At 59.5% G+C, this 68869-nt stretch overlaps 3 protein-coding genes across 4 annotated transcripts; 2 read left to right on the top strand and 1 right to left on the bottom strand.

The window, feature by feature from the left end:
- Positions 1-20158: 20158 nt before the first annotated feature.
- Positions 20159-37757, bottom strand: LOC127567246 (aldehyde dehydrogenase family 3 member B1-like). The gene is made up of 10 exons (XM_052009928.1): positions 37627-37757; positions 30186-30353; positions 26946-27056; positions 26437-26557; positions 26249-26334; positions 25731-25812; positions 24613-24999; positions 23045-23211; positions 22398-22497; positions 20159-21887 (listed from the first exon to the last, which is right to left on the bottom strand). The coding sequence occupies exons 2-10, from the start codon at positions 30345-30347 to the stop codon at positions 21691-21693; spliced, it is 1413 nt and encodes a 470-aa protein (XP_051865888.1). The 5' UTR covers positions 30348-30353; positions 37627-37757; the 3' UTR covers positions 20159-21690.
- unc93b1 (unc-93 homolog B1, TLR signaling regulator) lies at positions 37656-56988 on the top strand. Of its 2 annotated transcripts, XM_052009926.1 has the most exons (12): positions 37662-37923; positions 39160-39287; positions 42421-42556; positions 45311-45464; positions 45886-46047; positions 49711-49840; positions 50783-50876; positions 51189-51313; positions 52004-52186; positions 53266-53545; positions 54522-54640; positions 55166-56988. In XM_052009926.1, the coding sequence occupies exons 2-12, from the start codon at positions 39189-39191 to the stop codon at positions 55454-55456; spliced, it is 1773 nt and encodes a 590-aa protein (XP_051865886.1). In that variant the 5' UTR covers positions 37662-37923; positions 39160-39188; the 3' UTR covers positions 55457-56988. The 2 variants fall into 2 exon arrangements, with proteins under 2 accessions (XP_051865887.1, XP_051865886.1); XM_052009927.1 differs by lacking the exon at positions 51189-51313 and having other exon boundaries at positions 37656-37923.
- A 3427-nt stretch (positions 56989-60415) lies between these two features.
- Positions 60416-67916, top strand: LOC127567248 (beta-crystallin B3-like; the record flags this gene model as incomplete). Its single annotated transcript, XM_052009931.1, has 7 exons — positions 60416-60596; positions 62388-62476; positions 62770-62888; positions 63695-63827; positions 64555-64697; positions 64895-65059; positions 67789-67916. Coding segments are annotated over exons 1-7 (958 nt in total), but the record flags the coding sequence as incomplete, so codon positions are not given.
- Positions 67917-68869: the final 953 nt, after the last annotated feature.

Genomic DNA, 68869 nt, shown 5'->3' with positions numbered 1-68869 from the left:
TCTCTCCCCCGTCCCTCTCTCCCCCCTCTCTCTCTCCCCCGTCCCTCTCTCCCCCCTCTCTCTCTCCCCCATCCCTCTCTCTCCCCATCTCTCTCCCTGTTTCTCTCCCCCTCTCCCCCCTCCCCCCTCTCCCCCCACCTCTCCCCCCCTCTCCCCCGTCTCTCTCCCTCTCTCCATCCCCCCCAGTCTCTCTCTCCCCACCTCCCCCCTCCCCCTTCTCTCCCCCCTCACCCCTCTCTCCCCCACCATCTCTCCCCCTGCCTCCATCTCTCCCCCCTCTCTCTCTCCCCATCCCTCTCTCCCCCCTCTCTCTCTCCCCCATCCCTCTCTCCCCCCTCTCTCTCTCCCCCATCTCTCTCTCTCCCCGTCTCTCTCCCCGTTTCTCTCCCCCTCTCCCCCCTCCCCCCTCTCCCCCCACCTCTCCCCCCTCCCCCGTCTCTCTCCCTCTCTCCATCCCCCCCAGTCTCTCTCTCCCCACCTCCCCCTCCCCCTTCTCTCCCCCTCACCCCTCTCTCCCCCACCATCTCTCCCCCTGCCTCCATCTCTCCCCCCGCCTCTCTCTCCCTGCCCTCTCTCTCCTCTCCCCCTCCCTCCCCAGTCTCGCTCTCTCTCACACCACAGTCTCTCTCCCCTTCCCTCCCCTCCCTCCCCCCTCCCCGTCTCTCTCCCCCCTCCCCCCTCTCCCCCTCTCTCTCTCCCAGTCTCTCCCAGTCTCTTCCCCCAGTCTCTCTCTCCCCCCTCCCCCCTCTCCCCCTCCCTCTCCCCCCTTCTCTCCCCCCCTCCCCCACGTCTCCCTCACCGTCTCCCCCGCCTCTCTCTCCCCTCCCTCCCTCCCCCTCCCCCTCTCTCCCTGTCTCTCTCCCCGTGTCTCTCTCTCCCTAGTCTCTATCTCCCCCCTCTCCCCTCTCTCCCCCTCCCCCTCCCCCCTCCCCTCTCTCCCCCTCTCTCTCTCCCCCACCATCTCTCTCCCCCGCCCCCCTCTCCCTCCTCTCTCCCCCTCTCTCCCCAGTCTCTCTCTCACACCCCACTCTCCCCTTCCCTCTCTCCCCTCTCCCCCTCCTTCCCCCCTCCCCTCCCCCTCTCCCCCTCCCCTCTCTCCCCCTCCCCTCGCTCCTTCCCCCTCCCCCCTCCCCCCGCCCCCACTCTCTCTGTGTGCTCAGGTTGGGAGGTTTGCAAACAGGATGTCCCCTCCCTGGTTCACACCCCCCCCCCCCCACCGATCTCTCTCTCTCTCAGTTTTACTTTCACCTGAGCTGTGGATCGAACGGGAAGTCCCAGCCGTTCAGAGGTTGCAGCCCTGATCGACAGCAGGAGACATGACCGAGGTTCTCCACCAGTGTTCACGGCAGTACTGGGCATCGGTGAGTGGGGGAAGGATCGAGGGTCCTGTCTCAGGGGTGGGGTCATCGGTGAGTGTGGAGGGTCCTATCTCAGGGGAGGGGTTGTAAGGGGGTATCGAGGGTCCTGTCTCTCTCCCCCGTCTCTCTATCTCCCTCATCTCTCTCCCCGTCCCTCTCTCCCCCCTCTCTCTCTCCCCCGTCCCTCTCTCCCCCTTCTCTCTCTCCCCCATCCCTCTCTCTCCCCGTTTCTCTCCCCCCCTCCCCCCTCCCGCTCCCCCTCTCTCCCCCCTCTCTCCCCCCGCCTCCATCTCTCCCCCCACCTCTCTCTCCCCGTCCTCTCCCTCCTCTCCCCCCTCCCTCCCCAGTCTCGCTCTCTCTCACACCACAGTCTCTCCCCCCCTCTCTCCCCCCTCTCCCCCTCTCCCCCCTCCCCCGTCCCCCCTCTCCCCCTCTCTCCCCCACGTCTCCCCCGCCTCTCTCTCCCCATCCTCTCCCTCCTGCTTCCCCACTCCACCCCCCAGTCTCTCTCTCCCCCCCCCCGTCTCTCTCTCTCTCCCCCCCGTTGATTAGCCGGCCCCAGGACATCCCAGCCTGCCAGCCAACCAACCACTGACGGACCTTTGTTTCTGCCCCCAGGTCGCCCCCAAGACCACCCCCTCGCCGGCACCTGCGCCCAGCGCCCACCCTGGGGTGCCCATCCTTGCCCTCCCCACCGCCCATGTGGACCCTTGGGCGCCCAGAGGAGTGCATGTGCCGAAGCTGCAGATCACCGCCTGCAGCGGGAAGCAGATCACCCTGGAGCTTGGACCCAACATTGCCTCCCTCCAGGAGCTGAAGGCCAGGATCCAGAAGATGACGAGCATTGCTGCCAGCTCCCAGAGGCTCTACCTGGGCAACAGGATGCTGGACGAGGGAGCCTTCGCTGGCCTGAAGGACGGGACCAAACTGCTGGTGGTCCAAGAGGTCCACGGGGGTTGAGCAGCCTCCTGGCACCGCGAACCCTGACACCCGGCCCGAGATGGCTGTTCCTGCAGCTCTGACCCCTCGCCGCCCCCCTCCCCTCCCCTCCCCTCCCCTCCTCACACCCTCAACCCCAATCCCAACCCCAATCCCAACCCCAACCCCAATCCCAATCCTACCCCCAGATCTCACCCCCTTACCCACCTCTTCACCTCATCCACACCCTCACGCTCCTCCTCAGTCTCTATCCCAACCCCCCCCAATCCAACCCCCAGAAATCACCCCCTTTTACCCTCTCTCACACCCCCTCACCTCCCTCCTTACCCTCACCCTCAACCCCCCCCCCTCACCCTCAACAACCCCAATCCCAAAACCTACCCTATCCCCGGGTCTCACCCGCCCCACCTCCCCTCTCTCCCCCAAACCCAACCCCACCCTCGCCCTCATCCCCAGCCTGAACCCCCTTCCTAACCCCCAGCACTGACCTCTCCCTGACTCCATCAGCTCCCAATGCCTTACCTGCTGAGCTTACATTGAAATAAATGACCTTAAAGCAGTCTCTCGTCTCTCTCGTCTCTCTTTGCCGTTCTCCTACCCAGTAAACTTGAACCCAGCTGCAGTTGGCAGTGAAATACACCTACAGTGAAGATGATTTTCAGGATGATCGCAGGGCAACCCTGAATTCTTGGTAAATTGGTTTATTACTGTCACTTGTACCGAGGTCCAGTGAAAAACTTGTCTTGCACACTGTTCGTACGGGTCAATTCATTACACAGCGCATGGAGGTCGTACAAGGCAAAACAATAACAGAATGCAGAGTGTCCCGGCCACAGAGAGGGCATGGTGCAGGCAGACAGTAAGGTGCAAGGGCCACGATCAGGTAGATCATGAGGTGAGGAGTCCATCTTATCGTTCGACAGTCGGGGTAGAAGCCGTCCTTGAGCCTGGTGGTACATGCTTTCAGGCTTTTGTACCTTCTGTCCCGATGGGAGGGGGGAGAAGAGAGAATGTCCTGGGTTGGGGGGTCTCTGATAATGTCGGCTGCTTTCTCGAGGCAGTGGGAAGTGTAGACAAGAGTCCACGGAGGCGAGGCTGGTTTCCATGATGTCCACAACTCTCTTGTGGTCCCGGGCAGAACAGTTGCCGTCCTGAGCCGGGATGCATCCAGATAGGATGCTTTCTGTGGGGCATCGATAAAAGTTGGTGAGGGTCAAAGGGGACGTGCCAAATTTCTTTAGCCTCCTGAGGAAGTAGAAGCGCTGGTGAGCTTTCTTGGCCATGGCGTCTACATGATTGGACCAGGACAGGCTGCTGGTGATGTTCACTCCCAGGAACATGAAGCTCTCAACCCTCTCAGCCTCAGCACCATTGATGTGGACAGGAGCATGTACACCACGCCCTCTCCTGAAGTCAATGACCAGCTCCTTAGTTTTGCTGACATTGAGGGAAAGGTTGCTGTCCTGACACCGTTCCACTAAGCTCTCTATCTCCTTCCTGTACTCAGACTCATAGTTATTTGCGAAACGGCGGACAACGGTGGTGTCATCTGCAAACTTGTAGATGGAGGTAGATCAGAATCTGGCCACACAGTCGTGAGTGTATCGGGAGTAGAGTAGAGGGCTGAGTCAGTGGGCCGAGGTGTGGCCGATGGAGTTTAATTAGGATAAGTGCAAGGTGTTGCACTTTGGGAAGACAAACCAGGGCAGGGCTTTCCCAGTGAACGGCAGGGCCCCCGGGGAGTGTTGTAGAACAGAGGGACCTCAGGGTACAGGGACACAGTTCCCTGAGAGTGGGGTTCACAGGTAGACGGGCGGCGGAGAAGGCGTTGGGCACGCCGGCCTTCATCGGTCAGGGCACTGAGTACAGGAGTCGGGAGGTGACGTCGCAGTTGTACAGGACGTCGGTGAGGTTCTGGTCGCCCTGCTGTGGGAAAGATGCCGTCGAGCTGGGAGAGAGCGTGGAGAGAGATGTATGAGGACGTTGCCCGGGACTCAAGGGGACTGAGTTTTACAGAGAGAGGTCGGGGACAGGTTGGGACTTGGAGCGTGAGGTGTGAGGTGTGTAAAACCGCGAGGGGCATCAACAGGGTGAACGCGCACAGTCCCCCACCCCCCCAGGGTCGGGGAATGGAGAACTAGAGGGCACGGGTTTAAGGTGAGACGGGGAAGAGATTTAATGGGGAAACTTCTTCACCCAGAGGGTGGTCCGTGTGTGGGACGGGCAGCCAGAGGGATGGGTCGAGGCAGGGATGTTAACACTCGGACAGGTCCGTGGACGGGGAAGGTTCAGAGGGATACGGGCCAAACGCGGGCAGATGGGATCGGCTGGGGTGGGGATCGGCTGGCATGGAGCGGTTGGGCCGAAGGGCCTGTCTCCCTGCCGCGGGACACCGGGGACCCAGGATAAAACACAGCACCGTCCCTCCGCTCTGACACCCAGCAGCCAGCAACGTTCAGAGAGGCAGTGGTGAAACTCGAGGGAGAAGTGAAAGTGAGGCGGCGAAGTCCAGGTGCTCGAGCGTGGGAGAGTGGAGGGAGGGGAGGGGAGAGGTTAGGGGAGGGAGGGGGATGGAGGGGAGGGGAGGGAGGCCCATGGGGAACAGCTGCTATCTCAGGACAACCCTGCGCTGCCTCAGTTGTTCCAGAATAAATTCCCACCTCCCACGGACGCCCAGCCCGAGGGGAGATCTGCCAGAGGTTTACAAGGCACTGTGTCCAGCACAGATACAGTGGGCCGAAGGGCCTCTCCTTGTGCTGTTCTATCCCGGGATGTGTCCCCTTGCCCCCAGCTACTGAGGACACTTCCTTGCCCCTGTTAGTAGCTGTTCCATAGACCACGTCACACACTCCCGGGGTCAGACACAGGGTGAGGCTCCCCCCGCGCCGTCCCGTCACACACTCCCGGGGTCGGACACAAGGTGAGGCTCCCCCTGCACCGTCCCGTCACACGCTCCCGGGGTCAGACACAGGGTGAGGCTCCCCCCGCACCGTCCCATTTCATTGCCCCATTACAAGGGGGGCTTTGGAGAGAGGGTGCGGGAGAGGTTCACCGGGAATGCCGCCTGGATTAGAGTGCGCGAGCTACAAGGACAGGTCGGACAGATTCGGGTTGCTCTCTCCGGAGCGGCAGAGGCTGAGGGGAGAGGTTTATAAGACGACGAGAGGCGTCGATAGAGGAGACGGCAGGTATCTGTTGTTTACCTGGGGGTGGGGGTGTCTAATGCTGGAGGGCGTGCATTTTAGGTGAGAGGGAGGGAGGGGAAGTTTGAAGGAGATGTTGGCGGGGGGGGGCGTTTTTTTTACACAGGGAGCAGTGGGTGCCTGGAATGTGCAGCCGGGGGAGGGGGTGGGGGCAGATGTGAGACGGACACGGATGGAGGGAGGGGGATTGTGTGCAGGGGCGAGGGGTGTGGTTTAGTTAAAGTGTTCAATTACTAGTTTAATTAGTTGGGCCCTGTTGTTGGAGGGACGGAGATGGGGAGGTGAGGGGAGGATGAGGGAGGTGGGGGGGGCAAATTCAGGTCAGTCTGTTACAGAGAAGACGTGGTCAAACTGGGAGAGAGCGCCGAGGGAGATTCACGAGGATGTTGCCGGGACTCGAGGGCCTGAGGTTGGCCAGGCGAGGACTGAGGGGGCGACCTTATGGAGGTTTATAAAACCACGAGGGGTGTAGTTAAGGCGGAGGGTAATGGGTCTTTTCCCCAGGGTAGGGCAGTCCAAAACTAGGAGGGGGGGGCAGATGTTCAGGGTGAGAGGGAGAAAGACTTGGAAGGGGACCTGAGGGGCAACTTCTTCACCCAGAGGGTGGTCGGTACGTGGGACGAGCTGCCAGAGGGAGTGGGTGACACAGGTATAACAGGATCATGTGAGAGGCACTTGGATAGGTACATGGAGGGGAGGGGCCTGGAGAGATATGGGGCAGACGTGGGGAATTGGGAGTAGCTGGGTGGGCACCGACTGGTTGGGCTGAAGGGCCTCTGTCCCTGCTACGTTGCCCTGTGACTCTTGTGTTTTTTTTTACACAGGGAGCGGTGGGTGCCTGGAATGTGCTGCCGGGGGAGGGGGTGGGGGCAGGTACCCTGGAGGGGTTTCAGAGGCTGTTAGACAGACCCAGGGAAGTCCCAGGGATGGAGGGAGGGAGTACGTATGCGGGGGGAAGGGATTAGATTAATAGAACATGGCACATTACAGCACAGTACAGGCCCTTCGGCCCACAATGTTGTGCCGACATTTTACCCTGCTCTAATATCTATCTAACCCTTCCCTCCCACATCGCCCCCCATTTCTCTATCATTCATGTGTCTATCTAAGAGTCTCTTAAATGTCCCTGATGTACCTGCCCCCACAACCTCTGCCGGCAGTGCGTCTACGCACCCACCACTCTCTGTGTAAAAAACTTACCCCTGACATCCCCCTTATACCTTCCTCCAATCACCTTAAAATTATGTCCCCTCGTGTTAGCCATTGTCACCCTGGGAAAAAGTCTCTGACTGTCCACTCGATCTGTGCCTCTTGTACACCTCTGTCACGTCACCTCTCATCCTCCTCTTCTCCAAAGAGAAAAGCCCCAGCTCGCTCAACCTATCCTCATGGGACGTGCTCTCCAATCCTGGTAAATCTCCTCTGCACCCTCTCTAAAGCTTCCACATCCTTCCTGTAACGAGGCGACCAGAACTGAACACAATACTCCAAGTGTGGTCTGACCAGAGCTGCAACATCACCTCGCGGCTCTTGAACTCAATCCCCCGACTAATGAAGGCCAACACTCCACACGCCTTCTTAACAACCCTATTGACGTGCACGGCAACCTTGAGGGATCGATGGACGTGGACCCCAAGATCCCTCTGTTCCTCCATCTGTCGTACAATTTTCACAATAGACATCACAATTAAAACAACAAAACAAAGTCTGTTGCAGTACAAAGTGGTCCCAGTGTTGCTGTACTGAGGGGGTGACCAGGGACGTGCGGGTCGGTTCAAGAACCGAATGGTTGAAGGGAAGTCGCTGCTCCTGAACCTGGTCGTGTGGGGACTTCAGGCTCCTGTACCTCCTGCCCAACGGGAGCTGCAAGAAGCCGGCATGGCCGGGTGGTGGTGGGATCTGTGACGACGGACGTTGCCTTGTTGAGGCAGCCTGTCCTGTAGATACCCCCGATGGTGGGAGATCTTTGGTGATGGATGTTGCCTTGTTGAGGCAGCCCCTCCTGTAGATACCCCCGATGGCTTCCTGTAGATACCCCCCAATGGTGGGAGATCTTTGGTGATGGATGTTGCCTTCTTGAGGCAGGACCTGTAGATACTCCCAATGGTGGGAGATCTGTGGTGATGGATGTTGCCTTCTTGAGGCAGCCCTTCCTGTAGATACCCCCGATGGTGGGAGATCTTTGGTGATGGATGTTGCCTTCTTGAGGCAGCCCTTCCTGTAGATACCCCCGATGGTGGGAGATCTTTGGTGATGGACGTTGCCTTCTTGAGGCAGGACCTCTTGGAGATACCCCCGATGGTGGGAGATCTTTGGTGATGGATGTTGCCTTCTTGAGGCAGGACCTGTAGATACTCCCAATGGTGGGGGGGATGTGCCCATGATGTAGTGGGCAGAATCCCCCACTCCCTTCATCCCTGCGCATTCGAACCGCTGTCCCAGACCGTGTCAGGACCCTTCCAACTGGACGTCTGCGGGAGAGACGGTCTTCGATTTAGCAGATTGTCGGCAGGGCCTTTCCTACGTTTGGGATCAGGTTGAGCGAGCTGGGGCTTTTCTCTTTGGAGAGGAGGAGGATGAGAGGTGACCTGACAGAGGTGTACAAGAGGCACAGATCGAGTGGACGGTCAGAGACTTTTTCCCAGGGTGACAATGGCTAACACGAGGGGACATAATTTTAAGGTGATTGGAGGAAGGTATAAGGGGGAAGTTTTTTTACACAGAGAGTGGTGGGTGCGTAGACTCACTGCCGGTAGAGGTTGTGGGGGCAGATACATTAGGGACATTTAAGAGACTCTTAGATAAACACATGAATGATAGAGAAATGGAGGGTTATGTGGGAGGGAAGGGTTAGACAGATCTCAGAGCAGGATAAAATGTCAACACAACATTGTGGGCTGAAGGGCCTGTACTGTGCTGTAGTGTTCAATGTTTAACCAAGCAGGAGTCAGCTGGCACACACAACGGTGGCTATGGGAACAGTCTCACAAGGACGGCGCCTCGTCCAGCGCAAGGCCAGAGCTAAGATGTTGGATGTCTGCTTGTCCACTGACCCTGACTTACTCCAGCCCTGCGGGGAGCATGGGGTGGGACTCGGCGGAGACAGAGAACGGGTGAGAGGGGGACAAGCGGCCTTGACTGTCACCTGCCCTTATAAGGGCTCTCCACACAGCACCGACCGTTCGCTGTGAGTCAGTGCCCCAGGCAGCTGTTTGATGTGGGGAAGCATTGCACAGGCACTTGTCTCCACTCTCACTTCCTCAGTCAGGTCTTCGGGTGCTCAGATGGCCGAGAGAGAGAGACAGAGCCACTGACCACATCCTGACCAAAGGCGAGCTCAGAGACAGCAGTCCCAGAGCAGCACCTCAGAGGATGCACAGCTAGCAACAAAACTGCCGTCTCCTGGGGTCAGGTACATCACCCTGTCTCACACGGGGTGAGGTTCCCCCCGCACCGTCCTGTCACACAGTCCCGGGGTCAGACACAGGGTGAGGCTCCCCCCACACCGTCCCGTCACACACTCCCGGGGTCGGACACAGGGTGAGGCTCCCCCCGCACCATCCCGTCACACACTCCCGGGGTCCGACACAGGGTGAAGCTCCCCCCGCACAGTCCCGTCACACACTCCCAGGGTCCGACACAGGGTGAGGCTCCCCCCACACCGTCCCGTCACACACTCCCGGGGTCGGACACAGGGTGAGGCTCCCCCCGCACCGTCCCGTCACACACTCTCGGGGTCCGACACAGGGTGAGGCTCCCCCCGCACAGTCCCGTCACACACTCCCGGGGTCCGACACAGGGTGAGGCTCCCCCCACACCGTCCCGTCACACACTCCCGGGGTCGGACACAGGGTGAGGCTCCCCCCCGCACTGTCCCATCACACACTCCTGGGGTCAGACACAGGGGGATCGCCCTCTGCATCGTCCCATCTCACACACACACACACACACACACACACACACACACACACACACACACACACACACACACACACACACACACACACAGAGTCATGCACACATGTACCCAAACACAAACACACACTCTCATATGCACACACACACACTCACATGCACAAACACAAATGCACACACATTCACACTCACACACACTCTCCATGCACAAACACACACTCATGCACACACAAACACACTCGCACACACACCCACATAAACACACACACTACACTGTCACTCACAACACAAACGCACACAAGCACACTCACGCACACAGAGCTGAACACACACACACACACACACACACACACACACAAACACACACGCAGTGTTGTGCACAAGCCCATGATGAACTCGATGTGCACAACCTCACTTGTTGCCTTCCAACGAGCCGTTGATATTAATAAACCACAGGCTGCTCGCTGTTAGCTCACAGGCGATGGGGACCGTGGTGCACACAGGAAACGGGGAGGTGTCACACCCGGTGCCCACACTCCTCCCCCAACACTTGGTGGCTCACTGCAGACACAGACAGGACTGTGCATGTTTGTCTGCGCCCCCCCCGGGGTCTCGGACAAACCCAGGAGGGGACTGTGTACGGGCAGTGAGTCTTCGATTCCCAGCGTCGCACGTTGTACAAAACTGTGGCAGCAACAGGTCGTCCCTGAGGGGGTGAGTGAACTCGGAAACCTCCCTCTCCCTCCCGTCCGCTCCGTCCCCCTTCCCCTCTCCCTCCCTCCCTCCCTCCCCCTCCCTCTGTCCCCCCCTTCCTCCCCCCTCCCCCGTCCTCCTCCCCTCCTCTCCGTCCCTGTCCCCTTCCCCCTGTCCCCCTCCCCCTGTCCCCCTCCCCCTCCCCCTCCCATCCCCGTCCTCCCTCCCTCCCTCCCTCCCTCTCCCTCCCTCCCTCCATCTCTCTGCCTCCCCTCTCCCGCCCCCCTTAACCCTGCCTCTCCCTCTCTCTCAAGGGTTCCTGCTCCCTGTCACTGCCCAGTGATCCCGGGGTTGGGGGGGGTTGGGAAATCAGCTGGGGTTCCTTCTCCCCATCACTGCCTGGTGAATGGAAGTGTTTGTTAGTTGCCGCGTTAGTTTTTATGACTTTGGTGACCCACCAAATCTCCTCAAACTCCTAACGAAGTAGTGCCGCCTTCTTCGTCGTCTTGGGCCCAAGGTAGATCCTCTGAGGTGTTGACATTCAGGAACTTGAAGATGCTCCCCCTTTCCCACCGCCGACCCCTCGGTGAGGACTGGTGTGACTTCACCTTCCCCTTCCGGACAGTCGGTCCCTTGGTCTGGTTGGAAGGATGTGCAGGGCCTGTGTAATGAACACTGAAAGGATGAAGTGCGTCCATTTCAATGCACAGAGTGTTGTGGGTGAGGCAGATGTACTTAGTGCCTGGATCTGTACATGGGACTGTGATGTTGTGGCCACTCCAGAGACTTGGTTGAGCAAGGGACAGGAATGGGTGGTCAAAGTTCCAGGGTTTCGATGTCTGGACTCAGGAGTGGTGCCGGGGGATTGGAGGGTGGCAAATGTAGTTCCCTCGTTCAAGAAAGGTAATCGGGATAACCCTGGGAATGACCAATGAGTCTTACGTCAGTGGTGGGCGAACTATTGGAGAGGATTCATAGGGCCATGATTTATGAGCATTTGGAGAAGCATGGGCTGATTAGGGACAGTCAGCATGGCTTTGTGAGGGGCAGGTAGTGCCTCATGAGCCTGATTGAATTCTTTGAGGATGTGACAAAGCACATTGATGAAGGTAGAGCAGTGGGTGTGGTGCACATGGATTTTAGTGAGGTGTTTGACAAGGTTCCGCATGGAAGGCTTATTCAGAAAGTCGGAGGCACGGGATCCAGGGAAACTTGGCCGTGTGGATTCAGAATTGGCTCGCCCATGGAAGACAGAGGGTGGTGGTAGATGGAGCGTATTCTGCCTGGAGGTCGGTGACCAGTGGTGTTCCGCGGGGATCTGTTCTGGGACCCCTGCTCTTTGTGATTTTTATAAATAACTTAGATGAGGATGCAGAAGGGTGGGTTAGTGAGTTTGCTGATGATACCAAGGTTGGTGGTGTTGTGGATGGTGTAGAAGGTTGCTGTAGGTTACAACGGGACATTGATAGGATGCAGAGCCGGGCTGAGAAGTGGCAGATGCAGTTCAACCTGGATAAGTGTGAAGTGATACACTTCAGGAGATCGAATTTGAAGGCAGAATACAAGGTTGATGGCAGGACTCAGCAGTGTGGAGGAACAGAGGGATCTTGGGATCCACGTCCATCGATCCCTCAAGGTTGCTGTGCAGGTCCATAGGGTTGTTAAGAAGGTGTATGGTGTGTTGGCCTTCATTAGTCGGGGTACTGAGTTCAAGAGCCACGAGGTGATGTTGCAGCCCTATAGAACTCTGGTCAGACTGCACTTGTGTTCAGTTCTGGTCACCTCATTATAGGAAGGATGTGGGAGCTTTAGAGAGGGCGCAGAGGAGATTTACCAGGATTGGAGAGCACACCTTATGAGGATAGGTTGAGCGAGCTGGGGCTTTTCTCTTTGGAGAGGAGGAGGATGAGAGGTGACTTGATAGAGGTGTACAAGAGGCACAGATCGAGTGGACAGTCAGAGACTTTTTCCCAGGGTGACAACGGCTAACACGAGGGGACATAATTTTAAGGTGATTGGAGGAAGGTATAAGGGGGATGTCAGGGGTAAGTTTTTTTACACAGAGAGCGGTGGGTGTGTGGAACACACTGCCGGCAGAGGTTGTGGGGGCAGGTACATCAGGGACATTTAAGAGACTCTTAGATAGACACATGAATGATCGAGAAATGGGGGGCGATGTGGGAGGGAAGGGGTAGATAGATCTCAGAGCAGGGTAAAATGTCGGCACAACATTGTGGGCCGAAGGGCCTGTACCGTGCTGTAGTGTCCGACGTTCTATAAATGTGAAGTGTTGCACCTTGGGAGATCAAATGTAGAGAGACTGTTAACTCTCTTTGGAGCGACGCAGGATGAGAGGTGACTTGATAGAGGTGTATAAGATTATGAGGGGCATAGATAGAGTGGACAGTCAGCACCTTTTCCCCAGGGCAGCAATGGCTAATACCAGAGGACATTAGTTTAAGTTCAGAGGAGGAATGTTCAGGGGAGATTTCTTTAGAGAGTGGTGGGTGCATGGAACGCACTGCCTGGGGTGGGGGACGCAGATATAACAGGGACATTTAAGAGACTCATGGATGTCAGAGAAATGGAGGGTTCTGGGCTGTGTAGGAAGGAAGGGTATTGTTGTTGGTTTATTATTGTCACTTGTACTGAGGTCCAGTGAAAAACTTGTCTTGCAAACTGTCCATACAGGTCAATTCATTACACAGTGCAGTTACATTGAGGTGGTACAGGGTGCATTGAGGTAGTACAGGTAAAAACACTAACAGTACAGAGTAAAGTGTCCCAGCTACAGAGAAAGTGCAGTGCAATAAGGTGCAAGGTCACAACAAGGTAGATCGTGAGGTCAGAGTCCATCTCATCGTATAAGGGAACCGTTCAATAGTCTTATCACCGTGGGGTAGAAGCCGTCCTTGAGCCTGGTGGGACGTGCCCTCCTGTATCTTCTAGCTGATGAAGAGAGAATGTCCCAGGTGGGTGGGGTCTCTGTCAGAGGTAGCTTCTTTACACAGAGAGTGGTGGGTGCGTGGAACGCACTGCCGGGGGTAGTGGGAGAGGCAGATACAACAGAGACATTTAAGAGACTCTTAGGTAGGCACATGGATGTAAGGAACGCGGAGGGTTCTGGGCTGTGTAGGAGGGGAGGGTTGGATTGATGGTAGGGTAGGTTTATGTAGGTCAGCATAACATCGCGGGCTGAAGGGCCTGTACTGTTCCATGTTCTGTGTTTTAGAGGAGATTTGGAGGAGGGGGTGTGTGTAAAAGAGGTGGGGAGTTGCACTGCTGATCAGGGAGAGCGCCACAACTGCTCGCCCTCCCAGGAGATGTGCGGAGACCTCAGGAGGCCTGTCCGACCCACTCGACGCCTCCCGGCAGCCAGAAACAGGCCGTGGAGAAGTGGAAAGGCAGCAGGGTGGGAGACCTCACCTTCCCCCAGAACAGGCCGGGACCTCCTGACTTCCCCGGGTGGGGGGGGGGTGGGGAATGCGGCAGAGGTTCAGGCCGAGTTCTGCTCTGCGTCGGCCTCCGCCGAGGAGATGGGGCTGGAGGGGAGCGAGGAGGAGGAAGAGTTGCGGCCTCCTGGAGGGAACAGGGAACGTGGAACAGTGCAGGACAGAAGCAGGCCCTTCAGCCCGTAATGTCTGTGTTGTACGCAGTCGGAGTTTGTTGTCAAACGCAGAAGTCCGTGTGTGCACAGGGGGTGTGAACCCTTCCCTCCAGCAGCGTCACAGGCACAGAGCATCAGAGACACAACATTCACAGGAAAAGCATCAATTAAACATCAATCATGCACAGTTTTTACAAGAAACTACAGAATTAGAACAAAGCAAAGTCCACCGTAGTGCAGGGTGGTCCCAGTGTTGCTGTACTGAGTGATCAGGGTTAGAAAGTAGAACATTGAACACTACAGCACAGTGCAGGCCCTTTGGCCCACGATGTTGTGCTGACATCTTATCCTGCTCTGAGATCTATCTAACCCTTCCCTCCCTTCATTAGCTGGCCTTTACTAGTTGTCCCCCTGGTCACAGTTCTCCAGCCCGTGAAACAACCTCACCCTCTGCTCCCCACCGTCGAGAGGAACTGTGTGTCCAGTCAGCCAGCTCTCCCTGGATCCCATGCAATCCCACCTTCCAGAACATCTGCAGAAACAGAGGTTTCAGTCCTGACCATCACGACGTGCAGTGGGGAGGTCTGTGGTGCCACAGTGGTTGAACAGCTGCAGGGAACAGGGTTCGATCCCGACCACCGGCACGGTCTGCGTGGAGTTTGCACGCTCTCCCTGTGGCCGCGTGGGTTTCCCCTGGGTGCTCCGGTTCCCTCTCACGTCCCCAAGACGTGCGGGTCGGTGGAATCTGGGGGAAATCGATGGGGATGTAAATTGGGAAATAGGTTTATTATTGTCACAGGTACCGAGGTCCAGCGAAAAACTTTGTCCTGCACACCGTCCAGACAGATCAATTCATTACCCAGTGTCTACAAGGGTAAAACACTAACAGAACGCAGAGCAAAGTGTCCCAGCCATAGAGAAAGTGCAGTGCAGGCAGAGAATAGGGTGCAAGGACCACGAGCAGGTAGATCCTGAGGTCAAGAGTCCATCATATCGTTCGACAGTCGTATATCAGCGGGGTAGAAGCTGCCCTTGAGCCTGGTGGTATGTGCTTTCAGGTTTTTGTATCTTCTGCCTGACCGGAGGGGGGGAGAAGAGAGAATGTCCCGGGTGGGTGAGGTCTTTGATTATGTCGGCTGCTTCACCAAGGCAGCGGGAAGTGTAGACAGAGTCCGCAGAGGGGAGGCTGGTGTCCGTGACGCGCTGGGCCGTGTCCACAACTCTCTGCGGTTCGTTGCGGTCCCGGGCGGAGCAGCTGCCGTCCCGAGCCGGGATGCATCTGCATAGGATGCTTTCTGTGGGGCATCAGTAGAATATCGGTGAGGGTCAGAGGGGACGTGCCGAATTTCATTAGCCTCCTGAGGAAGTAGAGGCGCCGGTGAGCTTTCCTGGCCGTGGCGTCTCCGTGGTTGGACCAGGACAGGCTGTTGGTGATGTTCACTCCCGAGAACTTGAAGCTCTCAACTCTCTTGATCTCAGCACCGTTGATGTGGACAGGAGCGTGTCCACCACCCCCCCTTCCTGAAGTCAATGACCAGCTCTTTAGTTTTGCTGACATTGAGGGAAAGGTTGTTGTCCTGACACCGTTCCACTGAGCTCTCTATCTCCTTCCTGTACCCTGACTCATCGCTGTTTGAGATACGGCCGACAACGGTGGTGTCATCTGCAAACTTGTAGATGGGGTTAGAGCAGGATCTGGCCACACAGTCGTGAGCGCACAGGGAGTAGAGTAGAGGGCTGAGGACGCAGCCTTGTGGGGCACCAGTGTTGAGGATGTGACTGCCCTTGTAGGTCAAGTACCATGGCTCTACGACACTCAGTGCTCTGTAGAGAAGTCGATGTCTTGGTGAAGGGTCCTTGAGGTAAAAGTAAGGGTTGATTCATAGACGGAGGGGGAATTGGGGTCGGGGGGGGGTGGAGGGGGAGACCAGAGGGACTGTCCGTGGCAGCCTGCAGACCCAAGTTCTCAAAGCGACGACCACCTCAGAGGCTAGCAGTGTAGAGTACAGGAGCCGGGACGTCACGTTGCCGGCCGTATAAAGCTCCGGTCAGGCCGCACTCGTGTGTGGTTCCGGTAGCCCCCTCCCCATTACAGGGGGGGCTTCGGAGAGGGGGGTGCGGGAGAGGTTCACTGGGAACGCTGCCCGGATTAGAGGGTGCGAGCTACAAGGAGAGGTTGGACAGACTCTGGGGTCGCTCCCTCCGGAGGGGCGGAGGCCGAGGGGAGAGGTTTATAAGACGACGGGAGGCGTAGATGGAGGAGACGGCCGGTGTCTGTTGTTCCCCGGGGGGTGGGGGCGTCTAATGCCGGAGGGGGTGCTTTTAACGGGAGAGGGAGGGAGGGACGATCGAAGGTGATGTGGGGGGGGCAAGCTTTGTGCTGCCTGGGGAGGGGGTGGGGGCAGATACGAGGGAGGGGGTGAGACGGGCACAGGGATGTGCCGGGGATGGAGGGAGGGGGACTGTGTGCAGGGGGGAGGGGTGCGGTTTAACTCAGCACCGTGTCCGGCACAGACACGGTGGGCCGAAGGGCCTCTCCCTGTGCTGTTCCGTGTCCTGAGGGACCCCCCCCACTCGAAGGTTCCCACAGGTGCCGACAGGGAGGGTGTTCTCTCCCCCTGGGGGCTGGGAGGGTATGGAGGGAGGGGGAGAGGAGGGAGGGAGGGGATGGAGGGAGGGGGAGAGGAGGGAGGGAGGAGATGGAGGGAGGGGGAGAGGAGGGAGGGAGGGGATGGAGGGAGGGGGAGAGGAGGGGAGGGGAGGGAGGGGGAGGAGGGAGGGAGGTGAGAGGGAGGTGAGAGGGATGGAGGGAGGGGGAGTGGATGGAGGGAGGGATGGAGGGGGAGAGGAGGGAGGGTGAGAGGGAGGGAGGTGAGAGGGATGGAGGGAGGGGGAGAGGAGGGAGGGAGGGGGAGAGGGAGGGAGGTGAGAGGGATGGAGGGAGGGAGGGATGGAGGGAGGGGGAGTGGATGGAGGGAGGGAGGGGGGTTGGTCCTGGGATTTGACGAGAGGGCAGAATTATTTGCTGACCTCTGACTTCCATCCCCCTCCCATCCCCTCCTCTCCCCTCACCTCTCCCCTCCCTCCCCTCCCTCCCCTCCTCTCCCTCCCCTCTCTCTCCCCTCCCTCTCCCCTCCCTCTCCCCTCCCTCCCCCTCCCCTCCTCTCCCTCCCTCCCCTCCCTCTTCCCCTCCCACCCTTCCTCTCCCCCTCCTCCCTCCCTCCCCACAGATCGAGGGACGATGCCTCCCTGGAGGATCAGCCGTGGCCTCACCCTCTTGACCTGCCTGACCCTGACCCTGACCCCAGCGACCCCCGGCTTGGCGACCCCTGAATCCCCAGCGATCACTCGCCCCGGCAATGAGACAGATGGCCCCGCGACCTCGAGGGAGGCCCCGGCCATGACCCTCGGAGGGGTCATGACCCCGGCGAAGGCTGCGACCCCGGCGAAGTCCGTGACCCTGGCAGAGATTGGGCCTGCGACCTCCGGAGGGGACGCGACCCCGGCGAAGGCCGCGACCCCGGCGGTGGCGGTGCCGCTGACCCCTCCGAGGAGGGCCCTCCTCAGCTCCGAGGGAGGAGGGGGGGCTGAGGGGACGGGGTTGGAGGTCAAGTATCCGCTCGACACCACGTTGACCCCGGTGGTCCTCCTCCTGGTGCTGCTGACCCTGGCGATCGCCCTGATCGGTGCCTGCTGGAGGCTGCAGGAGTTCGGGGGCAAGGCGGCCTACTACCCCTATCTGATGGAGCGGGGCCTCGGCGGGGGCGCGGGGGGCACCCCGGGGTGGGCCCGCTCCCTCCTCGCCCTGCTCCCTGGCCGGCGGCCTCCCCAGGGTGGCAGCTGGGACCAGGAGGTGGGCTTGACAGAGGAGGACAGGGGGGCGGAGGAGGAGGAGGAGGAGGAGGAGGAGGAGGGGGCCGGGGGGGAGGAGGAGGACCAGGAAGAGGAGGAGGAGGAGGACGAGGCGGGGGAGGCGAACTCCCTCAGCGACTATTCGAGCATGGGGGGCATCGACCTGCGGGGACGGGCGGGGCTGGGGGAGGGAGAGGACGAGGACTCCTTCCCGTCTCCGCCCCCCACTGAGTCCCCTCGAGGGAGCCTGGCCCTCGGCGACCTTCACTCCTTCTCCGGGACGGCACAGTGGACGGACGTGGGGCAGGACGTCACTGCCCTCTGAGGGGAGGAGGGAGGGAGGGAGGGAGGGAGGGAGGGAGGGGGAGTAGCTAGAACGTTCACTTTTTTTGCAATTACTGACCTGTGTGGAAATTTCAGCTGGGATCTTGCTGTGTCTGTGGGGGTCCAGAGTGTGGGGGGGGTCCAGAGTGTGTGGGGGGTCCAGAGTGTGGGGGGGGGGACAGGGTGGGAGGGGGGGGGGTTTTATCAGCTGTAAATAAAATCCGCTGTGCTTCAGAGAAAGTGTGGTGTCCCCGTCCCCGTCACCCCCTCCCTCCCCTACGCCCCCTCCCCGTCCCCGTCACCCCCTCCCTCCCCTACACCCCCTCCCCGTCACCCCCTCCCTCCCCTACACCCCCTCCCCGTCACCCCCTCCCTCCCCTACACCCCCTCCCCGTCCCCGTCACCCCCTCCCTCCCCTACACCCCCTCCCCGTCTCCGTCACCCCCTCCCTCCCCTACACCCCCTCCCTCCCCGTCACCCCCTTGCGAAAGATTGCTGGGGACGCAAGGGTTGAGTAAATAACATGCTTCTTGGTTTGCTCCTCATTGTCAGCGGGTTCCCAGAGGCACAGAAGGATCCCAGGGACGGTGTGACATTAGTTTTGTCCAGTTTTAATGCCGGGTGGAAGTGGGAAAGAAGTAGTTTTTTAGACACATCTTGTTATGCCAGAAACTTGATGCAAACAATTGCCTGTGAAAGTGTAACTTCCCACCGAGCTTTCCCAGCAAAATGAGTGTAACCCAGTCTCTGGATGAGGATTAGTCCCGGGCTCGGGTTACACTGTTTGCTCTTCTCCTGTATTCCCCCACTCCCTGAGCGAAAGCTAATAAAGCACTTCTCGTAAGTTCCTTGGTTCTGCTGTTGTCTGAGTCTTTCCAGAAGCGCGGGTCGACTTTGACACCGGTGTGAGTCGGCAGGGTTTCGCAGGGAGCTGGACACCTCCGGACTGAGTAAGCGGCGGACGGCGTTCGGAAGGTCAACGGGAGAAAAAGGCGCCTTCAGATCCCTTGTGTCTGACTCCTACATTGACCTCCGGGAACACCGGTCCCTCGTCCGAGGTCGATCTGGTTCCTCTGTCGAAATCCCAAAGAACCAGCAGAGATATGCGGTAGGGGTGCGTTATTTTTAAGACGGTCGTACGGTATAAAAAGAAGTAAAATTGCTTGGTGAAATAAGTGCTTAAAGTTCGTATGGTTTAAGTTTGTTCGGAATTAATGTTCGTTGGAAATTAGATTTCGTGTGGAATAAATAAGTTTGTTCGGAAAAATAAAGTCGTAATACTACACCCCTCCCTCTCCGTCACCCCTCCCTCCCCGTCCCCGTCACCCCCTCCCTCCCCTACACCCCTCCCTCTCCGTCACCCCTCCCTCCCCGTCCCCGTCACCCCCTCCCTCCCCTACACCCCTCCCTCTCCGTCACCCCTCCCTCCCCGTCCCCGTCACCCCCTCCCTCCCCTACACCCCTCCCTCTCCGTCACCCCTCCCTCCCTGTCCCCGTCACCCCCTCCCTCCCCTACACCCCTCTCTCTCCGTCACCCCCCTCCCTCCCTGTCCCCGTCACCCCCTCCCTCCCCTACACTCCTCCCTCTCCGTCACCCCTCTCTCCCCGTCCCCGTCACCCCCTCCCTCCCCTACACCCCTCCCTCTCCGTCACCCCTCCCTCCCCGTCCCCGTCACCCCCTCCCTCCCCTACACCCCTCCCTCTCCGTCACCCCTCCCTCCCCGTCCCCGTCACCCCCTCCCTCCCCTACACCCCTCTCTCTCCGTCACCCCCTCCCTCCCTGTCCCCGTCACCCCCTCCCTCCCCTACACCCCGCTCTCTCCGTCACCCCCTCCCTCCCCGTCTCTGTCACCCCTCCCTCCCCTACGCCCCCTCCCCGTCTCCGTCACCCCCTCCCTCCCCTACATCCCCTCCCTGTCTCCGTCGCCCCTTCCCTCCCCTACACCCCCTCCCCATCACCCCCTCCCTTCCCTACACCCCTCCCCATCTCCCCCTCCCTCCCCTACACCCCCTCCCCTTCTCTGTCACCCCTCCCTCCCCGTCTCCATCACCCCCCTCCCTCCCCTACACCCCTCCCCGTCTCCATCACCCCCCTCCCTACCCTACACCCCTCCCCATCTCCGTCACCCCTCCCTCCCCTACGCCCCTCCCCGTCTCCAACACCCCCTCCCCCTGGTGATTACAATACATGGTAAGGGACTACAATTCTGGGAACGTGTCTGAGGTTGGAATATAATTTGGATGAACACAACGACCTTGGGCAGTAATGCAACAACAGTGGTCTAAACTGCAGCAGCAATGCAGCTGCAGTGGAATAATACAACAATAACCATCAGAAGTTTCACGATAACAGGCAACGTCGGTGCTAACGAGCAACATTTCAGCAGCACCTCAGCAAACAACAGGGTGTAGGGTTGCAATGATTCAACAATAATGGGCAGCCTTGCAGGAAATGTTGTGAGGAATCCGACCAGCGTGGACATTAATGCAAATGTGCACCCGCGTTGGAGCAACTGCGGGCAGCCTTGCTGCAATAACAGGCTGCGTTGTGGCAGAATGAGGGTAATACCTTACTGCACTGGGTAATGCATGAGTACATGCAACAATGATCAATAGATGCAGGGGTGTGTTAATACAGAGAAAGATGTATTAATGCTGGGAGTGACGCATTAACACAGGGACTAATGTGTTGATGCAGGGAGTTATGCATTAGCGCATGGAGGAATGCATTAATACAGAAAGAGATGCATTAATGCAGGGTGTGGTGCATTTGTACAGAGGGTAATTCATAAATAAAAGGAGTAATGTGTTAACTTGGGGAGTAATATATTGGTATGAGGTGTAATACAGTGAGTACTGGATTAATGCAGGGAGTAATGTGTTAACGCAGGGAGTAATGCATGGAATAATGCAATACCAGAGAGCGGTGCATTAGTTCAGGGTGAGATGCATTATACAGGGAATAATGCGTTAATACAGGGCGTAATGGATTTATGCAGAGAGTAATGCATTATAGCAGAGGGTAATGGGTTAATGAAGGGAGCGATGCATTAGCACCAGGAGTGATACATTAATGCAGGGAGAACTTGGTTAACCCAGGGAGTGAATGCATCAATTCAGAAATGTGATGCATTGGTACAGGGAGTAATACGTTAACATGAAGGGTAATACATCAAGACAATGCATCAATGGATGGAATGATGCATTAACACGAGGGGCGATGCATTACTGCAGGGAGTGACACATTAACATGAGGGGTGATGCATTAACACGTGGGGCGATGCATTACTGCAGGGGCGATGCATTAACGCGAGGGGTGATGCATTACTGCAGGGAGTGAAGCATAAGCACGAGGGCGATGCATTACTGCAGGGAGTGATGCATTAGCACGAGGGGCGATGCGTTAACACGAGGGGTGATGCATTACTGCAGGGAGTGATGCATTAACACAGGGAGTGATGCATTAACATGAGGGGCGATGCATTACTGCAGGGGTGATGCATTAACATGAGGGGCGATGCATTACTGCAGGGAGTGATGCATTAGCACGAGGGGCGATGCGTTAACACGAGGGGTGATGCATTACTGCAGGGAGTGATGCATTAACACAGGGAGTGATGCATTAACATGAGGGGCGATGCATTACTGCAGGGGTGATGCATTAACATGAGGGGCGATGCATTACTGCAGGGAGTGACACATTAACACCAGGGTGATGCATTACTGCAGCAAGTGACGCATTGATACAGAGATGCAGCAAGTAGAAGCCCCGAGAAGATGAAGTCGGCCATTCCCCGGATCAGAGGACAGAGCAGCTGCAATCCCTCCTCCTGACATCGGTGACCCAGAGGATCCAGTTCAGCTTCTGCTGGTTGTACGGTGGGTAGCGGGCGACGTTCAGCGACTCCAGCCCCGGGCTCCTCAGCAAGCAGGCCCTCCGGTGGGAGAAGGTCTCGAAGGAGAACCTGCCGTGGTAGGTGCCGAAGCCGCTGGAGCCTGGGGAGAGCAGAGGGAGGGGTAAGTGTGGACGCCCCCTCCTCAGGGACACCGGGGAGTGGGGCCTGGGGCTCTTCTGTGGGGGGAGCAGGCCGGAGACAGGCCCTGAGCCTTTCCTGTGGGAATTACAGGCCGGGGACGGAGCCTGGGCCTTTCCCGTGGGGGACAGGCTGGGGACGGAGCCTGGGCCTTTCCTGTGGGGGGCAGGCCGGGGACGGAGCCTGGGCCTTTCTCATGGGGGACAGACTAGGGACGGAGCCTGGGCCTTTCCTGTGGGGGACAGGCCAGGGACGGAGCCTGGGCCTTTCCTGTGGGGGCAGGCCGGGGATGGAGCCTGGGCCTTTCCTGTGAGGAAAAGGCCGGGGATGGAGCCTGGGCCTTTCCTGTGGGGAACAGGCCGGGGACGGAGCCTGGGCCTTTCCTGTGGGGAACAGGCTGGGGATGGAGCCTGGGCCTTTCCTGTGGGGGACGGAGCCTGGGCCTCTCCCGCCGGTCCCTGCCCACACTCACCGACCCCTCCGAAGGGCAGGGTGTTGAGGCTGCTCTGCATGAGGTTGTCGTTGGAGCAGAAGCCGCCACTACTGGTGTGATCCAACACCTCCCGGATCACCTGCAATGGACGGCCGTCAGAGAGGGGTCCAGGGGATGGGGGGCGGCGAGGGGAGGGAGGTCCCGCAGTGTCTCCCCCGCCTCCCCCTCCCCCTCCCCGTCCCCCTCCCCTTCCCCTCTCCGTCCCCCTCCCCGTCCCTCCATCCCCCTCCCCTTCCCCTCTCCGTCCCCCTCCGCGTCCCCCTCCCCGTCCCCCTCCCCTCCCCCTCCCCCTCCCCCCCTCCCCCTCCCTGTCACCCTCCCCCTCCCCCTCCCCTCCCCGTCCCCTCCCCCTTCCCTCCCCCTCCCCCTCCCCTCCCTCTCTCCCTCCCCCCTCCCCTCCCCTCTTCATGTCCCTCCCTCCCCCCTCCCCCTCCTCTCCCCCTCCCCGTCCCTCCCTCCCCCCGTCCCTCCCCCTCCCCCTCCCCGTCCCTCCTTCTCCCTCCCTTCCCATCCCTCCCCCTTCCCTCTTTCCATCCCTGCCCCCTCCCTCCCCCTCCCCTCCCTCCCCCTCCCCTCCATCTCCCTCCCCTCTCCCTGCCCCTCCCTCCCCCTCCCTCCGGACCCACCTTGGCACAGGAGGAGAAGACGTAGACGGCCAGGGGTTTCTGCCCCCGGCTGATGACCTCGATGGCCTCCCCCATCGAGCTGATGGAGAGGATGGGCAGGATCGGCCCGAATATTTCCTCCTTCATCACCGGGTCCGACTCCTTCACGTCCACCAGCACTGTCGGGGCTGCAGGCGTGGCGGAGAGGTCACTGGGGTCAGGGCAGGGGTCACTGGGGTCAGGGCAGCGGTCAGTGTGGCACAGAGGGGTCAGGGGAGAGGTCAGTGGGGTCAGGAGAGGGGGCAGTGGGGTCACAGAGGGGTTTGGGGTCAGGGGAGGGGGTCACTGGGGTCAGGAGAGGGAGCAGTGGGGTCACTGAGGTCAGGAGGGGAATGATCCCTCTCCCCCAGTAATGTTCCCTTCCCCCGGGAACATGCCCCCTCCCCCTGTGTCGGGTGAAAGGTCATGGCTTTCAGGTGAAGTGTGAAAGGTCATGGCTGTCAGGTGACGGTGACAACGCCGACCCCTCCGGTCGGTCGGACGGCAGCATTGCTCATGGGGTGGGAAGCGACTCCCCTGTCGGTCAGGGTTTGGCTCCACTCCCTGACCCTCTGGCCACACCGAACCGGTGGCCTTTGTCAAGCACCTTTGCACCTGGCCCCGAGTGACTGGCTTGTGAATCACCTGGGCCGGCGCCACCCCAGCCCTCCGGCAGTACAAGGAGGGCCGCAGGTTGGCTTGATGCCTCTCCGTCTCTCCGAGGACGTCGAGGTGAGAGCTGTGCACCACTTAGGGGTAGTTAGGTAGGGATCCCTGGGACCAAAGAGCCGATGCTTGCACTGAGTCAAGCAGAGTGAACGCACAGGGGGTGATGCACAGAGAGTGATGCACAGGCGGTGATGCACAGGCGGTGATGCGCTGCCCTGCTTGCACTGGGTCAAGAGTCGTATTGTTTCTTCCTTGATTTGTTTGTATCCAGTTTGTTGTGTGTGCGCGCGCGCGTGTGCGCGTGTGTGCGCGTGTGTGTGTGCGCGTGTGTGTGCGTGCGCGTGTGTGCGTGTGTGTGCGCGTGTGTTTGTGCGCGTGTGTGTTCGTGTGTGTGTCCCTGTGTGTGTGCGTGTGTGCGCGCGTGTGTGTGCGTGTGTGTGCCTGTGTGTGTGCGTGTGTGTGTGTGTGTGTGCGCGTGTATCTCATCCTGTTGTGATCCCCACCCCGTTGCGCCATCACCCGTGTGCGTGCGTGCGTTGTGCATCCGTTCCCGTTCATCCTGTCCCCATGTTCGTCTTTGTGGACGAGTCAGTTTTAAAATTCCAGAGATTGTGTCCAGAGTCACTACCTTCACGACCTCAAAGGACCTTCTCTCACAACACCCCAGGACCGTCCCCTCCCCCCGGGACAGTCCCCCCCTCCCCCCGGGACTGTCTCCCCCTCCTCCCAAGAACTCCCACCTCCCCCCGGGACGGTCCCCCCACTCCCCCGGGAACATCCCCTCCTCCCCCAGGACGGTCCCCTCTCTCCCCGGGACTCTCTTGCCCCCTTCCCCCGGGACAGTCACCCTCCCCCCGGGGCAGCACCCCGGCCGCACTCACCGATGTACCTCTCCTCCTCATCCCACTCCCCGCCCAGCACCACCCGTCCGGATCCCAGGAGGTCCCGGAGGCGCCGGAAGCGGTGCCGGTCGACGATGCGGCCGTAGTCGGGGCTGTCCCGGGGCCGGGGTCCGTAGAATTCCCGGAGGGAGCGCTTGAGGGCGGGCAGCAGCCGGTCCCTCACCTCCGGGGTGCACAGCACCAAGTCGGGCCCCAGGCAGGACTGCCCGGCATTGAGGAACCGTCCCCAGACCAGCCGCCGGGCCGTGCTCTCCGGATCCGCGTCCGGGGACACATAGCAGGGGTTCTTCCCCCCCAGCTCCAGGGTGACGGGGGTCAGGTGCTCAGCCGCAGCCTTCATCACCAGCTTCCCCACCGGGCTGCCTCCTGTGGGACAGGCCCAGGCCTGGGGTCAGTGTCGGCCTCACACCCTGACCTCTGCTCCCATCCCTGACCTCTGCTCCCGTCCCTGAGCCTAACCCTGACCTCCGCTCCCATCCCTGACCTCTGCTCCCGTCCCTGACCCTAACCCTGACCTCTGCTCCCATCTCTGACCTCTGACTCTGACCCCAATCCTAAACCAACCCCGACTTCCGAGCCCAACACTGAACCAACGCCCCTCCCTCCTCCTCCCTCCCCCTCCCTCCCTCCCTCCTCCTCCCTTCCTCCCTGCCTCCTCCCTCCCTCCTCCTCCCTCCCCCTCCCTCCCTCCCTCCTCCTCCCTCCCTCCCTCCTCCCTCCCTCCTCCTCCCTCCCGTCCCCTCCCTCCCTCCTCCTCCCTTCTTCCCTCCCTCCCCTCCCCTCCCTCCTCCTCCCTCCCTCCCCTCCCCCCTCCTCCTCCTCCCTTCCTCCCTCCCTCCTCCCTCCCTCCCTCCCCTCCCCTCCCTCCTCCCTCCCCCTCCCTCCTCCCTCCCTCCTCCCTCCCCTCTTCCTCCCTCCCTCCCTCCCTCCCTCCTCCTCCCTCCCTCCCCTCCCTCCCACTCCCTCCCTCCCTCCTTCTCCCCCCCTCCTCCCTCCTCCCTCCCTCCCTCCCTCATCCTCCACCCTCCTCCTCCACCATCCTCCTCCTCCCTCCTCCTCCCTCCCTCCCTCCCCCTCCCTCCCCTCCCCTCCCTCACCAGTGTAGAAGATATAATCGAACTTGTACTGGAGGAGTCTCCTGGTCTCCGAGGGACCCCCCGTGAAAACAGCGAAACATTCCTGGGGAGGGAGAGGGTCCAGTGAATGACTCCCCCTCATCAGAGCAGTCCCGTACTATCCCCGGAGAGGGGCAGAGTGGTCTTGTACTATCCCAAGAGAGGGGCGGAGCGGTCTCGTACTATCCCCGGAGGGAGGGGGTTGAGCAGTCCCGTACTATCCCCGGAGAGGGGCAGAGTGGTCTCGTACTATCCCCAGAGGGAGAGGGGCAGAGCGGTCCTGTACTATCCCCAGAGGGAGGGGGTGGAGTGGTCCCATACTATCCCCAAGAGAGGGGCAGAGCGGTCTTGTACTATCCCTGAGAGGGGCAGAGCGGTCTCATGCTATCCCTGGAGGGAGAGGGGATGAGGGACAGAGTGGCCTCACCTTGTCGAGGTACCGAGGGATGAGGTGGGTGGGGTAGGAGGGGGAGAGGGGGTGAGGGACAGAGTGGCCTCACCTTGTCGAGGTACCGAGGGATGAGGGATGCCAGCGTCTCTGAGGTTCTCCCACTCACCTCCGAGGGTTTGAGGACAGCGGCGTTCCCTGCGGAGCAGACGGAAGGAGGGTGAGGGTCCTGGGATCCCCCTGTGCCCCCCGTGGGATCCCCCTGTGCCTCCCGTGGGATCCCCCTGTGCACACACTGACCTGCAGCCATCGCCCCGACGAGTGGCGTGAGCAGGAATCGAACCGGGTGACTCCAGGTCCCGATGATGAGGACGACCCCCAGCGGCTCCCTCCGGATGAAGCAGTGGTCCAGCTTGGTGACCTGGGTAGGCGGTAGGTGTGAGGGGCTTCTGTCCGAGGGAGGCAGGGAGGTGTGAGGGTCCTCTGTCCGAGGGAAGCAGGGAGGGAGGTGTGAGGGGCATCTGTCCAAGGGAAGCAGGGAGGGAGGTGTGAGGGGCCTCTGTCCGAGGGAGGGAGGGAGGGAGGTGTGAGGGGCCTCTGTCCGAGGGAGGGAGGGAGGGAGGTGTGAGGGGCCTCTGTCCGAGGGAGGGAGGGAGGTGTGAGGGGCCTCTGTCCGAGGGAGGGTGTGAGGGGCCTCTGTCCGAGGGAGGGAGTGGAGGAGGGAGGTGGGAGGGGGGTGGGGGAGGCAGGAGGAAGGACGAGGGAGGAGGGAGGTGCGAGGAGGGGGGAGGGAGGGGACCATCACTCACAAAGGATCTCTCCACACCCTCGGGCCGGGACCACCTCTCGAGGTTGTTGAGGGCCGTCCATGCCTCGTTCTTCACAAACCTCAGCTCGGTCACCAGCGCCTCGAACCTGGACTGGAGAAGGAGGCTTCATCACACCCCTCCGAGGGCCCCGGCGAGGTAGGGTGGGGATAACCAGGGGGACCCCCCCCACCCTCTGCCCCGGACCGTCCCTCGTCCTCCCCTCCCCTCCGCGGACTCTGCCTACACTTCCCGCTGCCTTGGTAAAAGCAGCCGACGTAATCAGAGACCCCCCCAACCCCGGGACATCCTCTCCCGTCCTGTCGGGGCAGGCGATACAGGAGCCTGAAGCACGTCCCCCCCAGGCTCAAGGACGGCTTCTACCCCGCTGTCGAACGGTAACACGGACTCCTGACCTCAGGATCTCCCTGGTCGTGGCCCTTGCACCTTTTTGTCTGCCTGCACCGCACTCTCTCTGTCACTGGGATACTCTGCACTCTCTCTATAGCTGGGACACTGCACTCTCTCTGTCGCTGGGACACACTGCACTCTCTCTGTCGCTGGGACACACTGCACTCTCTCTGTCGCTGGGACGCTCTGCACTCTCTGTAGCTGGGACACACTGCACTCTGTCGCTGGGACGCACTGCACTCTCTCTGTCGCTGGGACACTCTGCACTCTCTCTATAGCTGGGACACTGCACTCTCTCTGTCACTGGGACACTCTGCACTCTCTCTATAGCTGGGACACTCTGCACTCTCTCTGTTGCTGGGACGCTCTGCACTCTGTCGCTGGGACACTCTGCACTCTGTATTGTTTTACCCTGTACAACCTCGATGCGCTGTGTAATGAATTGATCTGTACAAATGGCGTGCAGAGAAAGTCTTTCACCGTACCTCGGTACATAGAACATGGAACAGTACAGGCCCTTCGGCCCACCATGTTGTGCCGACCTACATAGACCTACTCCCCGATCAATCCGACCCTCCCCTCCTACACAGCGAAGAGCCCTCCATTTCCCTGACATCCATGTGCCCATCTAAGAGTCTCTTAAGTGTCTCTGTTGCACTCTGTACTACCTCAATGCACTCTCTATTACCTCAATGCGCCCGGTACTACCTCAATGCGCTCTGTATTACCTCAATGCACCCTGTGCTACCTCAATGCACCCTGTACTGTCTCAATGCACCCTGTACTAACTCAGTGCACCCTGTACTAACTCAGTGCACCCTGTACTACCTCAATGCGCCCTGTACTACTTCAATGCACCCTGTACTGTCTCAATGCACCCTGTACTGTCTCAATGCACCTTGTACTACCTCAATGCGCCCTGTACTAACCTAATGTAAACTGCACTGCATAATGAGTTGACCTGTATGATGGCTATGTAAGACAAGCTTTTCACTCTACCTCGATGCACTGTGTAATGAATTGATCTGTACAAATGGCGTGCAGAGAAAGTCTTTCACCGTACCTCGGTACATAGAACATGGAACAGTACTGGCCCTTCGGCCCACCATGTTGTGCCGACCTACATAGACCTACTCCCCGATCAATCCGACCCTCCCCTCCTACACAGCGAAGAGCCCTCCATTTCCCTGACATCCGTGTGCCCAGCTAAGAGTCTCTTAAATGTCTCTGTTGTATCTGCCTCTCCCACCACCCCCGGCAGTGTGTTCCACGCACCCGCCACTATCTGTGTAAAGAACCCACCTCTGACATCTCCCCTGAACTTTCCTCCACTCATCTTAAACTGATGTATTGGCCATTGTCGCCCTGGGAAAAAGTCTCTGACTGTCCACTCGATCTGTGCCTCTTGTACACATCTATCAAGTCACCTCTCATCCTCCTCCGCTCCAAAGAGAAAAGCCCCAGCTCGCTCAACCTATCCTCATAAGACATGTTCTCCAATCCAGGCAGCGTCCTGGTAAATCTCCTCTGCACCCTCTCTAAAGCTCCCACATCCTTCCTATAATGAGGTGACCAGAACTGAACACAAGACTCCAAGTGTGGTCTGACCAGAGCTGCAACATCACCTCGCGGCTCTTGAACTCAATCCCCCGACTAATGAAGGCCAACACACCACACACCTTCTTAACAACCCTATTGACCTGCGCGGCGACCTTGAGGGATCTATGGACATGGACCCCAAGGTCCCTCGGTTCCTCCACACTGCTGACAGTCCTGCCATTAACCTTGTATTCTGCCTTCAAAGTCAATCCCCCGAAGTGTGTCACTTCACACTTATCCAGGTTGAACTGCATCTGCCACTTCTCAGCCCAGCTCTGCATCCTATCAATGTCCTGTTGTAACCTACAGCAGCCTTCTGTGTGACCTTATTCATGTGACAATCAATTTACCCATTTACCAATCTCCCTCCAGTTTCGGTACAAGGCAGCTTGGCAGATCGGTTCTCAAGCATTACGGGGGAATCTCAATCAGCTGGGTCAGCAGGCCGAAGTGTGGCAGATGGAGTTTAATTCCGATAAGTGTGAGGGGTCGAGTTTTGGGCAGTCAGACCAGGTCAGGACTTTCCCGGTGAACGACAAGGTCCCCGGGGAATACCATAGAACAGAGGGACCTCGGGGTACAGGGACATGGTTCCCTGAGAGCGGGGGCAAAGGTAGACGGGGTGGTGGAGAAGGCGTTGGGCACACCGGCCTTCACCGGTCAGGGCACTGAGTACAGGAGTCGGGAGGCGATGTCGCAGTCGTACAGGACGTCGGTGAGGCTGCACTTGGAGAACTGCGTTGGGTTCTGGTCGCCCTGCTGCGTGGGGAAAGGTGCCGCCGAGCTGGGAGAGAGCGGGGAGGGAGATTTACAAGGACTTTGCCCCCAGGACTCGGGACTGAGTTACGGAGAGAGGTCGGGGCAGGTTGGGACTTGGAGCGTGAGGGGAGAGGTTTGTAAAACCGCGAGGGGCATCGATAGGGTGAACACGCACAGTCGTCCCCCCCAGGGGTCGGGGGAATCGAGAACCAGAGGGCACAGGTTTAAGGTGAGAGGGGAAAGAGATTTAATGGGGCAACTTCTTCACCCAGCAGGAGGTCCGTGTGCGGGATGGGCTGTCCGAGGGACGGCTCGAGGCAGGGATGTTAACACTCGGACAGGTCCATGGATGGGAAAGGTTCAGAAGGATAGGGGCCAAACGTGGGGAGATGGGACCGGCTGGGATGGGGATCTGGGTCGACAGCAACCAGTTGGGCCGAAGGGCCTGTCTCCCTGCTGTGGGGTTCGACTAACCTTGCGCAGGTCGGCGTAGAGGGCATCGAGCAGCCCCTCCTCATTCTCCCGCAGGAGGCAGAGCAGAGCGTTGAGCTGGGAGCAGCGGAACTCCAGGGGTCGGGTCTTCCCAGCCGAGAAGGAAGCCCGGAGACGGAGCAGGGAGTCAGAGAATCCGGCCATCGGCCCCTGGCGAGGAGGTCGGAGAGGCAGCAGTTGTGTGCAGTGTCTGATGGTGAACGGTGGTGAACGTAGGTGGTGAGTTCCCACAGCCGTACACCGTGTGTGTGTGTGTGTGTCCACGCCTGTATCCTGTGTGTGTGTCCACGGCCGTACACCGTGTGTGTGTGTGTGTCCACGCCTGTATCCCGTGTGTGTGTCCACGGCTGTACACCGTGTGTGTGTGTGTGTCCACGCCTGTATCCCGTGTGTGTGTCCACGGCCGTACACCGTGTGTATGTGTCCTCTCCTGTACGCGGTGTGTGTGTCCACCCCTGCACGCGGTGTGTGCCCCCACCCCTGCACACCATGTGTGTGTCCACCCCCGTACACCGTGTGTCCACCCCCCTACACCGTGTGTGTCCCCACCCCGTGCACCGCGTGTGTCCACCCCTGTACACCGTGTCCCCACCCCTGTACATCATGTGTGTCCACCCCTGTACAGTGTGTCCCCACCCCCCGTACACCATGTGTCCCCACCCCTGTACACCGTGTGTGTCCACACCCCTGCACACCGTGTGTGTGTCCACCCCCGTACACCGTGTGTGTCCACCCTGTACACAGTGTCCACCCCTGTACACCATGTGTGTCCCCACCCCTGTACACTGCGTGTCCCCACCCCCCGTACGCTGTTCCCACCCTTGTACACCGTGTGTGTGCGTCCACACCCCTGCACATTGTGTGTGTCCACCCCCATACACCATGTGAGTCCACCCCGTACACTGTGTGTCCACCCCCATACACCTTGTGTGTCCCCACCCCCCTACACCGTGTCCCCACCCCTGTACACAGTGTGTCCACAATGTACGCTGTGTGTCCCCACCCCCCTACACCGTGTGTCCCCACCCCCATACACCGTGTCCCCACCCCCGTACACCGCGTGTATGTGTCCCCACCCCCGTATACCGTGTGTCCCTGCCCCCGTACACCGTGTTTGCCCCCACCCCCGTACACTGTGTGTGTCCCCCTGCCCGTACACCGTGTCCCCACCCCCGTACACCACGTGTGTGTGTCCCCACCCCCGTATACCGTGTGTGTCCCCGACCCGTACGCAGTGTGTCCCCCCCGTACACTGTGTGTGTCCCCGACCTGTACGCAGTGTGTCCCCCCCGTACACCGTGCGTCCCCCCCGTACACCACGTGTCCCCCCCCGTACACCGCGCGTCCCCCCCGTACACTCCCCCGTACACCGCGTCCCCCCCACCGTACACCCCCACCGTACACCCCCCCGTACACCGCGTCCCCCCCACCGTACACCCCCACCGTACACCCCCCCGTACACCGCGTCCCCCCCACCGTACACCCCCACCGTACACCCCCCGTACACCGCGTCCCCCCCCACCGTACACCCCCCCCGTACACCCTCCCGTACACCGCGTCCCCCCCACCGTACACCCCCCCCGTACACCCCCCCGTACACCGCGTCCCCCCCACCGTACACCCCCACCGTACACCCCCCGTACACCGCGTCCCCCCCCACCGTACACCCCCCCCCGTACACCCTCCCGTACACCGCGTCCCCCCCCACCGTACACCCCCACCGTACACCCCCCCGTACACCGCGTCCCCCCCACCGTACACCCCCACCGTACACCCCCCCGTACACCGCGTCCCCCCCCACCGTACACCCCCACCGTACACCCCCCCGTACACCGCGTCCCCCCCACCGTACACCCCCCCGTACACCCTCCCGTACACCGCGTCCCCCCCACCGTACACCCCCCCCGTACACCCCCCCGTACACCGCGTCCCCCCTCACCGTGCACCCCCCCGTGCACCCCCCCGTACGCCGCGTCCCGACGTCTCCCTCTCACCTCCTTCGATTCCACCATCAATCTCGGCGGGGTAACAAATCTCGCCCCCGACCTCCGACCCCTGACCCATGACCCACGACCTCCCCAAACGATGTCTGTGCCGTTCACGGTGCCGAATTAACCTGCACCCCCTCCCCCTGCGCACGGTTCGCTCCCCCCGACCCCGTCCCGTCCCCATCCCCAACCCCGTCCCCGTCCCGTCCCCGTCCCCGGCAACGTCCCGTCCCCGTCCCCGACCCGTCCCGTCCCCGTCCCGTCCCTGTCCCCGGCAATGTCCTGTCCCCGTCCCCGACCCCGTCCCCGTCCCGTCCCGTCCCCGTCCCCGTCTCCGTCCCCGTCCCCGACCCCGACCCCGTCCCCGACCCCGTCCCGTCCCCATCTCCGTCCCCGTCCCCATCCCGTCCCTGTCCCCATCTCCGTCCCCGACCCCGTCCCGTCCCCGTCCCCGTCCCCGTCCCCAACCCCGTCCCCGTCCCGTCCTCATCTCCGTCCCGTCCCCGACCCCATCCCGTCCCCGTCCCCATCTCCGTCCCCGACCCCGTCCCGTCCCTGTCCCGTCCCTGTCCCGTCCCCGTCCCCGACCCCGTCCCCGTCCCGTCCCCGTCCCGTCCCCATCCCCGTCCCCGTCCCGTCCCCGTCACCATCCCCGTCTCTGTCCTCAGCACCGTCCCGTCCCCGTCCCCGTTCCCGGCACCTCCCTGTGTCCGTCCCCGTCCCCAGCACCATCCCCGTCCCGTCCTGTCCCCGTCCCCGTCCCCTCCCTGCGCCCGTGCAGGGCTAGTCCTGAACTGATGATTTCCTGTGAAGGGAGGGTTCACACCCCCCACCCCGTGCACACACGGACGTGCGTCTGACAGTAAACTCCACTCCGACTCTGTCCATCAGTGGGATCCGTCCGTTCCCTCCCTACCCCCGGTCCGTGCAGATAGTCCCTCCTCGCCCCCCTCCCTCCCTCCTCGCCCCCCCGGTCCATGCAGATAATCCCTCCCCGCCCTCCTCCCTACCCACCCCTGGTCCGTGTAGATAATCCCTCACACCCCCCCCCCTTCCATTCTCGCCCCCCTCCCTCCCTCCCCACCCGCGGTCCGTGCAGATAGTCCCTCACACCCCCCCCTCCCTCCCTCCCCACCCCTGGTCCGTGCAGATAGTCCCTCTCTCCCCACCCCCGGTCTGTGCAGATAGTCCCTCACACCCTCCCTTCCTCCCTCCCTACCCCTGGTCCGTGCAGATAATCCCTCACACCCCACCCTCCCCTCCCCTCCTTGCCCCCCCCCCCACCCCCAGTCCGTGCAGATAGTCCCTCACACCCTCCCCCCGGTCCGTGCAGATAATCCCTCACAACCCCCCCTCCCCTCCCCTCCTCGCGCCCCCCCCCCCTCACCACCCCCAGTCCGTGCAGATAATCCCTCCCCGCCTCCGGTCTGTGCAGATAGTCCCTCACACCCTCCCTCCCTCCTCAGCCCCCTCCCTCCCTCCCCACCCCCGGTCCGAGCCCTGCAGTCCCCCGGCAGCTGCTGAGAGCTGGTGGGGACTCTGCAAATATTGACGGTGTAGACAGTCCCTCCCTCCCTCCCTCCCTCCCCGCCTCTCCCCCCCTCCCTCCCTTCCCTCCCGCCCTCCCTGCCCGTCACGGACTGTGGGTAAACCTGATCTCTCTGTGCTGGGCGTTAGCACCTGTCCGCTCTCTGCACCGGTGGAGGGAGGGAGGGAGAGGCGGGGAGGGAGGGAGGGAGGGAGGGACTGTCTACACCGTCAATATTTGCAGAGTCCCCACCAGCTCTCAGCAGCTGCCAGGGGACTGCAGGGCTCGGACTGGGGGTGGGGAGGGAGGGAGGGGGGTGAGGAGGGAGGGAGGGAGGGTGTGAGGGACTATCTGCACAGACCAGGGGTAGGGAGGGAAGGACTATCTGCACGGACTGGGGTTGGGGAGGGAGTGAGGGGGGAGAGGAGGGAGGGACAGTTTGAGGGACTATCTGCACGGACCAGGGGTAGGGAGGGAACAGACAGAACAGGAAGCCGGATCCCACTGATGGACGGAGTCGGAGTGGAGTTTACTGTCAGACGCACAAGTCCGTGTGTGCACAGGGGCAGTGAAAACCTTCCCTCCAGCAGCGTCACAGGCACAGAGCATCAGAGAGACAACGTTCACAGGAAATCATCAGTTAAACATAAATCATGCACAATTTTCACAATAGACAACACAATTCGAACAACAGAAAACAAAGTCCGTTGCAGTGCAAAGTGGTCCCAGTGTTGCTGTACTAAGGGGGTGATCAGGGATGTGCCGGTCGGTTCAAGAACCGAATGGTTGAAGGGAGGTCGCTGTTCCTGAACCTGCTGGTGTGGGGATTTCAGGCTCCTGTACCTCCTGCCCAACGGGAGCTGCAAGAAGACAGCACGGCCCGGGTGGTCGGAGATCTTTGGTGATGGACGTTGCCTTGTTGAGGCAGGACCTCCTGTAGATACCCCCGATGGTGGGGAGATCTTTGGTGATGGACATTGCCTTGTTGAGGCAGGACCTCCTGTAGATAGCCCGGATGGTGGGGAGGGATGTGCCCGTGATGTATCGGGCAGACTCCCCCACTCTCTGCAGCCTCCAGCGTCCCTGCGCATTCGAACTGCCGTCCCAGACCGTGTCAGGACCCTTCCAATGGGACATCTGTAGGAGGTAGAAAGGCAATAGCCAGGGGGAGGGGACGAGGCACTGCTGACGATTCTGTTCACCTTCCTGGAGCAACACACCGCCAGAGTGGACAGTGTCCGAGAATCCGGAATTTGAATCCTGGGAATGTGAAATATTTGGATGGAATCCAATTTACACAAACCTAGAAGGTGCTCAGTAATCTCGGCCCCACGAGCTAGGGCGTTCCTGCTAAGTGACAGATCGTTGAATTTTTTCGTTCCTGTGGAACTTAACTCGGACAAGTTAAGACAAACCGGGGCAGGACTTTCCCAGTGAACTGCAGAGGGACCTCGGGGTACATGGACACGGTTCCCTGAAGAGCGGGGGTCACAGGTAGACAGGGGGCGGTGGAGGAGGCATTGGGCACGCCGGCCTTCACCGGTCAGGAGTCGGGAGGTGATGTCGCAGTTGTACAGGACGTCAGTGAGGCCGCACTTGGAGAACTGTGTCTGGTTCTGGTCGCTCTGCTGTGGGGAAAGGTGCCGCTGAGCTGCGAGAGGGCGCGGAGGGGGATTTACGAGGACGTTGCCCCCAGGACAGGTTTTACGGAGAGAGATCGGGGCAGGTTGGGACAGAGCGTGAGGAGGGGGTGAGGGGTGTAAAACCGCGAGGGGCATCGATAGGGTGAATGCACAGTCTTTCCCCCCCCTGAGGGGTCGGGGGATCGAGAACTAGAGGGAACAGGTTTAAGGTGAGAGGAGGAAGGGATTTAATGGGGAAACTTCTTCACCCAGAGGGTGGTCCGTGTGTGGGACGGGCTGCCAGAGGGAGGGGTCGAGGCAGGGACGTTAACGACACTCGGACAGGTCCGTGGATGGGGAAGGTTCAGAGGGAGACGGGCCAAACGTGGGGAGATGGGACCGGCTGGGATGGGGATCTGGGCCGGCCCGGACTGGTTGGACAGAAGGGGGGCTGGAGATGGCTGGTGGGTGGGAGGGGGATGGGATGGGACCAGGTGGGGGTGGGGACAGGGACGGTGGACCGTGGGGATGGGACCCTGGGAGCTGGGTGACGGTCCGATTGGGGATGGGAATGTTGGGAATGTGAACCAGGACACGGAGACCATGGGCAGGGAGAGGCCCTTCGGCCCACCGTGTCTGTGTTGGACATGGTGCTGAGTTAAACCGCACTTCCCCCTGCACACAGTCCCCCTCCCTCCATCCCCAGCACATCCCTGTGTCCGTCTCACCCCCTCCCTCGTATCTGCCCCCAACCACTCCCCCAGCAGCACAATCCAGGCACCCACCGCTCCCTGTGTAAAAAAAACGACCCCCCCCCCCCACATCCCCTTCGAACTTTCCCCCTCCCTTCTCTCCCGTTAAACGCACGCCCTCCGGTATTAGACATCCCCACCCCCTGGGGAACAACAGACACCGGCCGTCTCCTCTATCTACACCTCCCGTCGTCTCATAAACCTCTCCCCTCGGCCTCTGCCGCTCTGGGGAGAGCGACCCCAGAGTCTGTCCGACCTCTCCCTGTAGCTCGTGCCCCCTGATCCGGGCGGCGTTCCCGGCGAACCTCTCCCGCACCCCTCTCTCTGAAGCCACCTCACCCTCCCTGTACCGGGGGCGATCAACGAGGTAGAGACAGGCTGAGGTTGAGGGGGAGGTGGGGGGGCAGAGAGATGGAGAGTGTGCTCCATTACAGGGAGCGGGGAGTGGGGGGAAGGAAGGGTATTGGGGTTGATTTATTATTGTCACTTGTACCGAGGTCCAGTGAGAAACTCGTCTTGCATCCCGATCGTACAGGTCAGTTCATTACACAGTGCAGTTACACTGAGGAAGGACAGGGTGCATCGAGGTAGAACAGGGCGAGGGAGAGGGAGGGAGATTGGGAGGAAGGGAGAAGGAGGGAGGGGGCGAGAGGGAGGGAGGGAGGACTCGGTGGGCTCGGGACACAGGGACCACCTGATCCCAGCCCCCTCCATCCCTCCGAATCTCACAGGACATGGAACAGCCCTGGGAGAGGCCCTTCGGCCCACCGTGTCTGTGCTGGACACGGTGCCGAGTTAAACCCCACCCCTGCCCACGGTCCCCCTCCCTCCATCCCCGGCACATCCCTGGGTCTGTCTAACCCCCTCCCTCGTATCTGCCCCCACCCCCTCCCCCGGCAGCACATTCCAGGGGAGGGAGAGCGAGGGGGAGGGGGGAGTGAGAGGGTAGGAGAGAGGAGGGAGGGAGATCGGTAGTGAGGTGGAGGGAGAGGGAGGGGGAGAGAGAAGGGGAGGGGGGTGAGAGTGTGGAGAGAGGAGGGAGGGAGATCGGTAGTGAGGTGGAGGGAGAGGGAGGGGGAGAGAGAAGGGGAGGGGGGTGAGAGTGTGGAGAGAGGAGGGAGGGAGATCGGTAGTGAGGTGGAGGGAGAGGGAGGGGGAGAGAGAAGGGGAGGGGGGTGAGAGTGTGGAGAGAGGAGGGAGGGAGATCGGTAGTGAGGTGGAGGGAGAGGGAGGGGGAGAGAGAAGGGGAGGGGGGTGAGAGTGTGGAGAGAGCAGGGAGGGAGATCGGTAGTGAGACGGAGGGATGGAGGGATCGAGGGACGGTGAGGGAAGGAGGGAAACCTGTCCAACCTCCCACTGACCCAGATCCAACTGTAGCCACAGGCGACCTCCCGAGCCTGTCCTCAGACACCTCCACCCTCCCACCCTCCCTCCCACCTCCACCCCCTCCCACCTCCCCCCTCCCATTCCCAGCCAGTCCAGGGGACAAAGGTCCCTGTGCTGATCCGTGCGGCGCACCACAGCCCGGCTCACCTCTCGGGGAGGCGGAGAGGCGTCCTCGATCGACCAGAGCCACGTCTCTCTGCCCCCACTGACCTCCCCCGAGGCAGCCCCGGTGTTGGGTCTGGGCCTGTGCTTGAGCCGGTCACTGAGGTCTGGGGCTGGGATTCAGCTGAAGTTCCTTTCACTGCTGTATGGTTCTATATTTCCTGATTTAACCCCCAGTGTGAATGTCTGAATCCGGCGTGGACCCGACCCAGAGGGTCCCTCACACCACTCCGGACTGTCGGGCGGAGGTGGCCGGAGGGGGATCTCCCTTTAAGGGGACGGGTGAGATGGGGGAGGGAAGGGCAGGAACAGTTTCAAGGCGGAAGTGTTGACTGTCTGTGGGAAAAGAGGAACTCGGCAGTTTCGGGCCAGAGAGAGAGAGAGAGGAGAGGTCGGATTCACAGCCCACTGCCTGTGGGTGTGCAGGTGTTGTGTGTGTGAGTGTCTGTGTGGGAGGGAGGGGGTGTGTGAGTGTCTGTGTGTGTCTGTGAGTGAGTGGAAGGGAGGATATGTGTGTGTGTGAGTGAGTGTGTGAGTGTGTGTGTGAGTGCGTGTGTGGGAGGGACGGTGTGTGTGATTGTGTGTGAGCATGTGTGACTGTCTGTGTGTGTGTGTGTCTGTGTGCGTGAGTGCGTGTGAGAGAGTGAATGTGTGTCTGTGTGTGTGTGAGTGCATGTGTGTGTCTATTGTGTTCTATGTGTGTGTGAGAGTGTTTTGTGTGTGTGTCTGTGTGTTGTTTTCATGTGTGTCTGTGTGTTGGTTTGTGTGAGTGAGTGTGTGTGTGTTGTGTGTGTGTGTGTGTGTGTCTGTGCGTCTACGTTTGTGTGTCTGTGTGTGAGAGAGAGAGAAGGAGAGAAAGAAAGAGACAGAAGAGATATTTAGGGTGTAGGGGCAGGAGGGGATCACAAATGGGGAGGGGCTGACAGAGACGGGGACGGGCGTAGGGGAGGGAGGGGGTGACGGAGGCGGGGACGGGGTGTAAGGGAGGGAGGGGGTGATGGGGACGGGGAGGGGCGTAGGGGAGGGAGGGGGTGACGGGAGGGGGTGTAGGGGAGGGAGGGGGTGACGGAGACGGGGAGGGGTGTAGGGGAGGGAGGGGGTGACGGGGACGGGGAGGGGCGTAGCGGAGGGAGGGGGTGACGGAGACGGGGAGGGGGCGTAGGGGAGGGAGGGGGTGACGGAGACGGGGAGGGGTGTAGGGGAGGGAGGGGGTGATGGGGACGGGGAGGGGCGTAGCGGAGGGAGGGGGTGACGGAGACGGGGAGGGGGTGTAAGGGAGGGAGGGGTGACGGAGATGGGGAGGGGGTGTAGGGGAGGGAGGGGGTGACGGGGAGGTGGTGTAGGGGAGGGAGGGGGTGACTGGGACGGGGAGGGGCGTAGGGGAGGGAGGGGGTGACGGAGACGGGGAGGGGGGTGTAGGAGGTTGCATGTTGTCACCGTAACTGGGGGTCACTTGGAGAAGAGGCTCATTTTCGGGTACGTCCCTGACCTTTGAACCAACGGTTATTCCTCCTTCAGCCCCCTGACCCCCGACCCCCCTTGCCCCAATGATGGATCCCGACGCCCACGGTTACCATGACGCCGCACAGAATGGGATGGCGGCCGGGGAGCAACCCGCGACCTTCTACCCTGATGACGACGCCCAGGTACTCGAGGGGTCATGGGAGGTCAGGTGGTGGGGTCAAAGATTGGGGCTGCAGCCGGCCCCCTGACCTGACCTGACCTGACCTGACCCTGGTTGGTTTGGTGGGTCTGAGGTCAGGGGGTCAGGCTCTGAGTTGGGAGGGTGGGGTATCGTTGCCGAGGTCAGATGGTGGGTGGTGGGAGCGGGGTCAGAGCCTCACCAGGGCCCAGGGGTGGGGCTGCAGGCCGGGGATGGGGCCTCGCCTGGTGGTGGGGAGTGGGGCGGAGATGGAGCCTGGGCCTTGCCTCGCGGGTGTGGGTCAGTGGCCGTGGAGGGGGCCCATCCTGCTGGGTGTGTGGGGGAGTAGGCCGGGGTGAAGCCTAGGCCTTGCCTGTTGATGTTGGGGAGTAGGCAGGGATGAAGGCTGGGCCCCTCATAGAACATCGAACACTACAGCACGGTACAGGCCCTTCGGCCCACAATGTTGTGCCGACATTGTACCCTGCTCTGAGATCTATCTAACCCTTCCCTCCCACATCGCCCCCCATTTCTCTATCATTCATGTGTCTGTTTAAGAGTCTCTTAAATGTCCCTGACGTACCTGCCCCCACCACCTCTGCCGGCAGTGCGTTCCACACACCCACCACTCTCTGTGTAAAAAACTTACCCCTGACATCCCCCTTATACCTTCCTCCAATCACCTTAAAATTATGTCCCCTCGTGTTAGCCGTTGTCGCCCTGGGGAAAAGTCTCTGACTGTCCACTCGATCTGTGCCTCTTGTACACCTCTATCGCGTCACCTCTCATCCTCCTCCTCTCCAAAGAGAAAAGCCCCAGCTCGCTCAACCTATCCTCAAAAGATGTGCTCTCCAATCCTGGTAAATCTCCTCTGCGCCCTCTCTAAAGCTCCCACATCCTTCCTATAATGGGGCCAGAACTGAACACAATACTCCAAGTGCGGTCTGACCAGAGCTGCAACATCACCTCGCGGCTCTTGAACTCAGTCCCCCGACTAATGAAGGTCAGCACACCATATGCCTTCTTAACAACCCTGTCGACCTGCGCAGCAACCTTGAGGGATCTATGGACGTGGACCCCAAGATCCCTCTGTTCCTCCACACTCCTGCCATCAACCTTGTGTTCTGCCTTCAAATTTGATCTCCGGAAATGTACGTATACTTCACACTTGTCCGGGTTGAACTCCGTCTGCCACTTCTCAGCCCAGCTCTGCATCCTGTCAATGTCCCGTTGTAACCTACAGCAACCTTCTACACTATCCACAGCACCACCAACCTTGGTATCATCAGCAAACTTACCAACCCACCCTTCCACATCCTTGTCCAAGTCATTTATAAAAATCACAAAGAGCAGGGGTCCCAGAACAGATCCCCGCGGAACACCACTGGTCACCGACCTCCAGGCAGAATACGGTCCATCTACCACCATCTTCTATGGGCGAGCCATTTCTGAATCCACCCAGCCAGGTTTCCCTGGATCCCATCCCTCCTGACTTTCTGAATAAGCCTTCCATGAGGAACCTTGTCAAACACCTTACTGAAATCCATGTGCACCACACCCACTGCTCGACCTTCATCAATGTGCTTTGTCACATCTTCAGAGAATTCAATCAGGCTTGTGAGGCACGACCTGCCCCTCACAAAGCCATGCTGACTGTCCCTAATCAGCCTACGCTTCTCCAAATGCCCAGAAATCCCGTCTCTAAGAATCTTCTCCAGTAATTTGCCCACCACTGAAGTAAGACTCACTGGTCTGTAATTCCCAGGGTTACCCCTACTCCCTTTCTTAAAGGAACAACATTTGCCACCCTCCAATCATCTGGCACTACTCCTGTGGCCGGTGAGGACACAAAGATCATCGCCAAAGGCACGGCAACCTCTTCCCTCGCTTCCTGTAATAACCTTGGATATATCCTGTCTGGCCCCAGTGACTTATCTATCCTAATGTTTTTCAAGAGTTCCAGCACGTCCTCTATCCTCATGTCGACATGCCCCAGCGTATCAGCCGGTCGTACACCATCCTCACAAACGTCAATGTCTCCCTCACTGCAGCAAAGTATTCATTAAGGACCTCCCCCACCTCTTCTGACTCCAGGCACATGTTTCCTCTCTCGTCTCTGATCGGTCCTCCCCTCACTCCAGTCATCCTCCTACTCCTCACATACCTGTAGAGCGCCTTGGGGTTTTTCCTCGATCCTACTCGCCAAGGCCTTCTCGTGCCCCCTTCTAGCTCTCCTGTCCATTCTTAAGCATCCTCCTGGCTACCTTGTAACTCTCCAGAGCCCTGTCTGATCCGTGCTCCCTAAACCTCAGGTAAGCTGCTTTCTTACTCTTGACGAGATATTCTACGTCTCGTGTCAACCACGGTTCCTTCACCCAACCATCCTTACCCTGCCTCAATGGGACTAACCTATCCAGAGCCCCATGCAAGTAATCCCTAAACAACCTCCACATTTCCATTGTGCACTTCCCCAAGAACGTCTGTTCCCAATTTACGCTCCCAACTTCCTGCCCAATAACATCATAATTCCCCCTCCCCCAGTTAAATACTTTCCCATATCGCTTGCTCCTATCCCTCTCCAAGGCGATGGTCAAGGTCAAGGAGTTATGGTCACTGTCTCCAAAATGCTCTCCCACCGAGAGATCTGATCAGCCTCTCCTGGTGGTGTTGGGGAGTAGGCCGGAGATGAAGCCTGGACCTTGCCTGATGCATGTGAGGAATAGGCCAGGGATGAAGCCTAGGCCTCTCCTGGTGGTGGGGGGGTGGGGGGGGGGGTAGGCTGGGGCTGAAGTCTGGACCTCGCCTAGTGCGTGTGAGGAGTAGGCCGTGGAGAGGACCTGGGCCTCACCCACTGCCATAGGCCCCGGGGGCCTGCAGCTGTACTGGACATAGGTGAGGCTGCACCTGGGAGTTTGAGGCACGGTTCTGGCCGCCCCGCGGGAGGGAAGATGCCGCCGAACTTGGAGGTGGGGCGTGGAAGAGATTTTCCGGGGACGTTGCCCGGACTCGGGGGAGGACCTGAGGTTCCCGTCGGAGGGGGGTTTCAGGGGGCCAAACGCGGAGCGGTGGGACGGAAGATCCTGTTTTTCCTGCCGGGTGTGACCCCCCCCCCCCCCCCGACACGATGCTCCCCACAGATTGACGAATTCATGGGCCAGGACTACAACGAGGAGGATGAGGAGAGGAAGCATTACCGTCGTAAGCGGCTGGCGGTGCTGAGAAACCTGGTGTGCGCCAGTCTCAGCAGCATGCTGACGTACGCCGTCTACCTGGGTAAGTGTCGTGTCTGGGGTCCCTGCACCCCCAGTCTCCCCCCCAACCCGCCCCAGTCTCTCCACCCTCCCCCCTCCCCCCAGTCTCTCTCTCCCCCCCAGTCTCTCTCTCCCCCGAGTCTCTCTCTCCCCCGTCTCTCTCTCCCCCCAACTCTCTTCCCCCAGTCTCTCTCTCTCTCTCCTCAGTCTCTCTCTCTCTCCCCCCCCCAGTCTCTCTCTCTCTCCCCCCCAGCCCCTCTCTCCCCACCCCCCCACCGTCTCCCTCCCTCTCTCCCCTGGGGATCTGAGGGGTACGTATTATCACACAGAGAGTGGTTGATACCTTGAACTCACTCCCAGAGGAGCGGGAGACGTCCGACATGGTCACTCTGTCTGAGAGACACCGTCTCCTACGGGTGAGCCAATTCCGAACCCACACAGCCAAGTTTCCCTGGATCCCGTGCCTCCTGACTTTCTGAATGAGCCTTCCCTGAGGAACCTTATCAAACGGCTTCATAAAATCCATGTACACCACACCCGCTGCTCGACCTTCATCTGTGTGCTAACCCTCAAGCATGGTAGTAACGAGAAGAGGGCACGTCCCGGGTGGGGAGGGTCCTCGGTGACGGACGCCGCCTTCTCGAGGCACCACCTGTTGAAGATGTCCTTGATGGTGGGGAGGCTTGTGCCCGTGATGGAGCTGGCTGAGTCTACAACCCTCTGCAGCCTCTTCCCCTCCACCATCAGATTTCCTGAACGGTCCGTGAACCCATGGACTCCACCTCCTTGTTCCTCTTTTGCACCACTTATTTATTTTTGTAACTCACGGTAGTTTTTACATAAACAACACATTTCACGACGTACGTCAGTGACAATCTCCCCACCAACCCTGTTGGGGACCTTACACCGCTCAACCCCCCACCCCCCCCGTTGTTCCAAACTCCAAAGACCTTCGGTATAACCTCTGCAGACGTTATCGAGGGGACCACCCCCCTCTCTTGTAGCAGACAGTCGCAGCCCCATCCTTTCGTGACCAGTGTCATTGTTGGGGTCTGGCTGGGTGTAGCAACAGGTGAGGATTTGTCGCCGTGCTTGACGCCTGGATTAGCCGCCAACCCCCACCCCCGTCTCAAACTCCGGTCGGGATGTACGTGTGCAGTTCCGGTCCCCCCCGCCCGTTACAGGGTGTGCTTCGGAGAGAGGGTGTGGGAGAGGTTCACCGGGAACGCTGCCCGGATTAGAGGGCGCGAGCTATAAGGAGAGGTCGGACAGACTCGGGTCGCTGTCTCCGGAGTGGCAGAGGCCGAGGGGAGAGGTTTATAAGACGGCGAGAGGCGTAGAGAGAGGAGACAGCCGGTATCTTCTGTTCCCCAGGGGGTGGAGGTGTCTAATACCGAAGGCCATGCATTTAAGGGGAGAGGGAGGGGGAAGTTCGAAGGAGACGTTTGGGGGGAGGCTTTTTTTTACAAGGAGCGGTGGGTGCCTGGTGTGCTGCCGGGGGAGGGGGTGGGGGCAGATATGATGGAGGGGGTTAGACAGACCCAGGGATGTGCCGGGGATGGAGGGAGGGGAACCGTGTGCAGGGGGAAAGGGTGTAGCTTAATTTGGCACCGTGTACGGCACAGACATGGTGGGCTGAAGGGTCTTGTCCTGTGTGTTTGATGTTCAGAATCAGTTTAATTGTCACTGGCAGACGACGTGAAATGTGTTGTCTTCCGGCAGCCGTACAGTACAAGACACGAAATTACTGTAAGTTACAAAAATAGATCAATAGTGCAAAAGAGGAACAGCGAGGTGTTGTTCATGGGTTCGTGGACCGTTCAGAGATCTGATGGCGGAGGGGAAGAAGCTGTTCCTGAATCGTTGAGTGTGGGTCTTCAGGCTCCTGTACCTCCTCCCCGATGGTAGTAACGAGAAGAGGGCATGTCCCGGTGGGGAGGCTCCTCAGTGACGGACGCCGCCTTCTTGAGGCACCGCCTCTTGAAGATGTCCTCGATGGCGGGGAGGGTTGTTCCTGTGATGGAGCTGGCTGAGTCTACAACCCTCTGCAGCTTCTTGCAATCCTGCGCATTGGAGCCTCCGTACCAGGCGGTGATGCACCCAGTCAGAAAGCTCTCCACCGTACGTCTGTAGAAATTTGCAAGAGTCTTTAGTGACGGACCAAATCTCCTCAAACTCCTGATGAAGTAGAGCCACTGGTGTGCCTCCTTCGTGATTACATCGATGTGTTGGGCCCAGGACAGATCCTTGCAGATGTTGACGCCCAGGAACCTGAAGCTGCTCACCCTTCCCACCACTGACCCCTCAGTGAGGACTGGTGTGTGTTCTCGCGACTTCCCCTTCCTGAAGTCCACAGTCAATCCCTCGGTCTTGCTGACGTTGAGAGCAAGGTTGTTGTTGTGACAACCCTCGACCGGCTGATCGATCTCACTCCTGTACACCTCCTCGTCGCCATCTGAGACTCTGCCAACACCAGCGGTGTCCTCGGCGAATTTACAGATGGGGTTTGAGCTGTGACCGGCCACACGGTCATGGGTGTAGAGAGAGTAGAGCAGGGGGCATCCTCGAGGTGCACCTGTGTTGACGGTCAGCGAGGAGGAGAAGTTACTCCCGCTCCGCACTGACTGTGGCCTCCCGGGGAGGGAGTCGAGGATCCCGTTGCAGAGGGAGGTGCAGGGGCCCAGGTGTTGAAGTGTGTGTTGCGTGTTCTGTGTTGTGTGTTGCACGTTCCGTGTTGCGTGTTGCGTGTTCAGTGCCATATGTTCCCCTCTCCCAGGCCTCCTGCAGGTGCAGCTGATCCTGCACTACGATGAGACGTACCGAGAGGTCAAATACGGCAACATGGGTCTGCAGGACATTGACAGGAAGATGCTGATGGGCATCAACATCACACCCATCGTGGCCCTGCTCTACACCCCCGTGCTCATCAGGTGGGGAGAGAACCCTGCCCGGGGGGTTGGGGGGTGTGGTGGTGACCCAGTCGGGGGGGGGGGGTGGGGGTGACCCGGTCTGAGGGGTGGGGGGGTCCCGGTCCGGGAGGGGAGGTAACCCAGTCTGAGGCTGCTCTGCACCCCCATGCTCATCAGGTGGGGGGGGGAGGTAACCCGGTCCGAGGGGGGGCCTCGGGGAACCTCCGTGGGACCTCCGGATTCAGGCATTGGGGTCAGAGGTCGGATGGGTGGGGATGGTTTGGGTCAGAGGGGGTGGGTGGGGTTAGGGATGGGGAGGGATTGGGTGGGATGGGATTATTCTGACCCCTGACCCCATTCTGACCCCCCCCCAAGTTTCTGACCTCTCCCCCCTTGTTTGGACCCCACCCCCGGTTTGACCCCTCCTCTCTCCTGCCCCCAGGTTCCTGGGCACGAAGTGGATGATGTTCCTGGCCATGGGGATCTACGCCCTCTTCGTCTCCACCAACTACTGGGAGCGATACTACACCCTCGTCCCATCGGCCATCGCTATTGGAGCAGCCATCGTCCCCCTGTGGGCAGCCGTGGGGAACTATGTCACCAGGTGTGTCTGGGCCCACCACCCCACCCTGTGTCTGACCCCGGGAGTGTGTGATGGGACGGTGCGGGGGGAGCCTCACCCTGTGTCTGACCCCGGGAGTGTGTGATGGGATGGTGCGGGGGGAGCCTCACCCTGTGTCTGAACCCGGGAGTGTGTGACGGGACAGTGCGGGGGGAGCCTCACCCTGTGTCTGACCCCGGGAGTGTGACGGGACGGTCCGGGGGGAGCCTCACCCTGTGTCTGAACCCGGGAGTGTGTGACGGGACGGTGCGGGGGGAGCCTCACCCTGTGTCTGACCCCGGGAGTGTGACGGGACGGTCCGGGGGGAGCCTCACCCTGTGTCTGACCCCGGGAGTGTGACGGGACGGTCCGGGGGGAGCCTCACCCTGTGTCTGACCCCGGGAGTGTGCGATGGGACGGTACGGGGGGAGCCTCACCCTGTGTCCGACCCCGGGAATGTGTGACGGGACGACAGGTTTGAAGTGATGTAGCATTGTTAGGACGGCGAGATTTTTGAGTCATCTAGTCCCACAGCAGGGAAGCAGGCCCTTCGGCCCAACCGGTCCGTGCCAGCCTAGATCCCCATCCGAGCCAGTTCCATATGCCAACGTTTGGCCCGTCTCCCTCTGAACCTTCCCCATCCATGGACCTGTCCGAGTGTTGTTAACGTCCCTGCCTCAACCCCTCCCTCTGGCCGCCCGTCCCACAAGAGACACCATCCATTGTGTCACAAAGTTGCCTCGAAATTTCCTCTTAAATCTTTCCCCTCTCACCTTAAACCTGTGCCCTCTAGTTCTTGATTCCCCTGACCCTTGGGGGGAAAAGACTGCGCATTCACCCTATCGATGCCCCTCGTGGTTTTGCACACCACACCCCTCAAGCTCCAGGGAATAAAGTCCCAACCTGCCCCAACCTTTCTCCGTAACGCAGTCCCCTCGAGTCCTGGGCAAAGACCTCGTAAATCTCCCTCCGCGCACTCTCCCAGCTCGGCGGCAACTTCCCCACAGCAGGGCGACCAGAACTGAACGCAGTTCTCCAAGTGCGGTCTCACCGACGTCCTGTACAACCGCGACATCACCTCCTGACTCCTGTACTCAGTGCCCTGACCGATGAAGGCCAGCGTGCCCAATGCATCCTCTACCACCCCTGTCTACCTGTGATCCTGCTCTCGGGGAACCGTGTCCCTGTACCCCGAGGTCCCTCTGTTCTACAACACTCCCCAGGGGCCCTGCTGTTCACTGCGATAGTCCAACCTGGATCTGACTTTCCAAAATGTAACACCTTGCACTTATCCAAATTAAACTCCATCTGCCACACCTCAGCCCACTGACCCAGCTGATTGAGATTCCCCCGTAAACCCTGATGACCACCTTCACTGTCAACGACACCACCTATTGTAGTGTCGTCGGCAAACTCACTGACCACGCCTCGTACACCCTCGTCCAAATCATTGATGTAGATGTCAAACAACGACGGGCCCAGCACTGAGCCCTGGGGAACACCACTAGTCACAGGTCTCCAGCCTGAGAAACAACCTCCCACCCTTACCCTCTGCCACCGTCGAGAGAACTGTGTCTCCAGTCAGCCAGCTCTCCCTGGATCCCACACAATCCAACAGCAGCCTACCACATGGAACCTTATCCAGGGCCTTGTGGACCACGTCCATCATCCTGCCCTCATTGACCTTCTGGTTACTTCTTCAAAAGCCTCAACCAAGTCGGTAAGACGTGATCTCCCGTGCAGAGAGCCCTGCTGGATTCACGTAATCAACCCGTCTTTCCAGATGTACATAGATCTTCTCCCTCAGAATCTCCTCCTATAAATTACCCACCACAGATGTGAGACTGACTGGTCTATAGTTCCCAGGTTTTTCTTTGCCACCCTTCTTAAATAAAGGCACAACATAAGATAAGATATTTATTTATTAGTCACTTCGGAACACAGAGAAATGCATCTTCTGCATTACTGAGAATGTGCTGGGGGCAGCCCACAAGTGTCACCACGCTGCCGGCGCCAACATAGCATGCCCACAGCTCCTAACCCGTACGTGTTTGGAATGTGGGAGGAAACCGGAGCACCTGGAGGGAACCCACGCAGACACACGGGGAGAACGTACAAACTCCTTACGCACAACATTGGCCACCCTCCAGTCCCCCAGCACCTTGCCCGTGGCCAACGACGATGCAAGTATCTCAGCCAGGGCTCCCACACCTTTCCTGTAGCTCCCCACAGTCTCCTTGGATCTACCTGGTCAAGCCCTGGAGATCTGTCCACCTTCACACCTTTTAAGGCCTCCAGCACCTCCTCGACTGTAACGCGGACTAACCCCAAGACCTCCCCATTTACTTCTCCTAGTTCCGAAGCCTTCCCGCCTTTCTCCAGGGTGCACACAGAGGAGAAACGCTCACTGGGGACCTCGTCCATCTCCTGTGGCTCCACACAGACGTGCCCCCGTCTGTCTCTTGGGGACCTGTTCTCCCCCCAGTTACACGTTTTACCCCTTAATATACTTTTGGGACTTCTCCGCCAATTCTATCTCCAGCCCCCCTTTCTCGCCCTCCTGATCTCCTTCTCAAGTACACTCCTGCATCCCCCGGACTCACGATCCCAGTGGCCTGTACCTGACCCAGGCCTCAATATCTTGGTGTAGCAGCCGGCATAATCAAAGACCCCACTCACCTGGGACATTCTCTCTTCTCCCCTCTTCCATCGGGTAGAAGATGCAGGAGCCTGAGGGCACGTCCTACCAGGCTCAAGGACAGCTTCTACCCCACGGTGATAAGACTATTGAACAGTTCCCTTATACAATGAGATGGACTCTGACCTCACGATCTACCTTGTTGTGACCTTGCACCTTATTGCATTGCACTTTCTCTGTAGCTGTGACACTTTACTCTGTACCGTTACTGTTTTTACCTGTACTACATCAATGCGCCCTGTACTAACTCAATGTAACTGCACTGTGTAATGAATTGACCTGTACGATCAGATTGCAAGACAAGCTTTTCACTGTACCTCGGTACAAGTGACAATAATAAGCCAATACCAATACAAATCCCTCCTCACCCAGAGTCCCCCTCCTCCCTACAGCCTTGGCCTCCAGCAGGAACAGGCAGACCTCGAGCCCTCACCATCTCACCTTCAGAAGCCTCCCAATTGCAGGAGGTCCCTTTGCCCGCAAACAACCTCCCCCAACCAACCTTTGCAAGCCCCTGTCCCATCCCGTCAAGATCCGCCTTGCCCCAGTTCAGAACGTGAACCTGTGGACCAGATCTGTCCCTGTCTAGAACTAGTTTAAAACTTACAGAACCATGGTCACTGGTCCCAAAGACCTCCCCCACTGACACCTCAGCCACCTGCCCTTTTGCTGGTAACCAAGAGTAAGTCGAGCTTTGCCCTCTCCCTCGTAGGGCCCTCAATCTATTGCCCGAGCAAACTTTCCTGAACGCACTGAACAAGTTCGACCCCATCTCAGCCCTTCAGCCCCAGTCTAGGTGAGGGAAGTTAAAACCCCACATTATCCTTACAACTCTGCACAATCCCTACTACACACAGTTCCCCTTGACTATCTGGGGGCCGATTGTACCACCCCAACAATGTGATCATCCCCTTCTCATTTCCCAGCTCCACACACTTCGGCTAACGTTCAGCTGTGGTCCTCCACAGAATGGCGCAGAAATATTACGAGTATCTCCACTACAAGGAGGAACACGTCCAGGATCAGGGGAAGGCCCCAAAGGGCGCTTGTCACAGATACATCATCACCTTCCAGTGCATCTTCTACTTCTTCTTCAATGTAAGTGTTGGACAAAGTTCTAGGTTGGAGAGAGGGGGGGGATTCAGCCGAGGTTCCTGCTCCCCGTCACTGCCCAGTGACCCCTGCGGGGGGGGAATCAGCCGGGGTTCCTGCTCCCCGTCACTGCTCAGTGACCCCTGGTTCGGTGGGGGGGGGAAGAAATCAGGAAATGTCCCCTCTACAACTATCCCAACCATGATAAAGATCGAATCCCACAGCAGGGAAACAGGCCCTTCAGCCCAACCGGTCCATTCCGACCCAGATCCCCATCCCAGCCGGTCCCATCTCCCCGCATTTGGCCCGTCTCCCTCCGAACCTTTCCCGTCCACGGACCTGTCCGAGTGTTGTTAATGTCCCTGCCTCGACCCCTCCCTCTGGCAGCCCGTCCCACACAGGGACCACCCTCTGGGTGAAGCAGTTTCCCCATTAAATCTTTTCCCCCTCTCACCTTAAACCTGTGCCCTCTAGTTCTCGATTCCCCAACCGCTGGGTGGGGGGTGGGGTGGGGGAAGACTGTGCGTGTTCACCCCATCAACACCCCTCGCGGTTTTACACACCTCACCCCTCACGCACCAAGGGAATAAAGTCCCAACCTGCCCCGACCTCTCTCCGTAAAACTCAATCCCCTCAAGTCCCCCAGGGGCAACGTCCCTCGTAAATCTCCCTCCGCGCACTCTCCCAGCTCAGCGGCACCTTCCCCACTGCAGGGCGACCAGAACCAAACTCAGTACTCGAAGTGCGGCCTCACCGACGTCCTGTACATCTGCGGCATCACCTCCCGACTCCTGTACTCAGTGCCCTGACCGGTGAAGGCCGGCGTGCCCAACGCCTTCTCCACCGCCCGTCTACCTGTGACCCCGCTGTCGGGGAACCGTTTCCCTGCACCCCTCCGTCTCTGTGAACCTGATGAATCTTCTCACCAGGAGCTGTTCTTCGTTGCAGATGAGTTTTATCTTCGCTGAGATGCCCACAGCTTTCTTCCTGGACACCTACCTCTGCAAAGCCAACCACACACTCTTCAGCGTGAAATACTGTGGTGAGGGGGGGCGGTGACTGGGAGCAAGGGGGAGTGTGACTTGGAGGGAGGGTGGGCCAATGGGAGGAGGGGGGGTCACGGGGGGGGTTGTCAGTGGGAGGAGGGGGATCAATGGGAGGGAGGGGGGTCACTGGGAGGCAGGGGGGGCTCAGTGGTAGGGAGGGAGGGGGTCAGTGGTAGGGGGTGTCAATGGAAGGGAGGGGGTTTGCGGAGAGAGGGGTGTCACTGGGACATGGACACGGGGTGAGGCTTGTTCACTGGGACACGGGGTGATGCGGAGATCACACACACCTTCCTGCCCCCTTTCTCCAGGGACCGACGCCTGGGGTACCATCGAAGGCCTGAACCGCACTGTTCTCTGGAAGCTGCCCCAGAGCATCAGTCTGATCATAATGGAGAGCGTGCTGATGGGGGTGGCCTTCCTCGCCATGTTAATGGTAACGTCTGGCCCCCTCCTGGTGGGGGTCTCCTCTCATCCTGTTCCTCACACTGCCCAAGGCCATTCCGCCCAACTGCAGCCTCTCCCTTGCGCCCGCTCCCAGTTTTCTATGCGTGTACATGGAAACAGCATGGAAACAGGCCCTTCGGCCCAATCGATCTGTGCCGGCCCAGATCCCCATCCCAGCTGGTCCCATCTCTCTGCGTTTGGCCCGTCTCCCTCTGAACCTTCCCCATCCACGGACCTGTCCGAGTGTTGTGAACGTCCCTGCCTCGACCCCTCCCTCTGGCAGCCCGTCCCACACACGGACCACCCTCTGGGTGAAGAAGTTTCCCCATTAAATCTCTTTCCCCCTCACCTTAAACCTGTGCCCTCTAGTTTTTGCTTCCCCCAACTGTGGGGAAGAGGGTGTCCACATTATATTCCATCTGCTGTAGATCGGAGTCCTGTTATAGCCATGGACAACCTCCTACACTGGCCACCACACCACCCAGATCCTGTGGTGACCTTGGACAACCTCCTTCACCGGCCACCACACCACCCAGATCCTGTGGTGACCTTGGACATCCTCCTAAGTCCATCACACCACCTGCCCCAACGGCCCCTGGACCACTCCCCACACAACAGCACCCTGACTCTCCCACTGTGTGAGGAAGCACTGTTGCTGACCAGGTTTCTCCGGGACCAGGTGCTGACCCTGTGTGGTCCAGCCTACCGCCCCACGGAGGAGATCGACCTGAGGAGCATTGGGTGGGGCAACATCTTCCAGCTGCCGTTCAAGCACATGAGAGATTATCGGCTTCGCCACCTCTTCCCCCTCTTCATCTACAGCGGCTTCGAAGTGCTCTTCGCATGCACGGGCTTCGCACTGGTGAGTTGGGGGGGGTCACATCCCGGGGTGGGGGGGGGAGCGATCGGCCCGGGGAGGGGGGGGGGTCACATCCTGGCGTGGGGGGAACGATCGGCCCAAGAGATGGGATCAGCCCAGGGGAGGGGTGTCACACCCTGGGGTGGGGGGAGTGATTGGCCCAGGGAAGGGGTGTCACACCCTGGGGTGGGGGGAGTGATTGGTCCAGGGGAGGAGTGTCACGCCCTGGGGTGGGGGGAGTGATTGGCCCAGGGGAGGGGTGTCACGCCCTGGGGTGGGGGGAGTGATTGGCCCAGGGGAGGGGTGTCACGCCCTGGGGTGGGGGGAGTGATTGGCCCAGGGGAGGGGTGTCACGCCCTGGGGTGGGGGGAGCGATTGGCCCAGGGGAGGGATGTCACACCCTGGGGAGGAGGGGGAGGACGGTCAGCACAGGGGAGGGGAGAGGGAGGGGACAATCGGCCCAGGGGAGGGGGGGGTCATCCTGGGGTGGAGGGGGGGTCGGCCCAGGGGAGGGGAGAGGGAGGGGATGATCAGCCCAGGGGAGGGCGGGGGGTCACATCCTGGGGTGGGGGAGGAGGGTTGGCTCAGGGGAGGGGGTCACATCCTGAGGGAGATGGTCGACCCGGGGTGGGGGGGGGGCAAGTGATGGGGGTCAGTAGTTGGGAGGTGGCCAGGAGGGGAGGGGAGGGGAGGGGGGAGCAGAGGGGAGGGGGGGGTCGGGGGTGGAGCAAGGTATTGGGGGAGGGAGGAACAGCAGGTTTTGGATAGAACTCTAACTCTCTCTCCCTCCCTCCTCCCCCTCTCTCACCCCCTCTTCCTCCCCTCCTCCTCCTAACCCCTCCCCCTATCTCCACCCTTCATCTCCTCCCTCCTTCCCCCTCCCTACCTCCAACCCTCACCCCCTCCTCCCTCTCCCCTCCTCCCTACCCCCTCCCCTTCCCCCTCTCTCGTCCCCCTCCCTCCCCTTCCCCCCTCCCCCTCCCCCACTCGCCCCTCCCCCCTTCTGACCCCTGCCTCCCCCTCCCCCTCCCCTCTGACGCCTGCCTCCCCCTCCCATCCCTCCTCTCCCCCCCCCACCCCAGTCCTATGGGGTCTGCTCGCTGGGGATGGAGCACCTCTCGGGCCTGATCATGACCTACGGGGCCTCGGCCTCGCTCTCCTCCCTGCTGTGCCTGTGGGTGCTGAGGCTCTCCCGCCAGGTGAGCCTGTCGGCGGGGGCCCTGCTTCATGCCGTCCTCATCATCGGCCTCTTCTGCTGGGCCCCTGCCCCCCTGGACCTCCGGCCCGCCAACGTCACTGCCCTCTACCTGGTGTCGGCCCTGTGGGGGCTGGGGGGGGCGCTGAACAAGACCGGGCTGGCCGGTGAGTTGGGGGGGGCACGGGGGGGGGAATCGAGGGAGGGTGGAGAGGGGGGTCGGGGGGGTTGAGGGGATTGGGAGGGTGTGTGGGGGCTGGGGGTGAGGTGTGGGGGCTGCGGGGGGGCGCTGAACAAGACCGGGCTGGCCGGTGAGTTGGGGGGGGGCACGGGGGGGGGGAATCGAGGGAGGGTGGAGAGGGGGGTCGGGGGGGTTGAGGGGATTGGGAGGGTGTGTGGGGGCTGGGGGTGAGGTGTGGGGGCTGCGGGGGGGCGCTGAACAAGACCGGGCTGGCCGGTGAGTTGGGGGGGGCACGGGGGGGGGGGATCGAAGGAGGGTGGAGAGGGGGGTCGGGGGGGTTGAGGGGATTGGGAGGGTGTGTGGGGGCTGGGGGTGAGGTGTGGGGGCTGCGGGGGGGCGCTGAACAAGACTGGGCTGGCCGGTGAGTGGGGGGGGTCACTGGGAGAAGGAGGTGGGGGGGAAGGGGAGTGGGGGGTGAGGGTTCGGGGGGAGAGGGAGGTTGGGGGGAGAGGGGGAGTGTAGGGGCTGGGTGGGGGGGGGCGCTGAACAAGACCGGGTTGGCCGGTGAGTTGGGGGGGGGTGAGGGAAGGGTTGAGAGGAGGGGAGGGGGGAGGGGCTGAGGGCAGTGCAAAGGAGGCAGAAATAGGGAAGGTGGGGGAGGTGGAGGGTGCCCGGGGGGGGAGGGTGCCCGATGGGGGAGGGGGTAACGGTGTGTCTCCCCCCACTCTCTCTCTCTCCCCCCAGTCTCTCTCCCTCCGCCCCCCCACAGTGAATTGAAATGGGTTGATTTATCCCCCCCTCCCCAATCCTCTCACTCCTGCCCCGACATTTCCCCCACCTCCCATTCCCTCTACACCACTTCCTTCTTGCCTAATCCCCCCTCCCTCCCCCTCCCTCCTTCCCCTCTCCCTCCCACCCTCTCCCACTCCCTCCCCCTCCCTCTCCCCCCGCCCCCCCCACAGCAATCCTGGGCATGTTCTACGAGCACAAGGAGCGACAGGACTTTGCCTTCTGCATCTACCACTGGTGTCAGGCCATGGCCATCTTCGTTGTCTACCTCTGGTCCGCGGCCTACATGAAGGTCAGCAGGAGGGGAGGGCTCGGGTGAGGAGTGTTGGGTGAGTGGGACCGGGGGTCTGGAGGGTGGGGAGGGACCTGCAGGTGGATGGGGAGGGCCTCGGTCGGGGGAGGGGTGGGGAGGGTTCACCCGGGAGTGTGTGACGGGACGGTGCGGGGGGAGCCTCACCCTGTGTCTGACCCCGGGAGTGTGTGTCGGGACAGTGCGGAGGGAGCCTCACCCTGTGTCTGACCCTGGGAGTGTGTGACGGGACGGTGCGGGGGGAGCCTCACCCTGTGTCTGACCCCGGGAGTGTGTGACGGGACGGTGCGGGGGAAGCCTCGCCCTGTGTCTGACCCCGGGAGTGTGTGACGGGACGGTGCGGGGGGAGCCTCACCCTGTGTCTGACCCTGGGAGTGTGTGACGGGACGGTGCGGAGGGAGCCTCACCCTGTGTCTGACCCTGGGAGTGTGTGTCGGGATGGTGCGGGGGGAGGGGGAGGGGAGGAAGCCTCACCCTGTGTCTGACGCTGCCGTTTGGGGTCCGCAGGTGAAGTTGGGGATCCTGCTGGTCACTCTGTTGGCCGCCATCGCCTCCTACCTGTGGATGGAGCAGAAACTCGCTCGCAAGGTCCCATTCCGCATCCCCCGGATCCCGAAACCCCGGCACCAGGTGCGGGGGTACCGCTACCTGGAGGAGGACAACTCCGACCAGTCCGAGGAGGAGGAGGAGGGGAAGGGGGACAAGCAGAGTCTGGGGGCTGAGGAGGACCCCCAGCTGGAGGGCGACACCCAGGACCACCAGCAGATTGGAGCTGAGGGTGACCTGCTGGGCCTGTGAGGAGGAGGGGCCTCCCTCACCCCGCCTCGTCCCTCATCCCCCCTCCCTCATCCCCCCTCACCAGCCCTCGTCCACCCCCCTCATCCCTCCCTCCCTCCCTCATCCCCCCTCACCACCCCTCGTCCACCCCCTCGTCCCTCCCTCCCTCCCTCATCCCCCTCGTTCCTCCCTCCCTCGTCTCCCCCGTACTTCCTCCTCATCCCCCCCACATCCCCCCATCCCTCCTCCTTGTCTCCCTCTCCCTCATTTCCTCACTCCTCACCACTCCCTCCCTCGTGTCCCCATCCCCTAATCCCCCCTCGTGTTCCCCCATCTCCTCCTCCCTCATCTCCCCCCTCACTCCCCCCTCACTCCCCCTCTCCCCCCCCCCCATCCCTCCCGCCACATCTCGGTTTTTACAGTGTTGGTTAAAGCTGAAAGTTTTCACTGCGTTTTGTCTGATCCCTGAGTCACACCGGCCCTTCAGCCCATCCCGTGTACAGCAGGGGAAGTGGCCCTTCAGCCCATGCTGTGTACAGCAGGGGAAGTGGCCATTCAGCCCATCCCGTGTACAGCAGGAAAAGGCCCTTTGCTCCATCCCGTGTACAGCAGGGGAACTGGCCTTCGGCCCCTCCTGTGTACAGCAGAAGAAGGCCCTTCGGCCTATCCCGTGTACAGTAGGGGGCGGCCCTTTGACTCTCAGTGTGTCCGTACTGAGGGGGTGAGCGGGGTTGTAGTGGTTGGTTCAAACATATTCCTGGGGCGGTCTGACCGACCCCTGACAAACCCTCAGCATTACCCCCCTGCCTTTATATCCTCGCCCCCTGCAAATGGATGCTGACATTGCATTTGCCTTCCTTATGACCGACCCAACCTGCGAGGTAACCTGCTGGAAACCCTGCCCCGGGGCTCCCCAGTCCCTCTGCACCCCCGATGTGTGAACTGTGGTGGGTTTCCGCGGGTCCCGGGGAACCGGGGAGACATGGAGTGGAGTTTGTCGTCAGACGCACAGGTCCGTGTGTGCATAGGGGGGATGGAAAACTTCCCTCCAGCAGCGTCACAGAGCATCAGAGACACAACAGTCACAGGATATCATTGGTTAAACATAAATTATACACAAGTTTCAGAAGGAAGAACACAATTTGAACAACAGAAGACAAAGTCTGTTGCAGTACAAAGCGGTCCCAGTGTTGCTGTACTGAGGGGGTGACCAGGGACGTGCCGGTCGGTTCAAGAACCGAATGGTTGAAGGGAAGTCGCTGTTCCTGAACTTGGAGGTGTGGGGACTTCAGGCTTCTGTACCTCCTGCCCGACGGGAGCTGCGAGAAGACGGCACGGCCCGGGTGGTGGGGGGGATCTGTGACGACGGACGTTGCCTTCTTGAGGCAGCCCGTCCTGTAGATACCCCCTGTGTTATTCTGTAGTTATAATAAAGAACTATAGTTCCCAGTTGGCAATGCAAGGGGTCACATGGGGGAATCAGGAAGTGGCTGTAAAAAGAGGGACAACAAGCTGTCTAGTGTGTTTGTTAATAAAAATGTTCAGATGTTAAACCCGCACGAAGTTCGTCTCTTGATGAATAACAAACAACATGGTGTCAGAAGTTGGTGTGAGGTCTGAACAGGGAGAGTAGGTGAATACTGTGTGCAATTGAGAAAGAGATAGTATGAAAGAAAAGCTGTAAAAAGACAGAGAAAAAGCCTGCCGGCTGGCGAGGGAATACATTATTCCTGAAGTTCAGCTGTCACCAGATTTGCCAAGAGAGATTCAGGTGAGAGGCCGAGACTTCCCGTTATGGATAAGCTAAGTCCTCCCATGCCTAAGTTTACTGGCAATCTAGCCGATAACTGGAAACACTTCAAACAGCGATTCAGCAGATATTTAGATGCTAGTAGAGTGGGAAGGAACGATGAAAAATTGAAAGCGTCTATTTTTCTGCACGTGATTGGCGAGGATGCTTTGGACGTCTATAACAGCTTTCAAATTGGTGAGACAGCTTTTGAGTTGGGCACTTTGATGAAAAAATTTGAGGAGTATTTTATCCCAAGTAAAAACATCACATTTGAGAGAGATAATTTTTCCCCCCTGTGACCAGATACAAAGTGTTAGCTTTGACCAATACTTAGCCGAGCTTCACACACTGAGTAAGTCTTGTGAATTTGGAGATTTGAGAAACTCACTAGTTAAAGACAGAATAGTTTGTGGAATTCCAGATAATGGACTCAGAGAAACTTGCGTGAAAAAGATTTGACCCTGGAAAAAGCGGTGAATGTGTTTAGGTCAGCAGAAACCACACGAGCACAAGATAAGGAGCTGTACAGGGCAGACACAACAGTACGTGCTGTGAAAACAGAGAAGCAGCTCCCAAGGCGTTTCCGAAAGCAACAGCAAAGCAAAGAGGAAGGCTCAAACAGCAAATGCAGCAGATGTGGAGGTAAACACATTCCAAAGATGTGCCCTGCTTATGGGACGTCCTGCAATAGCTGTGGGAAGAAGAATCTCTTTGCAAGGTGCTGCAAAGCTGGGGCTAACAAGAGAAAGGTGCACACAGTTGATGAGGAAATGGAGGAGTTCTTTGTGGATTTTGGACAGACTGTGGCTGCTGGTAAAACAGAATGGATTGTTCCAGTAACTGTGAATGAGACAGTAATTCCATTCAAGCTTGACACCAGAGCTCAGGTGAATCTGTTATCCATGGATGATTATAAGACTCTCACAGTAAAGAGTAAGATTTACCCTGTGAAGTTAAAAGTGACAGGCTACACTGGAGAGAAAGTTCCAGTAAAAGGGGGCTGTATGGTGACCTTTAAGCACAAGGGGCAGCACTTAAAATCACAGCTACTGATTGTAGAAGAGAGTACAGCCAATATTAGGTCTGAGTGCATGTGAAAAGCTCAACCTAGTGAAAAGAGTTTTCATAGTAGCTTCCACATACCAAAGATGACCACACAGCACTCATGGAAGAGTATGCAGATGTCTTTATTTGAGGGGCTCGGACGCTTACCTGGTGTACACAAAATTCACATAGGTGAGGCAGTGGCTCCTGTTGTCCATGCATGCAGGAAAGTTCCGTTTCAACTTTGAGATAAACTGAAACAAGAACTAGCACGCATGGAACAGATGAATGTCATACAGAAAATTGAAGAACCAACAGATTGGGTGAGTTCACTGGTCATTGTGCAAAAGAAAAATGGAGCATTGCGGATATGTAGACCCAAGAGATCTCAATAAAGCCATCAAGAGAGAGCATTTTAAATTGCCAACACGGGAGGAGATCGTGTCCCAGTTTTCAGGTGCCAAATGGTTTAGCAAGCTCGACACATCGTCTGGGTTCTGGCAGATGAAGCTTGATGAGGCAAGTTAGAGACTGTGTACTTCTAACACACCACAGGGAAGATATCGCTAACTTCGGCATTGGGTCCTGTCCGCACCAGAAGTCTACCATAAAACCATCTACATGATTTTTGAGGGCATACTTGGTGTCGAGACCATGATGGATGACATCATCATCGGGGGGTCCACCAAGGAGGAACACGATACTTGACTGAGACAAGTGCTTGACGTGACAAGGAATGTCAATTTGAAATTAAATACAGAGAAATGTGAGTTTGGTGTGAAGACACTGACCTTCATGGGAGATGTCATATCTGAAGAGGGAGTGAAGCCTGACCCAAGAAAGACGTCAGCCACTGAAAACATGGAGATGCCCCAAAACAAAGAGGAGGTGAGGCGTTTCTGAGGGATGGTGACTTACCTGGCCAAGTCCATCCCTCAACTGTCAACAGTGTCAGCACCACTTAGGTCACTCCTTGAGCAACAAAATGAATGGATTTGGTCTCATGGGCAAGAAGAGTGTTTCCAGACGTTGAAAAGGGTCCTAACTGAAGTGCCCGTGCTGAAGTTTTATGATCCGGAAAGGTGTATCAGGATATCAGCTGATGTGTCCCAGCACGGCCTTGGATCAGTACTACTGCAGCAGCATGATGGCGTATAGCAACCTGTGGCCTATACACCAAGGGCTTTAACAAGTGCGGAAGCCAACTATGCACAAATAGAGAAAGAGCTTCTCGCCAGTACATATGCATGCGAGAGGTTCCATCAGTACATCTATGGGCAAGCTATTGAAGTGGAGACAGACCATAAACTATTGGTCTCAATTATGTCCAAACCACTGGTTGACTGTCCCGTGAGGATACAGCGCATGTTGATCAGGCTGCAGAAATATGATGTGAAGGTGATCTACACGCCGGGAAAATATATGTTGCTGCTGATGCTCTGTCTCGAGCAGTCGACAAGACAGAAAAGAGTTGACCAACAGGTTAATGCAGATATACAGGCCGATGTTGACATGATTGTCACCTCTCTTCCAGTATCTCCCAATAGAACAGAGCAGATTAGGAAAGCAGGAGAGGCAGATGAAACAATGAAAGTTCTCAGTGATACAATACGGAGAGGATGGCCGGCAGCAAGGGATGACTGTCCAACGTGTATTCGGGATTATTGGGCATGCAGAGCTGAACGGTCAGCAGTGAAAGATATGGTCTTCAAAGGGAATGTGTGGAGGCAGGGCTTCTGCTCAAGTTGCTGACTCTCCCCTCCCTCCCCTCCCCTCCCCTCCCCTCCCCATCCCTCCCTCCCTCCCTCCCTCCACAGGAATGTGTGGAGGCAGGGCTTCTGCTCGAGTTGCTGACTCTCCCCTCCCTCCCCTCCGTCCCTCCCTCCCCTCTCCTCCCCTCCCTGTCCCTCCCTCCCTCCCTCCCTCCCTCCCCAGGAATGTGTGGAGGCAGGGCTTCTGCTCGAGTTGCTGACTCTCCCCTCCCTCCCCTCCGTCCCTCCCTCCCCTCCCATCCCCTCCCCTCCCCCTCCCAACACCCTCCCTCCTTCCTCCCCCTCCCCTCTCCCTCCCTCCCTCCCTCCGTCCCCAGGAATGTGTTGATCAGGGTTTCTGCTCGAGTTGCTGACTCTTCCCATTCACCACCAATGACCGTCTGCAACAACCTGATGACGGCCACAGTTCAGCTGATGAATCGGCAGTTCCCCTTGTCCCTCGCTAATCCCCAGGCCTCTCTCTGCTCCGAGCCAGACGATAAATGCTGCAGAGTGAGTTGTAGCGCACACTCCGGGGGAGAGAGCTGGTATCAGGATTCACGTCTGACATCAGGTAACGGCTGACGAACGTGGTACAGGAGCAGTCTGCAGGGACCAGAGGGGTCAGAGAGACAGGGAAGGGGTCGGAGAGACGGTTGGGGGGGTGCTGGTGTCAGAGAGACGAGGAGCGGTGCAGGGGAGGGAGGGGGCAGGAGAGGGTCAGAGAGATGGGGGGTGTCAGAGAGATGGGGAGATGGGTCAGAAGACGGGGAGGGGGTCAGAGAGTTGGGGAGGAGGGGGGGTCAGAGAGGGGGAGGGAGGGGGCCGCAGGGGTCAGAGAAACGGGGAAGGGGTCAGAAGGATCTGGAGGGGTGCATGGGAGGGTGCTGGAGGGGTCAGAGAGGTGGTGAGGGGGGTCAGAGTGACAGGGAGGGGGTGTAGGGAGGGAGGGGGTGACGGAGACGAGGAGGGGTGTAGGGGAGGGAGGGGGTGACGGGGACGGGGAGGGGGTGACGGGAGACGGGGAGGGGTGTAGGGGAGGGAGGGGGTGACGGGAGACGGGGAGGGGGTGACGGGGACGGGGAGGGGTGTAGGGGAGGGAGGGGGTGACGGGGACGGGGGGGGTGTAGGGGAGGGAGAGGGTGACGGGGACGGGGAGGGGTGTAGGGGAGGGAGAGGGTGAGGTTGGGAGTCTCGGTGACTGGGGTGATGTTGTGGGTGGGATGAGATTTTCAGACCCCTCCTCTGATGGGATCTCTGTCCCTCTCTCCGGTGGGGGGAATGGGGAGCTGAGAGGACGCAACTGGGAAACAGGAGCTCAGGGATCAAGGGGTGAAGGGCGAAGACAGAGAGAGACAGGATCGTGTTTGGGGGCATCTGGGTTTTGTTGGGCAGATTGGACCTTTCCTCTCTGTGCTCCTCCCCCCGTCTCTCCGCCCGTCTCTCTCTCCCCCCCCGTCTCTCCCTCCCCGTCTCTCTCCCCAGTCTCTCTCTCCCTGTCTCTCCCTCCCCCCGTCTCTCCCTCCCCCGTCTCTCCCTCCCCAGTCTCTCTCCCCCGTCTCTCTCTCCCCCTCCCCTCCCGCTCCCCTCCCTCTCTCCCTCCATTTTCAGAAGGTATGTCCCTGGAGGATGATGAACATCTTTGACCCAGGGATCCAGGAGAAGGAATTGAACTGATTTCATGGGAGTGCGGAGGGAGGGGAGGGACCAAGGTGGTGGGGGACGGGAGGGGAGGGAGCGCGGTGGTGGGGGACGGGAGGGGAGGGAGCGGGGTGGTGGGGGATGGGGAGGGGAGGGAGCGGGGTGGTGGGGGATGGGGATGAGGGAGGGGAGGGGAGGGCAGGGTGTTGGGGAGGTGGTGGGGGACGGGAGGGGAGGGAGCGCGGTGGTGGGGGACGGGGAGGGGAGGGTCCGAGGTGGTGGGGGACGGGGAGGGGAGGGGAGGGAGAGAGGTGGTGGGGGACGGGAGGGGAGGGAGGGAGCGCAGTGGTGGGGGACGGGGAAGGGAGGGGAGGGAGAGAGGTGGTGGGGGACGGGAGGGGAGGGAGGGAGCGCAGTGGTGGGGGACGGGGAGGGGAGGGAGTGAGGTGGTGGGGGACGGAGGTGAGGGAGCGAGGTGGTGGGGGATGGGGGAGGGGAGGGGAGGGCAGGGCGTTGGGGAGGTGGTGGGCTGGTGGTGGTGGTGGATGGGAGGGTGAGGGAGGGGTGGAGAGTGAGAGAGGTGGAGGAGGAGGAGGGGAAAGGTAGGAGGGGAGGGAGGGAGGGTAGTTGCGTGGAGGGTGAGGGAGGAGGAGGGTAGTTGAGGGGGAGCGGGGAGGAGGAGGAGGAGGGTGGGAGTGACCTGATGCTGATTTTCCAACCACAGGTCCTTCAGTGACCATGGTCGATACCGAGACCAAACCCGATGGCAAACAGGAAGTCCCCGCGGGACAACCTGAGGCTTTCGTCTACAAGGTGGGTCCCAGCGGCTCCTGACGTACGACATGGTGAGGCTCCCCCCGCACCATCCCGTCACACACTCCCGGGGTCGGACACAGGGTGAGGCTCCCCCCGCACCATCCCGTCACACACTCCCGGGGGTCGGACACAGGGTGAGGCTCCCTCCGCACTGTCCCATCACACACTCTGGGGTCAGACATGGTGAAGATCCCCCTGCACCATCACGTCACACACATTATACTTGGGGACAGGATGTGTCTGATCTTTCACTGGTGTGATGAACCTCTTTTCCTGCCACCTTCCTACAGATGTTGATCTACGAACGGGAGAATTTTCAGGGCCGCTGCCTCTCTGTGTCCAGCGAGTGCAGGAATGTTTGTGACCTGGGCTTTGAGAGGATCCGATCGGCGCGTGTGGACTGTGGACCGTAAGGAAGTCTTGCTCTGGGTCTGTGGGAGTTCCTGAGGGCAGGGAGGGAGGTTGAGGCAATCAGTGGGTCTCAGTTTACATGCTGGAATCTCACGGTCTCGCCCAGACGGTCCCATCTCCCCGTGTTTGGCCCATATCCCTCTGAACCTTTCCCGTCCGCGGACCTGTCCGAGTGTTGTTAACGTCCCTGCATCGACCCCTCCCTCTGGCAACCCGTCCTACACATGGACCACCCTCTGCGTGAAGTTTCATGTACCCCGCTGTGTCCTTCGACGACCTTCTACACCGTCCACAATGCCCCAGACCGTTGTATTGTCTGAGAGCTGACTACCCCACCCATCCACGTTACCACCCAGGTATTTGATATACCCACCGCGGATGGTAGGGGTCCCAGTACGGATCCCTCTGGGACACCACCGGTCACCGATCTCCAGCCAGACTGAGTCCCTTCGACCACCGCCCTCTGTCTTCTGTGGACAAGACAGTTCTGGATCGAACTGCCCAGGAACCGAACTACCTGGAGGTGTTGTCACTGGGGACGCTGGATCTCTCCCTCACCTGCCTGCAGGAGAAACATCCCACTGCCCCGACCTCCATGCCCTCCCCAGCTCCTTCCACCCAGAAACTGGTCACTGCTCACCTCCTCATTGAAGCCCACACGTTGACCTCAACAGTCCCCTCTGACCCTCTGCCCTTCGATGCCCCCTGCCCTCTGACCACCTACCTGCCAACACCCTGCCGTCTGACCTCCCTGCCCTCTAACCCCTGCCTTCTGACCCCTGCCTTCTGCTGCCTCTTTTAAAGGTGGGTGATCTTCGACAAGTCCAACTTTGAAGGTGAGATGTTTGTCCTGGAAAAGGGAGAGTTTCCTTGCTGGGACGCCTGGTCCAACAGTTTCCGGAACGACTACGCCCTCTCCTTCAGACCTGTCTGCATGGTGAGTGACCCCTGACCCTGCACACGAGACCCTTCTGTTTGGAATGTGACCCCCCTGACCCCTTGACCCTCTCTGCCCCCGACCCTGTCAACCCTGCCCTCTAACCCTCTCTGAGCCCCTCTGCCCTCTAACCCCTTCTACCCTCTCATTCTCTCTGCCCTTCTGCCCCCTGACCCTCTCACACCCTGCCCTCTGACCCCCACTCCCCTGACCTTCTCACCCACCTGCCCTCTCAGTCCTCACCCTCTGGCCCCTTGCCCTTTCCTGCCTGACCCCCTTATCCTCCTGTTCCATGCCTGATGACCCCGTGCCCTGTGCAGTGGGGTTCAGAGGGCAGGGGGTCAGAGTGTTCTCTTATTGCCTGACCCCACTCTCTGCGCTGTGACCCCTGACCCCAATGACATACCTGTCCCTGTTCTGTGACCCCTGACCTTGGCTTGGGCCTTATGACCCCTCAGGGCCTGACGCTGGGGTCACTGTGCCCAGGAACAGCAGATCATTCCCATGGGATCCGGGCTGAGCCCCAGGAACGCAGATCATTCCCATGGGATCCGGGCTGAACCCCAGGAACAGCGGATCATTCCCATGGGATCCGGGCTGAGCCCCAGGAACGCAGATCATTCCCATGGGATCCGGGCTGAGCCCCAGGAACGCAGATCATTCCCATGGGATCCGGGCTGAGCCCCAGGAACGCAGATCATTCCCTGAAACATTCCTGTCTCAGCAGGATTCCCGGGAGCAGAAGATCTGCCTGTTTGAGATGGCTGGGTTCAAGGGCCGGAAGATGGAGGTCTCTGATGATGATGTTCCAAGCCTCTTCTCCCACGGATTCAGTAACAGGGTGGGAAGTGTTCAGGTGACCGGAGGCAGGTGAGTGCAGAGAGGGAGGGGGAGGGAGGGAGGGAGAGGGATTCAGTAACAGGGTGGGAAGTGTCGAGGTGATAGGGGACAGGTGAGTGCGGAGGGGGGAGGGAGAGGGATTGGGGACTTTCTGGGGTTGGGGTGTTTTGGGGCTTACACTCCCTCACTGCCCGGTTTAACCCTCACTCTCTCTCTCTCTCCCACAGCTGGGTCGGATATGAATTCCCAGGATATCGGGGTTACCAGTTTCTCCTGGAGAAGGGCGAGTTCGGACACTGGAACCAGTGGGGGGCTCGACAGCCCCAGATCCAGTCCGTCCGTCGCATCCGTGACCAGAACTGGCACCCCCATGGCTGCTTCACCCCATCCGAGTGAGGGGGCGTGTCTGCTCTCTACAGAGGGGTCGGGGTCCGAGGGCGAGGGGAACCGAGCTGGGGAGGGGTCATAGGGGTGTGGGGAACCGAGCTGGGGAGGAGCTAGGGGTTCCGAGGGCAAGGGGAACCGAGCTGGGGAGGGGTTAAGGGTCAGAGGGCGTGGGGAACTGAGCTGGGGAGGGGTTAAGGGTCAGAGGGTGTGAAGATCCAAAGTGGGGAGGGTCAGAGGTCAGAACACGTGGGGAACAGATCTGGGGAGGGGTCAAAGGGCATGGGGATCTAAACTGGGAAGGGCTGGGGTCAGAGGGCATGGATATATGAGCCGGGGAGGCATTAGGGGTCAGAGGGCGTGGATAACTGGACCAGAGAGGTGTCAGGGGTCAGAGGGTGCAGTCGTCCTGGCGATAATGGTCAGTGTCACTGTGGGTCTAGGGGTTGGGCGTCAGTGTCAGGGTAACCGTGGGGTTAGGGGTCAGTGTCAGGGCATCGAGGGGTTAGGTCAGTGACGGGCAGGTTTGGGGGGAACTGGCACAAGGCGAAGGGTTTACAGGTCGGGCTCCCCTCTCCCCCCCCCCCCCCCCACCTCCCACCCCCCACAGGAGGGGGTGAACTCGAGGCAGAAACCCTGGGGTCTTCCTGAGGTGTCGGGGTCAGGGTCTTACCGGGTCGGGTGGTAGAACTGGGGTCAGCGGTGTAACTGGTTTAACGATGTAACCGGTGGAGCGATGGATCCCCAAACCTCACAATAAATAAAGGACTTGCAAACAGTCTGTGCCTCTGTCTCTCACATCTTCCCACCGTCCCCACCCACACCTGCTCCCCAACCCCACACCTGATCCCCCCCACACCTGAGCCCCACCCACACCTGATTCTCACCCCACACCTGATACTCACCCCCACACCTGATCCCCACACACCTGATGCCCCCACACCTGATCCCCCACCTGGTCCTCCCACACCTGATCCCCCCACACCTGATCCCCCCACCTGGTCCCCCCACACCTGATCCCCCCACACCTTATCCCCCCACACCTGGTCCCCACACCTGATCCCCCCCAAACCTGATCCCCCACCTGATGCCCCCACACCTGGTCCCCACACCTGATCCCCCCACACCTGATCCCCCCCACACCTGATCCCCCCTCACCTGGTCCCCACCCTCACCTGGTAACCCCCACACCTGGTACCCACCCCCACACCTGGTCCCCACCCTCACCTGGTCACTCTCACTGCAGGTCTCCATCCCCCACACCTGGACCCCACACCCAGACCACCCCTCCACACTGCTCGAGCGTCACTCTCTCTGCCCTCCCTCTCACCCACCCGCCATCCCCTTCCCAATTCACCATCCTCTTCCCTCCCCCCGCCCTCCGTCCATCTCCACCCGCCCACCCATCAACCTCCCCCTCGCTCCCCTTCCTACCATCATCTCACCTAACCCTCCCCTCCCTCCCTCCATCCCTCCCTCCCTCTGTTGTCCACTCTCCCACCCAACCTCCCCCCTCGCTCCCCTCCCTCCCTTGCTCCTTCTCTGGGTAGGGGCTGTGGTCAGGGCTGTACAAGTTGTACAATACGTCGGTGAGACCACGCGTGGAGAACTGTGTCCAGTTCTGGTCGCCCAGCTGAGGGAAGATTCACAGGAATGTCACGGGGATGGGAGGGACTGAGTTACGGAGAGAGGTCGGGGCAGGTTGGGACTTTATTCCCTTGGAGCGTGAGGGGTGAGGGGTGTAAAACCACGAGGGGCATCGATAGGGTGAATGTACACAGTCCTTTCCCCCCTAGGGGTCGGGGAATGGAGAACCAGAGGGCACAGGTTTAAGGTGAGAGGGGAAGAGATTTAATGGGGAAACTTCTTCACCCAGAGGGTGGTCCGTGTGCGGGACGGGCTGCCAGAGGGAGGGGTCGAGGCAGGGACGTTAACAACACTCGGACAGGTCCGTGGATGGGAAGGTTCAGAGGGAGAGAGGCCAAACGCGGGGAGATGGGACCGGCTGCGGATGGGGATCTGGGCCGGCACGGACCGGTTGGGCCGAAGGGCCTGTTTCTGTGCCGTGTGACCCTGGATGCAGCGGACAGTGATTGAGTTCATCACCTGTACTTACCTGGGGTCTCACCAACACATCTCCTCGGGTTACAAAATAACAAAGCTTTGCAAATTACACCTTCATTTGGAAAAGTTATCTGGTCCAGCAGATGCACCAGCACAGAACGGAGGGGCCGAATGGCCTCCTTTCCCGGCCATTAATTGTCAGATGTCACGGGGAAGTGACATTTCCTTGCCCAGACCTCTGCAGTAAGTCACCGCCACCCTCCCCTCTGCCCCAGAGTCCGAGTGACCACTCGTCCCGGTAGTTACTGAGGTTGGAGTGATCGCTCATGATGCTGGGATGATGTTGTGACTTTAGGGTTATCACGGTACCGAGCAGCACAGTAACGAACGGTTGTCGGGACAGAACCGCACTCCGCCCACAATATTTCACAATAATCATGTGAATAAAGATTGAGTTTTCACTTTGCGGCGGTAATAAAACTTCGGGACCTGGGATTCCGATGGGACATCAGAATATTCTCCGTGTTATTGAAACGGGCCCCGAAATGCTGTTGTCTCTCCCGTTACACGTGGACCGACCCAGGCACCGCCCAACTCTGCACCGGGGCTTCAATTAGTGTCGGCCACGTTGCTGCTGCCGATTGGAGAACGTCAAGTGGGTTATCGATTGAAGGGGGCAGCGTCTGTATGAAGCTGTGCTCAGTCTGTTGATGAAGAGCGAAGCTCCGCCGAGGTGTTGTCCTCCTGGGGAGGAAGGTGATGGGGTATCTGGCAACGACTGGGAGACGGCGAATGGTTCAGGTAAGACTGGTTCTCTCCACCCACCCCACCCTCTTGGGGGACCATCTCCCAACCTGTGACCGGTCTGGAGTTTGTCTGCTTGAATCAATTATCCCAGTAGGAACCTCGAGGTGCCTCTCCGAGGAAGGAGGTCACACCTGTAAGTTCTTGCACACATTCTACCCCTGAGATTACTGACAGTTTCAGAGACAAGGCCAGGACTCGCTACTGATTTGCACCTTGTCTCTCCTCAGTCTTCCTGCTTTCAGCACTTTGTTTTGATGATTCTGACTTCTTTGAAAGAAATCTTAAAAACTGCCTTTGGGAAGTTTGCTGGAATTGTGTGGTGGTGGGGGAAGGAAATAAGTTGAAAGCAACAAATGTCTGAAATCTGTTGTATTGGATGCCAGGAGAATGTCTTGGTGATGACCCTTCACTGTGGAAATTGTGTATGGTCACTCCCCCAAACTTCATTCCTTTGTCTGAGGTTTTTTGTCTGTGACTTCTTGTGCCAGAATATTGTGCCCGGTGCTTGCTGAAGCTCTGACGCTGAGAAAATTGTTTGCGTTAACGTCAATGTAATTTGCGGTCTGGTCAATGGATTATCGGTTTATTATTGTCACATGTACTGAGGTAGTGAAGAACTTTGTTTCATCGCATCGGTCCATTGAGGTCGTACAAGAAGAAACAATAACAGAATGCAGAATGAGGTGTCACAGCTACAGAGAAGTTGTCTGCCTGCACTAAGGTGCAACGGCCATGATGAGATCAAGAGTCCATCTTTTAGTGTACGAGAGATCCATTCAACAGTCTTATAACAGCGGGGTAGGAGCTGTCCTTGAGCCTGGTGGTACGAGCTTTCAGGTTTGTATCTTCTGCCTGACTGGAGGGGGAAGAAGAGAGAATGTCGGGGTGTGGGGTCTTTGATTATGTGGCTGCTCCCGAGGCAGCGGGAAATGTAGACGGGGTCCGCG

Source organism: Pristis pectinata, unplaced genomic scaffold, assembly GCF_009764475.1.
Source record: "Pristis pectinata isolate sPriPec2 unplaced genomic scaffold, sPriPec2.1.pri scaffold_38_arrow_ctg1, whole genome shotgun sequence".
NCBI classification, from domain to species: Eukaryota; Metazoa; Chordata; class Chondrichthyes; order Rhinopristiformes; family Pristidae; genus Pristis; species Pristis pectinata.
The sequence above is the reverse complement of the archived record's forward strand: the minus strand, read 5'-3'. Positions and strand labels throughout refer to the sequence as shown.

Excerpts from the sequence above, each read along its gene's own strand:
- LOC127567246 (XM_052009928.1), bottom strand. The coding sequence starts at position 30,347 with ATGGCCGGATTCTCTGACTCCCTGCTCCGTCTCCGGGCTTCCTTCTCG. Across the intron at positions 25,813-26,248 it reads TCCCTCGGTACCTCGACAAG|GAATGTTTCGCTGTTTTCAC; the intron begins GTGAGGCCACTC and ends CTCCCTCCCCAG. Across the intron at positions 23,212-24,612 it reads TGAGGAGGAGAGGTACATCG|CCCCGACAGTGCTGGTGGAC; the intron begins GTGAGTGCGGCC and ends CCACGCCTGCAG.
- unc93b1 (XM_052009926.1), top strand. The coding sequence starts at position 39,189 with ATGATGGATCCCGACGCCCACGGTTACCATGACGCCGCACAGAATGGG. Across the intron at positions 42,557-45,310 it reads GACGTACGCCGTCTACCTGG|GCCTCCTGCAGGTGCAGCTG; the intron begins GTAAGTGTCGTG and ends CCCCTCTCCCAG. Across the intron at positions 45,465-45,885 it reads TACACCCCCGTGCTCATCAG|GTTCCTGGGCACGAAGTGGA; the intron begins GTGGGGAGAGAA and ends TCCTGCCCCCAG.